General features: G+C 39.0%; 1 protein-coding gene and 1 pseudogene across 3 annotated transcripts; one reads left to right on the top strand and one right to left on the bottom strand.

Annotated features, from left to right (window-relative positions):
- Positions 1-37,836: 37,836 nt before the first annotated feature.
- Positions 37,837-46,934, bottom strand: LOC115680343 (squalene synthase-like). 3 transcript variants are annotated; one of them, XM_056305273.1, is made up of 14 exons: positions 46,445-46,557; positions 44,973-45,015; positions 44,122-44,211; positions 43,090-43,165; positions 42,690-42,759; positions 41,907-42,050; positions 41,722-41,826; positions 41,475-41,621; positions 40,873-40,948; positions 40,430-40,518; positions 38,487-38,578; positions 38,359-38,404; positions 38,176-38,245; positions 37,837-38,079 (listed from the first exon to the last, which is right to left on the bottom strand). In XM_056305273.1, coding segments are annotated over exons 1-14 (1,056 nt in total). In that variant the 5' UTR covers positions 46,451-46,557; the 3' UTR covers positions 37,837-38,077. The 3 variants fall into 3 exon arrangements, with proteins under 3 accessions (XP_056161248.1, XP_030460004.1, XP_056161249.1); XM_030604144.2 differs by having other exon boundaries at positions 37,849-38,079; positions 46,526-46,933; XM_056305274.1 differs by lacking the exons at positions 37,837-38,079; positions 38,176-38,245; positions 38,359-38,404; positions 38,487-38,578 and having other exon boundaries at positions 40,443-40,773; positions 46,526-46,934.
- Positions 46,935-51,365: 4,431 nt separating this feature from the next.
- Positions 51,366-63,668, top strand: LOC115680342 (uncharacterized; annotated as a pseudogene).
- Positions 63,669-72,089: the final 8,421 nt, after the last annotated feature.

Here is a 72,089-nt window from a genome sequence, read left to right as displayed (position 1 = left end):
TGGGCACCGGTTCATCCTGGTTGCTATTGACTATTTCACTAAATGGATTGAAGCAAACTCCTACACAAATGTTACTGCCAAGAATGTCGCAAGATTCATCAGACAGGACATCATTGCTAGGTACGGAGTTTCAGAAGCAATAATTACGGACAATGGCTCAAATCTAAACAACAGAATTGTAGATGATTTACTTGAGCACTTCCATGTTCGACATCTGAACTCATCTCCATATCGTCCACAAATGAATGGAGCAGTTGAAGCGGCAAATAAGAATATCAAGAAGATACTGGCCAAGACAGCCGAAAATTATCGTGATTGGCACAAAAGGTTGTCGTATGCTCTGATGGCTTATCGAACTTCAATTTGAACATCAACTGGAGCAACCCCATTTTCTTTAGTTTACGGAATGGAAGCAGTTCTACCCGTTGAAGTAGAAATTTCTTCATTAAGGATATTATCCCAGTTAAAGCTTTCAGAAGCTGAGTAGATCCAACAAAGATATGAACAACTCAACATGATCGATGAAAAGAGATTAAAAGCCATATGCCATGGACAAACCTATCAAAGACGAGTGGCTAAATCCTTTAATCGAAAGGTAAAATCGAGGAATTTCAAAACAGAGGATTTAGTAGTGAAGAAAGTCATATTCAATAATTCAGATCCTCGTGGCAAATTCACTCCAAATTATGAGGGTCCATATATTGTCAAGAAGGTTCTTCCTGGAGGAGCATTGATTCTTGTAGATATGGCAGGAACAGAACTTGTCTATCCTGTAAATGCAGATGTTGTCAAGATTTTCTACCCATGAAATGAAGACAAATATTCAAGAAAAGATTCGGGTCACTTTAGAACATGTGCATATCATGCATACCGTGCACGCTATGCATTTCATGAACATGTTTATCTGTTTTGCAGAAGAAAGCAAAAAGAATCTGAACCAGTTGATGATTTCAGAATTCCCAATGGAGTTATCAAATAGTAGAGGGAAGTATCACTTCCAATTCTATTTTCCATTGATATCCTTTAATGTGCTTTCTTTTTTATCATCCCCAGGGAAACAAAGAAAAGGGAGCAACAACAGAAGAATCCCCAGTGTACCAAAGCAAAAACATGCAAATAAGAGGAATCTTGATAAATTGATCAGACAGGTATCCCTAAATAGTGAGGGCATGTGCTAAAGAGGTTGCCTTTCTAAGAGAAAAATCAAACTTTTTCTTCCCCAAGCGAAATGACATTAAGGCTGAGCAAAAACAAAACAAATTGTTTTGAAAAGGAAAATACCCCAGAAATATTTCAATCAAAGATTTTGAAACACGCTTTCTTTGAAAATGTAATAAGCATCAAAATTCCCTAAAATGGATAATTTGACAAAAGGCTTTGAAAAATTTCATAGGAAAAAGTTTGGATCAAATCAAATGGAAAGACCTTCAAATGACGAAAGGTAAGCCATATCCAAACACGTCCCCTATACACTCAAAGTCAAAGTGTAGAAGTGAATGAAAAAAAATCATCCAAAGAAAATAGGGGATATTCGCAATGATTACATTGATTGAAATGATGAAAGGCAATCATTTCACTATCTCAAACACATGCTTATCCCTTGCAAACCAAATTTGAGCCAAAACAGTAGAGAAGTTTTCTCAAAACAACCTTGTTAAGAACCACCCCACACTAGGGCAAATCATGAGGTTTGTGGATTGATAGATACGGAGAATAGAACCAAGAAAGATTTTATTGCATACTATGGCATCAATCTTTCTGTGATAACTTCATATGAAGTCATATGGAAGCTCAAGACATCCCAAGAGGAAGAAGAGCACTTCATTTCTTATATCCAAACACATTACCCTTGGCAAAGCCCAATTGAGCCTGAATTTTCATTTCAGAACCCCAAATTGGTGATCATCTCTTCGCCTTGGAGCATGAGCATATGATCCACTTTAATAGATAAGAAACAAAAGGGCAGAACACGGAGTCCTTAGAATTCAAAAAGATCAAAGACAAAAGAGTCTGGGGCATGAAAAAGCAGTGTGCCTGGTAAAAACAAGGCCAAATGCCCGAGAAAAATGAAAAAAAGAGAAGAAAGTGCAAAAGAAAGCTCAAAACGACAAAAAGTCGTGACAAAGTAAAGTTAAGATCATGAGAGATCATAGATCACAACACGTGAAGGATCAAAAGAAAAGAGATTGTGATGAATGTTTAGAGGACTATGATGTTCATAGAAGAAAAGATCTCTAGTGAAAAAGAAGAAAAAAAAAGTGGTGATGCCAAGAAGATCATCAATTTCATGAAAATCCTGAATTCAAAACAAATGAGCCTTTTGAGCCTACCCAATACCAACAATACAACCTCTCCCCAAAGACTCTTCAGATTGGTATGTTAAGAGTAGAAACATGACTTTATGACAAGAAGTCATCACTCAAAGAAGTGTATGCAATACTATCTTGTCTTATCCTCGAGGTTTTTAACTTGTAGACCCGAAGTCAGATGTGATGAAATCATTTTTCTTGGCCTCAGAATGCCTATCCTTTGAATAGCCATTGACCAAGCCAATATTACAGTCCTCTAAAAGACCTTATCGGATCAATTGGATTGTATACATTGCGAACATCTCCGAACACCTAAGGATTAGTTAAGAGAGATAAAATTGAGGGATATCATATCAGTTCTCTGTCAATCGAATGAAGAAAAGACCAAGTTCATAAATTGAAACAAATCATTTCTAATGAAGGTCTTCCAAACGATTATTCCAAGCATTTCTTGAAAGTTTGCAAGCATTTTGTTCAAATAATTCCTTGAAAAGGAAATTTGATTGCCTGAAATGCATTTAATACAAAGAATGCATATTTCAAAACCAGGTTTCAAAAGTTTTTGGTCAATTTAAAACCAAATTTTCAAACAATTTGTGGTAAGCTAAGGAAAAAATCACATTTCAAACAGTTTTGATTAATTTCAAAACTACTTTTCAAAATAGTTTTTGGTCAACTAAAAACCATATAAAGGTTAGTGAAACCTCAAAATCACAAAATTCACGATTAAGGCATTCATTGTTTGAAGTCTTCCCAAAGTCCTACTGGTGATGAACCACTAGGCAAAATTCAAGTCCTATTGGCAAGGAGCCTTTAGGCAATTTCCAAAATCCTACGGGTGAGGAACCACATGGCAAGTCTCCAAAATTCAAGTCCTATTGGCGATGAGCCTTTAGACAATTTCCAAAATCCTAAGGGGGAAGAACCACATAGCAAGTCTCCAAAACTCAAGTCCTATTGGCGAGGAGCCTTTAGGCAATTTCCAAAATCCTACGCGTGAGGAACCACATGGCAAGTCTCCAAAATTCAAGTCCTATTGGCAAGGAGCCTTTAGGCAATTTCCAAAATCCTACGGGTGAGGAACCACATGGCAAGTCTCCAAAACTCAAGTCCTATTAGCGAGGAGCCTCTAGGCAATTTTCAAAATCCTACGGGTGAGGAACCACATGGCAAGTCTCCAAAATTCAAGTCCTATTGGCGAGGAGCCTCTAGGAAATTTCCAAAACCCTACGAGTGAGGAACCACATGGCAAGTCTCCAAAATTCAAGTTCTATTGGCGAGGAGCCTCTAGGCAATTTCCAAAACCCTACGGGTGAGGAACCACATGGCAAGTCTCCAAAATTCAAAGTCCTACAGGCGAGAAGCTCCTAGGCAAATTCAAAGTCCTACAAGCGAGGAGCCCCTAGGCAATTTTCAAAGTCCTACAAGCGAGGAGCCCCTACGAAAATTCAAAGTCTACAGCCAAGGAGCCCCTAGGCAATTTCCAAAGTCCTACAGGCGAGGAGCCCCTAGGCAAATTCAAAGTCCTACAAGCGAGGAGCCCCTAAGCAATTTCCAAAGTCCTACAGGCGAGGAGCCCCTAGTCAAATTCAAAGTCCTACAGACGAGGAGCCCCTAGGCAAATTAAAGTCCTACTGGTGATGAACCACTAGGTAAATTTCCAAATCCTCAGGCGAGGAGCCTCAAGCGTTCATGGTTCGTGAGTTCGTCCTTAAACCACGAAATCAGAATAACCATCATAATCATCACCACCACCAATTCATGTCCTTGGATAAACAACAAAGAAACTCTCACAAACAGGTAAGTTTCTCTCCCTTAATCATTCAAAACCTTTCAAAATGTGTTCCGAAAAGAGAACCTTTGGATTAGATCATGGATTTCAAAAGCAAGATCCCTAATCAGTTGTTGTAAAATTTCCATCTTATCTTGTTCAATGAGTCGACTAAAACTTCAGGCGTCACCTTATCTTTGATATCAACCTCTAACGAGCTCAATCTCAAAGAGGGGCAGCTGTTGACATCTAATTTTTAGCTTTTTTTTTCATATTTTTAAAAAATTTTAAAATTAGGACTAAGAATCTCGCCCAAGACTAGAAACCTATTTCTAAACCAAAAAATAATTTTTTAGCATTTTTCTGCATTTTTCCTTAATTTATTTTAGCCAAAATAGATGAGAAAATCAAGAAAAATAGCAAATGGAATCAGAAAATTTCATAAAAATAGTCATTAATTTTATTTTAAATCCAATTTCATGAATACATTGTCAATTTTGAAAAATCTCAATCTGGTATATATTTTTCCCAAAATTGGGCAAAATTAAACCCGAATTGAACCAAAAATGCAATTAAATTTTTTCTAGTCATTTTTAAGTCATAGTGTCTTCACAACAAATGATTCTGGGACCTTGAATTGTATAATGGCAGGTCCAATTGCACAATTTGACATAAAAATAAAAAATCCCCAAAATTTGATTGAAAATTAAGAATTTTGAACCCAAATTGGAAATCGTGCCCAATATGAAATTGTCGAAATATAAGACCATCATTTCTAGGATTAATCAGATGTGGGTACTTCAATTTTGGCATCAATTTTACCTAATCAGGTCATTAGGACATCAAATTGCACAAAACCTTACTAATCCGAGTACAAAAATGAGAAAATCTTGGGCTCAATTATAATAAAAATTGCGGAAAAACATATACTTGGGTTCGGAATATGATAGAAAATTCAATTTTGGGACTAAATTTGGAAAATTGGGTTAAAATCGGGTCGAATTTGTGAATTTATACCAACCAGGGTCTGTCGGGTCAACCCTGTTGACACCTAATTTTTAACTCATTTTTGTCATATTTTCAAAAAAATTTCAAAATTAGGTCGAGGGATCTTGGCCAAGCCTAGAAACCTATTTCTACACAAAAATAATATTTTTTTAGCATTTTTCTGCATTTTTTCTTAATTTCTTTTAGTCAAAATAAGCAAGAAAATCAAGAAAAATAGTAAATGGAATCATAAAATTCCATAAAAATAGTCATTAGTCTTCCTTTAAATCCAATTTCATAAATCCATTGTCAATTTAAGAAAATCTCAATCGGGTATATGTTTTTTCCCAAAATTGGGCAAAATTAAACCCGAATTGAACCAAAAATGAAATTAAATTTTTTATAGACATTTTTAAGTCATAGTGTCTTCACAACAATTGATTCTGGGACCTTTAATTGCACAGTGGTCGGTCCAATTGCACAATTTAACATAAAAATAAAAAATCCCCAAAATTTGATTGAAAATTAAGAATTTTGAACCCAAATTGGGAATCGTGCCCAAAATGAAATTGTCGAAATGTGAGACTATTGTTTCTAGGGGTAATCAGGGGTGGGTAATTCAATTTTGGCATCAATTTTGCCTAATCAGGTCATTAGGACATCAAATTAAACAAAACCATATTAACTCGAATATAAAAATGAGAAAATCTTGGGTACAATTATAACAAAAATTGGGAAAAATTATATGTTTCGGTTCGGAATATGATGGGAAATTCAATTTTGGGGTCGAATTTCGAAAATTTGATGGAAATCGAACTTAATTTGTGAATTTATGCAAAACCGGAACTGCCGGGTAGGGCGGGTCGACTCGACCCGACCCGACCCAAACAATTCATCTTCTTCACCCGGTTCGCTAAACACAATGAAATCCAGAAAAAAATGACTAAAACCCAGAACTTTGCAAATCATTTCCCGTTAATTCAGCACGTGGAAGTTGATTAGGCCAGCTGGCACCGGTTAATAACCCAAAACCGATTAGAGTTCGATTCCAACCGAATTTGAGCGCGAAATCGAAGAAGAAAAAAAAGAAAAAACTGAAGAACAGAACAGAAAGTGTTCGACGATTGTCCCGAGAGAGAGAGGAGAGAGAAACAAGGAGAAACAACGGAAAATCTAGAGAGAGAGAGGGTTGAGGATCCCCTCACGAGTGTCCGGCGCCGCCATATACGGCGGAGTGCCGGCGAATCGTGAAGAAGCTGTGATCTTCCCTTCGCGGCTTGAACCAGACAAAGCTTACCGCGAAGGCCTGAAAATCGGTCTCAGCCGGCACATCCGGACCTGTTCCGGCGAATCCAGAAGCACTAGGAGGACGACTAAACATCAAGGAACAACTCTCAGGTCGCTGATCAACTCGACAATCTCGTTTGAAGATTGAACGAAGCAGGTAAAGTCGGTCGAGAGCCAGTTTTTTCAAAATTTTTCAAAATTCAATTTCAATATTGATATGCATGTTTGTGTGTTTTCTTTTCGCAAATTTGAGTTCGTTGATGCTTATAACTAGTTTCTAATCATTTTTGTGTTGATTGATTACATTTTGGGCATCAAAAAACATATAAACCGAGTCGGCCCCCCATATAAACCCCCTCGCCGGAGCTCCGACGACCTCGCCGGAGCATTACCGTGGCCGTAAGGCCATTCAGGTTAGTTCTTTGACCTTTGTTTGATGATTTGATAGTTGTTAGAACCGATTTAGACGGCTAGAACGGCTTATTTTAGAATTAGTGTTCTGGAAAATATTGTTTAGGTTAGTGTTAGGTTAGGATTTTCCTGTTAGGTTAGGATTTTCCTATCGGTTTTTCGCCAGCCGACAAACGACCGGCGGCGATGTGATTGGGCTAGATTGAAAATAGAACATATAGACTTGATGATAGTGCCAATGGAATGGCAAAATAACCACCCGAAGGTCGCCGGCGGTGAACCTGAACCGGCGACCTCGAGAACATCAAGTCAAAAATCGTGCATACCACCTGTTCGACATATTGCCCCAGTGAAGAGGGCCCGAAACAGTGCCGTTTTGGCACCGTGCCCGCCGGAGAACATGACCGGCGCCGGCGCCGGAGACGGCTGGTTCGGTCTCAGCCGAACCGGTCCGGTTCGGTTCGTCCCCTGGCAGGAAAAAATAAAAAATAAATCAAAAATCAAAAATAAAAAGTAAAAAAATCACAAAAATCATAAAAAAAAATAGATTTTCTTAAAAAATTCGAAAATTTGCCGAAAATTCATAAAAATAAAAAATTACAGAAAATTCAGAAAAATACAAAAATTTTCAGAAAATTCATAAAAAATTCGAAAATTCAAAAAAAATTGAAAATTTTGGAAAATCAATAAAAATTGAAATATTGGAAAATTCACAAAAATTTCAGAAAATCATAAAAAAAATCATTTCTCGGTTTAAAAAAAGTTTTCCAAAAAAAAATCAAAAAATCAAAAAAATTCAAAAAATTTGAAAATTCACAAAAAGGTCCAAAATCATCGTGGCCAGCCATAAAAAGTGAAATTTGAATTTTTAAAGTGTCCAAATGGCACTTAAAAAAAATTTAAAAAAAAATCAAAATAAAAAATTTTGAAAATCCAGAGAATGATTCGAAATCATTGTGGCCAGTCATAAAAAGTGAAATTTGAATTTTCCAAAATGCCTAAGTGGCATTTTTTGGAAAATTCCAAATTTAGGGATAGAACCTCTAAAAAACCCTAAACCCTAAAAAATGTGTAAATCATGAAATGAACAAGCTATTAGAGCTTCGTTAGGGTTTGGGTGTTCTGCTTGATTTTCATTTTTAGTGGCCAAATTAGGGTTGCTATGATTGATTTGCCATTGGATGTGCATTTGATTCTTGGGTGCTTAACTGTCTGTTCATGATTAGATTAGTGAATTGACCTTAGGGATCCGTGTGATACGTTAGACATGCCATATCATTCTTAGGTACCGAAAGGGCGTTAATGGTCTCAATTTAGGATCGTTAATGTAACCAAGTCCCTTATTCAGAATCTCTGGTTCGTAGGATTGCGGTACTTCTCCCGTACCTCAAATTGGTTTCTAGTCAACCTACCGTAAATGACTAGTGGCGACTCCAAGTTTAAATTTAGATCAAATAAACCCCACTGGCACGTGAAGTATGGTCCGGGAGAGGCCCGTATAGAAAAATACCTCCATTCTAGCACGCGAGAGCGTGGCGCAACAGGCTTGGTGACTCCGCTGGGGAATTCTTAAGTTTCTAAGTGGACTTAGGCCTAGATAGAACGATATGCATGTGTTTGTGCTCGCAAGGATCCCAGGTACGTTCCACTAATGACGTGTTAAATGGTGATGTAGGTGGGAGGTATAAGGGGTGTAGTCTATGCTTACCTTTGTTTTGCAAGATGGTGTTGAGATTGAATGTGATTTGGCCAAATTTTAAAAGTGTTGTTTGGTTATAAATTGTTGTGCTTGCCTTTAAATTGCTTTGGCACTTCACTCTTCGCACACACCACCCGTGGCCCAACCCCGGCTACATTTAGGATCACCCTTAGGAGGTATGTGTTTAGGCGAAACTATGAGTCGATTGCTCATAGGATCGTTTAAATACAATACCGATCACCGAAATGGAATAATATTTCATTACTTTAGGCCGATCGCCTATTGGAATGGAATCCCTTGTCCATTAAGGTGGTGACCTTGAGCCTTTAGTATATCCCCACCCTTTTAGGTGTCAAAACCTCACTTGTTGCATATGCTTGTCTTTGTGGTTGGTATACCTAAAACCAAGCAAAATGTGTCGGTAAGTAAGTGTCGTTCCACTTCTCTCATCTTTTCAATTATGCAAAGTTAGTTGACACAATTTTGTTAAAAAATGCCCAAATGACAATTAATGTTTGATCAAAATGCCTTTTTATACTAGAATGAATGAATAGGGTGACATGCTCCATATGGTCCCATTTTTCATTTCTAGATGGAATGTATAGGTCCATGATGATTTTCAATGTAATTCAAATAGATTGAATGCTCAAGATGTGACAAGTATAATCCCATTTGCCGAAAGCCTATTTTCGATGTATTCGAAGTTGTAAATCATAGGATAGGACTTTATGGTCAAAATGGAGCATGTCAAAAGGCATTTGCATTAAACATTGGTTTCATTCACATTTTCAAGTATATGCTCTTTTAAGGCATAAATGGATTAGAAGTGGCATTTGTATTACGTCATAAGTATACAAATGTACTTTACCTCCATTTTGTCCATAAAAAGACATAATTAAAATGGGGGCATTTAAAATTGATCCATGGTGATTAATAATGAACTTTTTGCATGATTAGGCTCGATAGGAAAACTAGACATCCAGGTGGTTCCTATTCCACGAAAAGAGCTCATGGCTTGGTGGAAGGACACGACGAAAGATAACCAAGTTTATTTTCAAGATAGGTTGGGATACCTTCTAGACTTGATCCATGTGGAACATCAAGTCAGTTTGATCCAAGCATTGGCGCATTTTTAGGAAGTTTCCACCGCCACCTTCCAATTTGGAGAGTATGAATTGACACCAACTTTGGAAGAGTACCAAGCCTAGGATAGTAGAGCCACCCGTTGGACTTAATCCCATAAGCATTCTTGCAGAATTCCTTAACCTCAAAGTTTCAAAAATCGAAAAGTTAATCAAGTCAAACACGGGTAGATTTCCATTATCCTTTGTAATAGCCAATTTTTCCAAACTTCCTAGGGAAACGAGAAACACTTCGGCTTGGGTTTTCATTCTAGCCTTCTTTGGCTTCGTTCTATTCCCCGTATCTAGAACGGGATTCGACCCTTTAGTTGCAATAATCATGAGGTAAGCATGTCTCAAATGGGATTTTTCTAATATGTTTCTTGCCCAAACCGTCATTTCCTTAAACACATACCAAAATCATGGGAATGGTATCTTTCAAGCTTCTACTGGCATTTTGTCATTATGGTTCATCTCACACATTCAACCTTGGTCTCGTTTCATGAACATTCGCGAAATTTGTTCGGCAATAAATCCAATTGAGCGATACATTCGTATCCAAAGCAAATTACCCAAACAATCTTTCTTAGATTAGGCCAACTTCATTAGGGCTTTAACTCCTAGTCAAATCCAATGGCGGATCAATTAGCCAAAGATTAGCAAGGCAAGGATTACAAGCCAAGAAGGGAACGCAGTACCATTACTCGGGTTGAATGGGGAAGCCACCTATTGTCCCTTGCGAGATGTCAGACAATTTGGGATGCTTCAACAAGTCCCACCGGCGTGGAACCTTGAGAAGTTCGCTTTTGACATCCCAAATAGGATTATACCCGAACAAGAGAAGAAGGACCTTCAAGCCAAGGTTCACAAAATTATTCTTTCTTTGGATAATTCACCTTCACAAGTAGTGGAATGGTCAAAGAACTTGGAAGGAGACATGAAGATTTATATGGCATCCAAGGAATACATCAAGTGGATGGAAAGTAAACAACCAATTGATGTGGAGCCATATGTTCCATTGAGCATTATAACGGATCCCGAGGAGGAGTATGTCCCAGAATACATCGTCCCACACGTGCCTAGAGATGAGCCTTACATCCCCGAAGAAGTCGTGATCGATGTCGAAGAATGGGAATCCCGAATCAAGGAATGGAAGGATTACCACGAGGCGGAAGCTACCTTAGCTAGCAAGAAGCCTAGACTTGGATGATTTAGAATTCCCATTCGAGTTTAAAATCATTTTGTAAAGCAATCTTGGATTTTATATTAAATACTCATTTTTCAAAATCCGTTTGGATAAATTCAAAATCATGATTAAAAAGAAGGATCACCATGGATTACAATTCTTTGAATGATATGATTCCTTGAGAAAAAACATTGATGAGAAGTTTTATGCAAGGCTAAGGCTTGTGTAAAAGTTCTTATCGTTGTTAATCATAAGAAACCATACAATTAAAAGAATGTAGGTTTTCATATTCATTTCACCAATTCTCATATCCTGATGGTTTTCATGAAGCCAAGTTTTCTAGCAACGGAAGGCAAAAGACCCAGAACCCGTTTACAAATTAAAATGGCCGAGGAAGAAACTCGCACTCGACTAGCTGAAGTAGAGAATCAGATGACGCAAATGGCTGCCATGATGGCGGAAATGAAGGGCTTTATTCTCGCATCTCGAGGGTCTTATCCTACTACTCCAAATGTAGGAACTTCAAATGCTACTGAAACACCAGTTGAAGACCCAATTAGAAACAAAGAACCGGTTCAAGAAATTCCTCCAAAGACTATGCTGGAGATAGTAAATTTGGAAGAGGATGATTAAACCAAGAAAGCATCCAAAACAAAGGATGAAGAAGAAGCCAAGAGATTGGCCAAAATTGAAGAATGCCTAGCAAGTCAGGGCTATGAGCTTCAAAGGTTCGACAAGTTCTCGCCATACGCGAAGGTGGTTGTTCCAGAAAATTACAAAGAACCAAGGTTTGTGAGCAAATATGATGGAACTGGGTGTCCTAAAAGCCATTTGAAATATTATCTCCGCAAGATGGCAAGACATTCAGACAATATACCACTTCTTATCAGTACATTTCAAGATAGTTTGAAGGGAGCAGCCCTGGCATGGTATACCGCTCTTGATATAGAAGATTTTACCGAATGGGACCATCTGGCAGGAGAATTCCTTCACCAATACAAATTCAATATCGAAGTACTTCCAACCCAGGAGGACTTAGTCAAAACCGAGAAACGAAGAAGCGAAGGATTCAGAGCCTGCGCTCAAAGATGGAAGGCTGTAGCCTCACAAGTTAAACCGGCTATAAGTGAGGATGAGCTTATTGAACTCTTTTTGAAGTCGTTGCCAATTGAGTATTACGACAAGCTGCATATATCGGGCTGCCAAACATTCACCATGTTGGTGAAGGTTGGTGAAAGAATCGAATGGTCATTGAAGGAAAAGAAATCTCAAGAAGCGACAGCATGGAGATCGTATCCTGGAAGAAAGGATAAAGAACATGTACGTGACGTAGCTATGGTATCTAGCCCCAATGTTAATTAGGCTTCATTCCCAAAACAATCCAACTTCCCTTAGAGAAATCCAAAACAGTTTGAGCCGAAATAAACCCGTAAGGCAATTCACCCCGTTGCCACGGCCCTTGTCGAAATTATTACCGATGCTGTTGGAAAGGTATTTGATGGCCAAAGAAGTGCCAAGAGATAATCCTACAAGGTTCCCCTGGTACGATGAGTCAAAGACTTGCACATACCATATGGGAGAAAGAGGACACGATGTGAACAATTGTACAGTCTTGAAATACAAAGTTCAGCAACTCATAGACAAGAAGATATTAAGTTTCCAAGAGCCAGAGCCAAATGTACATCAGAATCCTCTTCCTGAGCACAATGTGGTAAATATGGTCCTTACAGAGGGAGAAATAATAAGGCCTGATGAAGAAGATGAATATGAGGCCAAATTAAAGTCTGCTCGACAAGGAGATGCTCGCTTTCGTCGTGAAGCATTCTTAAAAGGGGAAATTATAGACAACTTGGGAGAAGATTCTGGCAAATACAACTTCCAAGTAAAGTATGCTCCACCACCGTGGGCTTTTAAAAGTGAAGTGATTGTGCCCGATGGTTGGGGCGGTATGGACGATGAGCTCAACAGACAAAATGAGACTCCATCTAGTGATGAGGAGGATCAATTTGAAGAGCAAAAAGAAAGGATTCGGCAGGGTGAAAGGCGATTTACCCAAACTTCATTTGAGCAAGGTGACACTGTAGACCTCCTTGGTCAAGACAGTGAAAAATACAACTTCTGTGTTAAATACACACCTCCACCCTGGGCTTTTAAAAACGAAACTATTGTACCTGATGGATGGGGAGGCATGGATGAAATCCCAATCAACAAATTAAGTCTTGAGGAGAAAGAAGATCAAGACGAGAAAATGAAGAAAAAGGCTCGCCAAGGAGACAGACGATTTGTTCGCAAAGCACGAAAACGAGGCGAAATTGTGGATTATCTGGGACAAGACAGTGGCCGGTATAACTACCGTGTCAAATACACGCCGCCTTCATGGGCATCCAAAGAGGAAAATATTGTGCCTGATGGTTGGGATGGAATGGATACTATTGAAGCTGACAAAAGCATGGTGTCCATGATTACACCACTATTGATTAATCTTGATGAAGTAGATAGACTTGACGAAGAGAAGGATCATGTTGAACCAATTATCATTGAGCTCCCAATTGGTCAACTAAAGATCGAAGAGAAAGAAGTTCAGCCTGTGATCATCACTTTGCCTCCAAAGGAGAAATTTGATACCAAATGTGTACCATGGGATTACGTGCCTAAAGAAGTTGATGCAATAACCAGATCGGGAAGATGTTATGTCCCAAAAGAAGGTGAGCACGAAAAGAAAGGAGTAACTGAAGAGGATGTCAAGCAATTGTTGTCAGTCATGAGGACAAGTGAATATGAGGTAATTGAGCAATTAAGAAAGATGTAGGCACAGATTTCCTTACTGGATCTCTTCAAGACTTCAGAAAGCCACAAAATGGTGCTTATGAAGCTTCTTAATGAGGTGCACGTCCCGGAGACAATTAATGAGGTACAATTGGAAGACTTTGTTGGTGCCATTCTTCTAAAGGATCAAACTGCCTTCTCTGATGAAGATTTCCCAATTGATGGGCGTTCCCACAATAAACCCATGTATATTGCCGTCAAATGCCGGGGCAAAGAGGTGTCACGGGTGCTGATTGATAATGGTTCCGCACTAAATTTGTGTCCACTAAGCACACTGCATCGCTTGGGGATTAGTGAAGAACTTTTCAAACCTTCAAAGGTAACTGTACGTTCGTTTGATGGGATGAAGAAGGATGTTATCAGTGACATCGAGCTGGAAGTAAATATAGGCCCTGTACCTTTTCTGATCGATTTTCAAGTGGTAGACATTCCAAGGACCTTCAACCTACTGCTAGGGAGGCCTTGGATTCATATGGCTGACGCTATTCCCTCTAGTCTTCATCAAAAGGTTAGATTCGTTATTAAGGTAAAATGATTACCGTGCACGGGGAGACGGACTTTACCACTTACAAGGAAAGTGCCATACCTTATGTCGAGCCGGAGATAAAAGAGGAGCCTAGTTATCATTCCTTCGAGATGATTTCCATGATACAAATTCCCGCTGGCAATGTCATGAAGTCTCCGGAATTTTCGGCATCGTCTATTATATCTGGAAAAGTACTGTGCCAATATGGATTTAACCCATAATGGTGGGCTTGGGACAAAAGCGCAAGGAATTAAAGAACCCATTATCCCATTTGGCACAAAGAAAAAGTATGGGGTGGGATATGAAGTCACTAGTAATCACCATGGAGGCCGAGGCCAGGGTCAAAAGAATCATGAAGGCCGTGGAAGCCGAGGTGATCGAACCATTAACCCATCAACATGGAAGGGTAAGGCTAGAGAATTACCATATCATCAGATTCATATCAAAGAAAACTTTCGTGGGCCTCCCAAAATGCTTTCGGAAGAAAATTTACAGGCAGAAGCAGAATCTGTCATGTTGGGCTTATTTGAAGAGGACATTATCAATGTCGTTATAATTGAGGATGAAGACACCTACGCACTGGAGTAGGAAGATTCTTTTGAACCCTTTCCTTATTATTGCCTTTACAATTTGTCTGTTTCATATTGATGTTGTTTGCAATTTCAATTCAATTGCAATTTCCATTTCTTTCGATAATAGATGTAATTGCATTTTTTAAATTCAATAAAAGTGTTCAATATTTTGTTAAGGACATATGGAAACAAAACCAAACCAATGATGAATATTGCTCTCACACGTGAGGCTTGAGGCTTTGGGTTTCCGTATGACTCCTCATTGCGAAAATGGTTTTAAGAGCAAGGATGTCCAGGGATATGAGGATTAGCTCTATTCTCTTGATCTCTTCAAAACAGATTTCAAAATAATTTTTCAAAATGGTTTTTCATTAAACCTCATGCATCAATTTCATATGCAATTACTAATCATGTTTGTTACATGTCAGGCATGAGCATTCACACACTCATAATAGGTTCATAGGTGACCCAAATCTCTCCAAGGAGATCACTTATGATATTGAAAGGGATAATGAAGATGAGGAATGGATCAGAAGAGAATGGATCCATCATGAAAAATCAAAGCCACTCACGTTAGAGAAAACGATTACTGTTAATCTGGGTGATAAGGAGAACCCCAAAGAGGTTAAGATTGGAGAAAGTTTTCCCTCAACAGAAGCAAAAAGAATAATAGATTTGCTCAAAGAATATCAAGATATATTCGCATGGTCCTATGCTGACATGCCAGGCCTTGATCCAAGTATAGTTGAACATGTTTTGCCAATTGATCCAAGTATTCCACCAAAGAAGCAAAAATTAAGGCGAACAAAGCCGGAATTGGCAAAGAAAATAGAATAAGAAGTGATGAAATTACTCAAAGTCGGTTTCATCGAAGTAGTGCCATATCCAGAATGGGTTGCCAACATAGTACCCGTAATGAAGAAAGATGGTCGGGTGCGGGTATGTGTTGATTATCACGATCTAAATAAAGCAAGCCCAAAGGATGATTTTCCGCTTCCACATATTGATGTATTAGTGGATAGCACTGCTGGATTCGAAACATTTTCATTCATGGATGGCTTCTCAGGATATAATCAAATCCTCATGAAGAAAGAAGATAAGGCGAAAACGTCCTTCATAACACCATGGGGCACATTTTGTTATAAGGTGATGCCTTTCGATTTGAAAAATGCTGGTGCCACGTATCAAAGGGCAATGGTAACTCTGTTCCATGATATGATGCACAAAGAAATCGAGGTATACATGGATGACATAATTGCAAAATCCAAACAAGGAGAAGACCATGTTGAGGTACTTCACAAATTGTTCGAAAGACTCAGAAAGTACAAGTTGCGGCTGAATCCCAATAAGTATGTATTTGGGGCAAAATCTGGCAAACTATTAGGATTTGTGGTCAGCAACAGAGAAATCGAAATCGATCCTTCCAAGATCAAGGTAATACATGACTTGAAGACTCCTTCTATGGTAAAAGAAGTAAGAAGCTTGTTGGGGCGATTAAACTATATTGCCCGGTTCATCTATCAGCTTTCTGAGACTGCTAAACCATTTTTCAAACTGTTGAAGAAAAATGCCAAAATAAAGTGGGATGCAGAATGTCAACAAGCCTTTGACAAAATCAAAGAATATCTGGTATGCCCACCAGTGTTGGTACCACCAATTCCTGGAGTTCCGCTGATCTTATATTTGACGATTCACCATGAGTCATTAGGAGCGGTGCTTGTACAAAGAAGACCAAATGACGATAAAGAACAAGCCATTTATTACTTGAGCAAGAAATTCACAACATCAGAAGTGAATTACCCAGCAGTTGAGAAGACATGCGTTGCATTAATTTGGGTGTTACACAGATTAAGGCAGTACACCCTTCATCACCAAATTTTGCTAGTAACTGAAAATGATCCGATCAAGTATCTTCTCGAGAAATCCTCCTTGATCGGGAAATTAGCCAAATGGCAAGTCTTGTTGTCTGAGTTCGACATTAGAAGTTCATCCCAAAAGTCAGTCAAAGGACGAGCAATAGCAGACATGCTGGCAGAAAATTCGCAGAATATCGCCAATTCCGAAGAACGACTTGAGGACTACATATTGACATTAGTCAATGATAAATGGACCATGTATTTTGATGGCGCAACCAACTTATCTGGATCAGGAACTGGGGCAGTACTGATCTCCTCAGAAGGCCAACACTATCCAGTATCTGCAAAACTGGTATTCCCATGCACCAATAACATCGATGAATATGAGGCGTGCATTCTCGGCTTACAATTAGCCCTTTCAATGAGGGTAAAAAGGTTATAGGTATATAGAGATTCCATGCTCATTATATTGCAAACAACTGGAGAATGGCAAACTCGTGATGCAAAGCTAATTCCTTACCACAAATACTTAGAAGGAATGATGAAGGAATTCGAAGAAATAACATTTGATTATCTTCCAAGAGCTCATAATCATTTTGCAGATGCTCTTGCAACCTTATCATCCTTACTCCAAGCTGAAGATGGCATGGATACAAAACCATTGAGAATCAATATTCTCGAACAACCAGCACACTGCATGGTAGTTCAAGCAGAATTTGACAATGAACCATAGTTTCATGATATCAAGAAGTACTTACAAGCAGGAGAATTTCCTGAAGGAAGCCAGTCAGGCGACAGAAAATTTATCAGAAAGATAGCTAACAAGTTCTTTCTCAATAGACAGGTTCTTTATAAGAAGCTGTTCGATTCGATCCTGTTAAGATGCGTTGATAGCAAAGAAGCTGAATAAATCATGAGAGAAATCCATGAAGGCGAATATGGTCCGCATATGAACGGCCATCCCTTAGCCCGCAAAATCATGAGATTGGGATATTACTGGATGACGATGGAGACAGATTGCATTCAACATGTGAGGTGTTGTCGCCAATGTCAAGTTTAAGGAGACAGAATCAATGCACCGCCGAATGAGCTGCATCAAATGTCAGAACCATGGCCATTTTCAATGTGGGGAATTGACATGATTGCCCCAATTAACCCCAAGGCCTCAAATGGACATCGCTTTATCTTGGTGGCAATTGACTACTTCACCAAGTGGATTGAAGCGAATTCATAAACAAATGTCACCGCCAGGAATGTAGCAAAATTCATCAGGCGAGACATCATTGCTAGGTACGGAGTTCCAGAAGCAATCATTACCGACAATGGTTCACATTTGAATAACAAAATTGTAAATGATCTGCTTGAACACTTCCACATTCGACACTTGAATTCATCTCCATACCGTCCACAAACTAACGGAGCAGTGGAAGCGGCAAACAAGAATATCAAGAAGATATTATCCAAGACGGCTGAGAATTATCGTGACTGGCACGAAAGATTGCCATATGCTCTGATGGCATACCGAACTTCAATTCGAATATCAACTGGGGCAACTCCATTTTCTTTAGTTTATGGGATGGAAGCAGTATTACCCGTTGAGGTAGAAATTCATTAAGGATATTATCCCAATTAAAACTCTCAGAAGCCGAATGGAGCCAACAAAGATGTGAACAGCTCAACATGATTGATGAGAGAAGATTAAGGGCTCTATGTCATGGACAAGCTTACCAAAAAAGAGTTGCTAAATCTTTCAACAGAAAGGTGAAACCAAGACGTTTTGAAACGGATGATCCAGTAGTGAAGAAAGTCATTCCCAATAATTTAGATCTACGTGGGAAATTCACTCCGAATTACGAGGGTCCATACATTGTCAAGAAGGTTCTTCCTGGAGGAGCACTAATTCTTGTAGATATGACAGGAACAGAACTAGCCTATCCTGTAAATGCAAATGCTGTCAAGATTTTCTACCCATGAAATGAAGACGGACATTCAAGAAAAATTGGCACTAGTTACAACGTGTGCATATCATGCATTCTATAGAACATGTTTGTTCATTTTGCAGGATATGACAAAAGGAAATCTGAGATGACTCAAGACTTCTAAAATCTTTCAATGGAGTTGGAAAACAAAAAGGGAAGTGTCATTCTCAAATTCAGTTTTCTAATGTACTTTTCCCTTTTATCATCCCCAGGGAAGCTGGAAGAGAAGAATAAAAGAGATAATCTTTCACGAATGATCAAGACAAGACAAACAAGAGGTTGGTTGTATCGTTTCAATCAGAAATGAACAATGCTTGAATCAATGTTAACACTGGGTTTTAATTTTACAGGGATCTCATCAAACCGATTAGGTAAGCATCCCTAACCTATGAATTTGAGCTCAAACATTTCATTTTCAAATCTCCAGTGGAGCAAATTAATGCGGAAGTTTGAAAAGATAAAAGCAAAATAATCAAGAGGGATATTGACAAGCCGATCAGGTAAGTATCCCTAACTTGTAAATTTGGGTCTTGAAGAGGTTAATTTTATGGAAAAATGAAACTTCTTTACCCCAAGCGGATTAACATGAAAGTTTGTTTCAAAGATTACCTCAAAAGTACTTTAAACAAAAAGTTTTGAAACATACATTCTTTGAGCATGCATTACGCATCAGAATTCCTTAAAAAAGGAAGTTTTGACGAAAGTCATGAAAAATTTCAGAGAAAAAGTTTGGATAAAATCAAAGGAAAGACCTTCAAATGATGAAAGGTAAGCCATATCCAAACACGTCCCCTATACACTCGAGTGAATGGAAGGATGAGTTTCAGAATGAGAGAAAACCTCATCTGAAGGAAATAAAAGATATTCGCAATGATTACATGAATTGAAATGATGAAAGGCAATCATTTCATCATCCCAAACACATGATTATCTCTTGCAAATCAAATTTGAGCCTAAACAGTGGAGAAATTTTCAAAAACAACCCTGTTAAGAACCACCCCACACTGGGGCAAATTAGGAGGTTCACGGTTGACATTTATGGAGAATAGGATCAAGAAAGATTTTATTGCATACACTTGCATCAATCTTTCTATGATAACTTCAGATGAATTCATATGGAAGCTCACAACATCCCAAGAGGAAGAAGAGCGTTTCGTTTCCATATCCCAAATACATTTACCTTTGACAAAGCCCAATTGAGCCTGAATATTCATTTCAGAACCCCAAGTTGGTGATCATCTCTTCGCACTGGAGCATGAGCATATGATCCACTTTGATAAATAGAAAGCAAAAGGCCAGAACACAGAGTCCTTAGAATGCAAAGAGATCAAGGATAAAAAAGTCTGGGGCATGAAAAAGCAGTGTGCCTGATAAAAGCAAGGCCAATGCTCAGAAAAATTAGCAAAAGAAAAGAAAGAAAAGCATTCAAAAGAAAGAATGACAAAAGTCAAGTCAAAAGCAAAAGTTGTGAAAAATCAAAAGTCACAACAAATCAGTGATTGAAAATCTCGATGAAAGTTTAGGGGACTCTTGTGTTCATGCTAAGAAAAGATCCCCAGTAGACAAAGAAAATGGTGGTGATGCCAAGAAGATCACCAGCTTCACAAAAATCCTGAATTCAAAAACAATTGAGCCTTTTGAGCCTACCCAATACCAACATTACAACCTCTCCCCAAAGACTTTTCAGATTGGGATGTTGAGAATGAAAATATGATTTCATAACAAGAAGTCATCACTCAAAGAAGTGTATGCAATATTGTCTTATCTTATCCTCGAGGTTCTTAACTTGTAGACCCGAAGTCAGATATGATGAAATCCTTTCCTTGGCCTCAGAATGCCTATCCTTTGAATAGCTATTGACCAAGCCAACATTACAACCTTTTGAAAGACCTTATCGGATCAATTGGATTGTATACATTGCGAATATCTCCGAACACCTAAGGATTGGTTAGGAGAGATAAAATTGAGGAATATCAGATCAGTCCCCTTTCAATCAAATGAATAAAAGACCAAATTCATAGATCGAAACAAATCCTTTCTAATGAAGGTCTTCCAAAAGATTATTTCAAGCATTTCTTGAAAATTTGCAAGCATTTTGCTAAAATACTTCCTTTAAAAGGAAATTTGATTGCTTGAAATGCATTTAATACAAAGAATGCATATTTCAAAATCAGGTTTCAAATAGTTTTTGGTCAACTTAAAATCAACTTTTCAAATAGTTTGTGGTAAGCTAAAAGAAAAATCACATTTCAAACAGTTTTGATTAATTTCAAAACTACTTTTCAAAATAGTTTTTGGTCAGCTAAAAACCATATCAAGGTTAGTGAAACCTTAAAATCACAAAACGCACAGTAAAGACATTCATTGTTTGAAGTCTTTCCAAAGTCTTATTTGGTGAGGAACCATTAGGCAAAATCCAAGTCCTATTGGCAAGGAGCCTTTAGGCAATTTCCAAAATCTTACGGGTGAGGAATTACATGGCAAGTCTCCAAAATTCAAGTCCTATTTGACGAGGAGTCACTAGGCAAATTTCAGGTCTATTTGGCGAGGAGCCACTAGGCAAAATAGGTATTCTAAAGCAAATTGTACTTCGTAGCTTATGAGTGATGATTCTCATGAGTGATCGCGATTTTGCAACTTTGAATATGGTGATTTTTATAGTCTTGCCAAGTGTTCGCAGATTGTAGCTTCGGAGCTATCACCCTTCGAGTGTTCGCAACCTATAGCTTTGGATGACTTTTTGGGCCTAAAACATGGCCTCGTTATAGTTCTTCTGAGTGATCGCGGATTTGTAGCCTCGGAGAATTGACCCTCTGTAAGTAATCACAAGCCGTAGCTTCAGAAAACTATTATACAAGTCCTACAGGCGAGGAGCCCCTAGACAAATTCAAGTCCTACTAGTGAGGAACCACTAGGTAAATTAAAGTCCTACAGGCGAGGAGCCCCTAGGCAAATTCAATTCCTACTGGCAAGAAACCACTAGGTAAAATCCAAATCCTACAGGCAAGGAGCCCCTAGGCAAATTCAATTCCTAATTGCGAGGAGCCCCTAGGTAAAATCCAAGTCCTACATGTGAGGAGCCCCTAGGCAAATTCAAAGTCCTATAAGTGAGGAACCGCTAGGCAAATTTCAAGTCCTAGTTGGCTAAAAGCCACTAAACAAATTCAAAATCTTACTGGTGAGGAACCACTAGGCAAACTCAAGTCCTAAGGCGAAGAGCCGCAGGCGTTCATGGTTCGTGAGTTCGTTCTCAAACCGCGAAATTAGAATAATCATCATAATCATCACTACCATCAATTCATGCCCTTGGATGAGCAATAAAGAAACTCTCACAAACAGGTAAGTTTCTTTCTCTCAACCAATAAGAACTTTTCAAAATGTGTTCCAAAAAGAGAACCTTTGGATTAGATCACGAATTCCAAAAGCAAAAACCTTGATCAGTTGTTGTGAAATCTCCATTTTATCTTGTTTAGTGAGTCGACTAAAAATTCAGGTGTCATTTTGTCTTTGAGATCAACCTCTAACGAGCTCAATCTCAAAGAGGGGCAGCTGTTGACATCTAATTTTTGGCTCATTTTTGTCATATTTTCAAAAATTTCAAAATTAGGTCTAGGGATCTTGGCCAAGCCTAGAAACCTATTTCTAAACAAAAAAATAATTTTTTAGCATTTTTCTGCATTTTTTCTTAATTTCTTTTAGTCAAAATAAGAAAGAAAATCAATAAAAATAGTAAATGGAATCAGAAAATTCCATAAAAATATTCATTAGTCTTCTTTTAAATCCAATTTCATAAATACATTGTCAATTTTACAAAATCTCAATGGGGTATATGTTTTTCCCAAAATTGGGCAAAATCAAACTCGAATTGAACCAAAAAATTAAATTAAATTTTTTATAGACATTTTTAAGTCATAGTGTTTTCACAATAATTGATTCTGGGACCTTTAATTGCACAATTGTCGGTCCAATTGCACAATTTAACATAAAAATAAAAAAATCCCCAAAATTTGATTGAAAATTAAGAATTTTGAACCCAAATTGGGAATCGTGCCCAAAATGAAATTGTCGAAATGTGAGACTATCATTTCTAGGGTTAATCAGGGGTGGGTAATTCAATTTTGGCATCAACTTTGCCTAATCAGGTCATTAGGACATCAAATTAAACAAAACCCTATTCACCCGAATATAAAAATGAGAAAATCTTGGGTACAATTATAATAAAAATTGGGGAAAATTATATGTTTGCGTTCGGAATATGATGGGAAATTCAATTTTGGGGTCGAATTTCGAAAATTTGATGGAAATCGGACTTAATTTGCGAATTTATGCAAAACCGGAACTTCCGGGTCGGGCTGGTCGACCCGACCCGACCCGAACAGTTCATCTTCTTCACCCGGTTCGCTAAACACAATGAAACCCAGAAAAAAAACGACTAAAACCTAGAACTTTGCTGATCATTTCCCGTTAATTCAGCACGTGGAAATTGATTAGGCCAGCTGGAAAATGTCCAGCTGGCACCAGTTAACAACCCAAAACCGATTGGAGTTCGATTCCAACCGAATTTGAGCGCGAAATCAAAGAAGAAAAATAAGAAAAAACTGAAGAACGGAACAGAAAGTGTTCGACGATTTTCCCGAGAGAGAGAGGAGAGAGAAACAAGGAGAAACAATGGAAAATCTAGAGAGAGAGAGGGTTGAGGATCCCCTCACGAGTGTCCGGCGCCGCCATATACGGCGGAGCGCCGGCGAATCGTGAAGAAGCTGTGATCTTCCCCTCACGGCTTGAACCAGACAAAGGTTACCGCGAAGGCCTGAAAATCGGTCTCAGCCGGCGCATCTGGACCTGTTCCGGCGAATCCAGAAGCACTAGGAGGACGACTAAACATCAAGGAACAACTCTCAGGTCGCTGATCAACTCGACAATCTCGTTTGAAGATTGAACGAAGCAGGTAAAGTCGGTCGAGAACCAGTTTTTTCAAAATTTTCCAGAATTCAATTTCAATATTGATATGCATGTTTGTGTGTTTTCTTTCGCAAATTTGAGTTCGTTGATGCTTATAACTAGTTTCTAATCATTTTTGTGTTGATTGATTACATTTTGGGCATCAAAAAACATATAAACCGAGTCAGCCCCCCATATAAACCCCCTCGCCGGAGCTCCGACGACCTCGCCGGAGCATTACCGTGGCCGTAAGGCCATTCAGGTTAGTTCTTTGACCTTTGTTTGATGATTTGATAGTCGTTAGAACCGATTTAGACGGCTAGGACGGCTTATTTTAGAATTAGTGTTCTGGAAAATATTGTTTAGGTTAGTGTTAGGTAGAGGTGTCAAAATGGGTCTTAAACCCATATATGACCCATTTAAAAATAAAATGGGTCATATATCGGTCACTTAATTTTAAAGAGTCAACCTTAAATGGGTTTTAAATTTTAAAGCTTAAAGATAAATGGGTCTAAATGGGTTGAGTTTGGAACCCATGTCCAACCCACCCACTAGACCCATCCACACACTCTCTTCCTCTTTATAAAGATGTTTAAAAAAAATCGAAATTTAATTATTTTTATTTTTTCTCTTTTTCTTTTATTTTTTCTTTTTTCTTTTCTCTTCTTTCTTTTTCTTTTTTTTTTTATTCCGGCCGGTGGTCGGCCACGGCGACCGGCCACCGGGGCGGGACGACCTCGCCGGAGGCCGGCGAAGCTCGAGCTCGCCGGCCTCCGGCAAGGCTCGAGCCTCGCCGATCTAGCGAGCCTCGAGCTCGCCCGATTCCGGCGACCTCGAGGCTCGCCCGATCCCGGCGAGGCTCCAGCCTCACCGACCTGTGGCGAGGCTGGAGCCTCGCCTGAGGCCGGCGAGGCCTCGGCCTCGCCAGATCGGCGAGAACGAGCTTCGCCGGCCTCCGGCGAGCTCGTCCTCGCTTGTGGTCGGTCGGCCGGCCACGGCGGCCGGCGATCGGCCAAAAATAAAGAAAAAAATAAAAATAAAAATAAAAAATAATTAAAAATTCGATTTAAAAAATAAAAAATATTAATTTTTTTTATTTTCTTGGATAATGACTTTATGAAAAATATTTTCTAGAAATGTCGCATTTTTTGTAAAACAAACAGAACCTCAATTTTAAAAAAAATTATAAAATTTTTTCACTAGCTTTGTATTGCATAAAATGTTTTAGCAGTATAATTTAAAAAAAAAATCATAAGAAACAAGTATTCCTAGATTATGTTAAATATAAAAGTGTTTTAGCAATATGGGTCGGGTCGGGTATGGGTTGGGTATGGGTCGGGTCGGGTATGGGTCGAGATATTTACACTATGAATAAATGGGTCATAAACGGGTTAATGGGTCAATTTGGGTCGGACCATTTATGACCCGACCCAAACCCGACCCGACCCACCCGTTTAACAGGTCTAGTGTTAGGTTAGGATTGTCCTATCGGTTTTTCGCCGGCCGACGAACGACCGGCGGCGATGTGATTGGGCTAGATTGAAAATAGAATATATAGACTTGATGATAGTGCCAATGGAATGGCAAAATAACCACCCGAAGGTCGCCGGCGGTGAACCTGAACCGGCGACCTCGAGAATATCAAGTCAAAAATCGTGCATACCACCTGTTCGACATATTGCCCAGTGAAGAGGGCCCGAAACAGTGCCGTTTTGGCATCGTGCCCGCCGGAGAAGGTGACCAGCGCTGGAGACGGCCGATTCGGTCTCGGCCGAACTGGTCTGAACTGGTCCGGTCCGGTTCGTCCCCCGGCGGGAAAAAATAAATAAATAAAAATAAAAAATCACAAAAATCATAAAAAAAATTAGATTTTCTAAAAAAATTCGAAAATTTGCAGAAAATTCAGAAAAATACAAAAAATTTCAGAAAATTCATAAAAAAATTCGAAAATTCAAAAAAATTTTGAAAATTTTGGAAAATCAATAAAAATTAAAAAATTGGAAAATTCACAAAAATTTCAGAAAATCATAAAAAACAATCATTTCTCGTTTAAAAAAAGTTTTCCGAAAAAAAAAATCAAAAAATCAAAAAAATTCAAAATTTTTGAAAATTCACAGAAAGGTCCAAAATCATCGTGGCCAGCCATAAAAAGTGAAATTTAAATTTTTGAAGTGTCCAAATGGCACTTAAAAAAAATTTAAAAAAATCAAAATAAAAAATTTTGAAAATCCACAGAATGATTCGAAATCATTGTGGCCAGTCATAAAAAGTGAAATTTGAATTTTCCGAAATGCCTAAGTGGCATTTTTTGGAAAATTCCAAATTTAGGGATAAAACCCCTAAAAAACCCTAAACCCTAAAAAATGTATAAATCATGAAATGAACAAGCTATTAGAGCTTCGTTAGGGTTTGGGTGTTCTGCTTGATTTTCATTTTTAGTAGCCAAATTAGGGTTGCTATGATTAATTTGCCATTGGATGTGCATTTGATTCTTGGGTGCTTAACTGTCGATTCATAATTAGATTAGTGAATTGACCTTAAGGATCCGTGTGATACGTTAGACATGCCATATCGTTCTTAGGTACCGAAAGGGCGTTAATGGTCTCAATTTGGGATCGTTAACGTAACCAAGTCCCTTATTCAGAATCTCTGGTTCGTAGGATTGCGGTACTTCTCTCGTACCTCAAATAGGTTTCTAGTCAACCTACCGTAAATGACTAGTGGCGACTCCAAGTTTAAATTTAGATCAAATAAACCCCGCTGTCACATGAGGTATGGTCTGGGAGAGGCCCATATAGAAAAATACCTCCATTCTAGCACGGGAGAGCGTGGCGCGACAAACCCGACCCGACCCGGGAAGGTCATCTTCTTCGCCCGGTTTGCCAAAACGTGCACTAAACCCAGAAAAAATGAATTCACACCCGAGACTTTGCCGAATTAGTGTGGGAGATTTAGCACGTTTTAATCAATTCTGCCAGCTGGAAAATATCCAGCTGGCACCAGATAATCATCCCCAACCGATTATAAGTCGATTTTAACTAAATTTGGGCGGGAATCGATCAACAAAAAATGAGAAAAAAACTGACCCGAGAACAAGAAAGGTGTTCGACAGAAAGCCATAGAGAGAGAGAGAGAGAATCGGAGAGGAAAAGCCGGGAATCTAGAGAGAGAAAGAGGAGTGGAGATCCCCAGGTCAAGTGATCGGCGCCGGTTGATTGAACGGCGCCGGCAAATCAACCGTCTAGGGAGGATCTCCTCGGGCGAACCAAAAGGAGGTTGACTGTGAACACCTGAAAACGAGCTCCGTCCGGCCAATCTAGACCTATTCCGGCGAATCAGAAGCCACCAAGGTGAAGATCAAGTGTCAAGGAACAACTCTTGAGGTGCGGACCAGTTCGACAATTTCGTTTGATCATCGAACGAAGCAGGTAAAATTCTTACACGGTCACAGTTTTTCCAGAATTCAAAAAAATGTGATTTGATTCAATCCGGTTGTTCTTGCGATTTTTTTTGCGATTTTGCATTCCAGGATGTTCATTACTAGTTTCTAATCATTTTAGTGTTGTTTGATTGTGTTTTTGGGGCATTAAAATGCATGAACCGAGTCGGCCGTGCATAAAACCCTCTCGCCGGAGCTCAGGTGACCCCGCCGGAGCATTGCCATGGCCTTAGGCCATTCAAGTTAGTCTTTCTTGACCTTTGCTTGATGTTTGTTAGTGATTAGAATCGGTATAGACGGTTAAGGCGCTTAGAATTAGGGTTTGAAGCTTGGAAAAGCTTGGTTTGGTTAGTTATGACTTAGGTTTTTTTAGGTTCGGTTTTCGCCGGCCGGCGAACATCCGCCGGTGTTCCGAATAGGTTAGATTGAAAATAGAAGGTATGGACATTACAATAGTGCAATCGGAACAATGAGATAGTTGCCGAAAAGTCATCGGCGACGGGCCCAAACCGGTGACCCTGAAAACATTAAACTGGAAATAATGCACACCAACTGTTTGTGAAAATGCCTCAATGAAAATCACTCAAAACGGTGCCGTGTTGGCTCTGCTTTCGCCGGAGAAGACCGCCGGCAACCGGCGCCGGCGACGCCCGGTTCGGCTTGTCGGGCCGGTCCGGTTCGTCCCCGGTGGGAAAATTTAAAAAATTTCTAAAAAAAAATAAAAAATCAGAAAATTCTAAAAAAATCACAAAAATCATAAAAAAAATTAGAATTTTTTTTAGAAAATCAGAAAATTCAAAAAATTCAAAAAAAATTTACAAAAAATTCATAAAAATTCCGAAAATTCGGAAAATACAAATAAAAAATTTGAAAAGTTTGGAAAATCAATAAAAAATTGAAAAATTGGAAAATTCATAAAAATTTTCTGAAAATCATAAAAAAAATCCATTCTCGATTAAAAAAAAATTTCTGAAAAAAAAATCAAAAATTTTGAAAATTCACAAAATGGTCCAAAATCATTGTGGCCAACCATAAAAATTGAAATTTGAATTTTCGAAAGCGCCCAAGTGGCATTTTTAGAAAATCCCAAATTCAGGGGTTATAACCCCTAAAAACCCTAAAAACCCTAAAACCCTAATAAATGTGTAAATCATGAAATGAACAAGCTTTTAGAGTTTCATTAGGGTTTGAGTGTTTTGATTGATTTTTGTTTTAGAGACCACTTAGGATTGATTGACTTGATTGACTTTGATGGTGCATGTCGCGACCTAAAATTTCCTCAGGCTAATGGATTATTAGGACTAAGCCTAACTCGGGCCCTCCCAAGCCCTACCAATTCGTAACTTAGGGTTTAAGTTTGTAACATGCAAAAGTTTTCATGCTTGGAGTCGCCACTAATCTATTTGTGATAGGTCGATTAGAAACCTAAATAAAACATAGGGAGATATGTTTTATTCCTACGAACCAAAGATTCTAAGCTCGGGGACTTGATTACGCTAGATCTAGTCTAACGCCCTTTCGGTACCTTTTCTTTTCAAAAAATGTTTATGCATGCAGTCTGGATCCATTTTAACTTAGTCACTAGCATGTGAGGTGATCATGCGGGTGCGCAAATCACCAAAGTAACACCCAATAATCAAAACATTAAATAAATTGTAAGATTGGGAGAATTACTTACCTCGGAGCAACGTAAGCATCTGCATTATTAGCTAGAAAATCACATCAACAATCCTAATATGATTTCTAATTAACAAGCAGTTCACTCAATATTTTTTAGGATTTTCATTTATTTAAATGAAAACTAACCTATATGTAATGACGTGCAAAAATTAACATGCGATTAATGCAGCCTAATATGCAAACTATATATCATGCGACGACGCGACCTAATTAATGACGGACAAATGATTTATTTTTTAATGAAATTCGGAATTAAAAAAAATGCCTAAATTAACATGCAATCTATTCTAAAATAATTTAATCTATCCTAAAGTGACTTTTTTTTGGTATTTTTATGAAAATTCGAAATCAAGAATTACCCTAAAATGAACCGTCGAGATCAGGATAATATCTAAATTAAACTAGGAAATAAATTACTCTAATTCCTAATTTAAATTAAAAAGTTATCCTATCGACTTATTCAAAGAAAGTTATTCTAAACCTATCCTAAACATGCATCATTATCTTCTAATAAAATCAATTCAAATCCTAACTAATCTTTTTTGGAATTTTCTTTTTAAAGGAAATAAATCAAACAGATAGATAACCACCACAATCAAAACCAATCCACGCGATCCGCAAGATTTGTTTTATTATCTTTGAATTAGGGAAACGATATAAACCGGCGATCATATCCATGTGGTTATGGATATTGATGGAAGGCTATTCGTTTGAATTTGGGAACAAAATAAAATCTACTATCGTATCCAAATAGTTATGGACAGGATAAAGATTTTCCGTGCCAACGAGTATCGTGTCTCATGGTTGAGATCGGATAGTCGTCCCGACACGTTGCTAAGTTAGGAATTTCCTAACTTAGTGTATTTTTTGGAATCTTGCGAATATACCATGCATCATTCAAATATATCTACTAACCAACAAAAGACAATAAAATCACTCGAATTAGGAATTTAAATATTTGAAACGATATCGGATAAAGTTTCTTACCTAATTTACGGATAACTTCCAAATTCGAGCTTGATGCCGGATCGGGTTCGCGGATCACAGGACGACCGACTGCGAGTGGCGACAGCGGCGCAGACTCAGGTCACAGCGATTTCCGGCTCAATTTGCGGTGGTGCTCGCGAATCACGGGAATTGGCTGACAGTGATACTCGACGGCAAGGACGGTGGGATGATGAGGCGATGCTCAGCCTTGGCGTGAAGCTTTCTGGTGCTGTGGCTTTGCTTGAGAGACACCTAAAGGAGCAGAACAGTGACAGCTGGATGGAGAGGCTTGTAGGAGTTAGGTCGTTGATCAGAATCTCCACCGAGTATTACTGATATTGGAAGAATGACGTCTGGGAAGCTGCTGGAGTTGACAAGTGGCTGCTTTGACAAGGCTGGGACTTCAATTGCGTCAGGCGGAAGTCCACTGGGATTGTTCGATCAAGCACCAGAGTAGCTGCAAGGATGTAGCACCAAGATGGGAGGCGTAGCATGGGACTGCCATGAAGGAACGTTGCCGGAAAACCTGCAAACACCACTTAAGAAAAACTCTGTCATAGTTGATGTTTTAAGTGACCGTGAGCACTGATTCGCCGGTGCAGATGTTCGAGCCCGAGGTGGCTGGCTGTTCGTCAGTAAGGCTCGGCAAGGCTGCTTCGTCGTCGGACGGTGAACAGAAACGTCGTCAAGGTCAGTGTCAAGTACGCAGGGGCAGATCAGAACAACTTGCCGTCATGGAAGGAGCGGCGGTCAGCTGGCAAGGGGTGGCGCCGAAGAAGGAGTCTCGGCCAGAAGGTCTTTAGTCGAGAGACCTCTTCTCTCTCTAACCTCACGTACGTGTGTCTCTCGTGTTTCTTGCGTGTGATCAGATCCTAAATGAAAGCCCCCATTCTTGTCTGTACGTGATCCTTTTATAAGTGAGAATGCCTATGCCTTTTTAGAAAGAGACCCACTCAAGAATATTTAAAGCATATTACGTTTGGCTTCTTTCCTTTTTGCTTGCGCCTATGACGCCAGAACGTAATTCCAACTATATATCCCCACGTTGACCGATTCTGCTTTCCTCTTCTTGTATCCTTCATATATTTTTTCTTTTCACAAAGATACCAAGAAACAAAATCTGCTGATATATTGCCCTCGCCTTGGTGAAGAATGTTTCCCCCTTATCTTTTCGTGATGCCCAAGATTTTTTAATGGAATTTCCAAAAGATATATTGCCAATTACTGTCCATGGATTAAAGATACGTGCGGATAGGATATTACCCCCTCCTATCTTCTGACAATATGGCCAAATATAATGAATCTCCCTTCCTTCTCGGTCCTCCAAGTGGCAGAAAAATATATATACAAAAGATCTCTTGCAACCGAAGATCACACGTGCAAAACATGTGACTTTTGGTCATGGGCTTGATTGAATTAAGCTCAGAACCATTCGCTCGAGTCCATCTGCCGTATGTCCGATAAATGTGCAAACTATATGGGCCTAATTAACTATTAATGAAACGCTCCTAATATCTATATGCAATGCCATCTAATTATATTTTTTGTTTAGGGGTTAAAAAATCAATCCCTAATTTTCTATGCGATTGTTCTTAAATGACTAGTTAAAATTTAGGTGTCAACAGTGCAATTAATACTTGTTTGGTTTTTCCTGCGATTAGAACGGATAGAATTAGTGGGTAAGCCTTGGTAATTCGCATGACACGTTAGACATCATATCGTTCTTAGGTACCGAAAGGGCGTTAGGGATCTCAATTTTGGATCAATAACGTAACCAAGTCCCTGTACTCAAAATCTCTGGTTCGTAGAATCGTGTTATTTCTCCCGTACCTCGATTAGGTTTCTAGTCTACCTACCAATAACGACTAGTGGCGACTCCAAAATCACAAACTTAGACTAAATAAGAAATCTCACCTTCCACTGTCACGTGAGGTATGGTCTGGGAGAGACCCTTATACGGAAATAGCTCCTTAGCGCGCAAATCCCGAAAGCCCCCAAAAGAAAAAGCGCGGCATGACAACGGCGTGCCGCGGTCGGGCGTAGGTGAGTGTCGCGCCGCGCTTTTCTTTCTGGGGTTTTCGGGATTTGCGCGCTAAAAAGGTATTTTCGCGTAAAGGTCTCTCCCAGACCATACCTCACGTGACAATGGAAAGTGATTTCTAAATTTGTGATTTTGGAGTCGTCACTAGTCATTATTGGTAGGTAGACTAGAAACCTAATCGAGGTATGGGAGAAATACCACGATTCTACGAATCAGAGATTCTGAATACGGGGACTTGGTTACGTTATTGATCCCAAATTGAGATCCCTAACGCCCTTTCGATACCTAAGAACGATATGATGTCTAATGTGTCATGCGAATTTCCGAGGCTTACCCACTAATCCTATCTGTTTTAATCACAAGAAAAACCAAACAAGTATTAAATGCACAATCAAAATCAATCAAGTCAATCAATCCTAAGTGGTCTCTAAAACGAAAATCAATCAAAACAACCCAAACCCTAATGAAGCTCTAAAAAGCTTGTTCATTTCATGATTCACACATTTTTAGGGTTTTAGGGTTTTTTAGGGGTTATAACCCCTGAATTTGGGATTTTCCAAAAATGTCACTTGGGCACTTCCGAAAATTCAAATTTCACTTTTTATGGCTGGCCACAATGTTTTTGGACCATTCTGTGAAATTTCAAAATTTTTGATTTTTTTTTTCGGAAATTTTATTAAAATCGAGAACCGATTTTTTATGGTTTTCCGATATTTTTTATGAATTTTCCAATTTTTTTATTGATTTTCCAATTTTTTATTTTTTTTATTTTCTGAATTTTCTATGAATTTTTTGAAATTTTTTTTTTATGAATTTTCTGATTTTTTTTATTTTTTATTGCTTTCTGGAATTTTTTTCAAATTTTCTGTTTTTTTCTGAATTTTTTATTTTTTATTTTTTATTTTTTTATTCTTTATTTTTTTAAATTTTCCCGCCGGGGAAACGAAACGGACCGGCCCTGTTCGACCCGGTTCGGCCAAGCCGAACCGGATGTCGCCGACGCCGGCACCGATCACTCCCTACGGCGAACCCAACGCCGAAACAGCGTCGTATTGGGCTTTTTTCATTAAAGCATTTTTGCAAACAGTTGGTGGGCACTATTCTTTATTTAATGTTCTCGAGGTCACCGGTTCGGGCCTGCCGCCAACGAGCCTCCGGCGACCTTTTGACCATTCCGATTGCACCACGACGAAGTCTATGTGTTTGAGAATCAATCTAGCCCAATCAGATCGCCGCCGGACATTCGTCGGCCGGCGAAAAACCGATTGGAAAATCCTAACCTAACACTAACCTAAACGAGATTTTCCGGAACACTAATCCTAACACCAGCCATCCTAGCCATCTAAATCGGTTCTAACAACTATCAAAACATCAAACAAGATCAAGGAAACTAACTTGAATAGCCCTACGGCCATGGCAATGCTCCGGCGAGGTCACTTGAGCTCCGGCGAGAGGGTTTTATGCACGGCCGACTCGGTTTGTGCATTTTAATGCCCAAAAATCACAATCAAACAACACCAAAATAATTAGAAACTAGTAATGAACATTTTGGAATGCAGAATCGCAAAAAAAATCGCAAGAACAACCGGATTGAATCAAATCACATTTTTTTAAATTCTGGAAAAACTGTGACTGTGAAGGAATTTTACCTGCTTCGTTCGATGATCAAATGAAATTGTCAAACTGGTCCGCACCCCAAGAGTTGTTCCTTGACACTTGATCTTTACCCTGGTGGCTTCTGATTCGCCGGAACAGGTCTGGATTGGCCGGACGGAGCTCGTTTTCAGGCGTTCACAGTCAGCCTCCTTCTGGTTCGCCCGAGGAGGAGATCCTCCCTAGACGGTCGATTTGCCGGCGCCGTTCAATCGACCGGCGTCAATCACTCGACCTGGGGATCTCCACTCCTCTTTCTCTCTCTAGATTTTCGGCTTTTCCTCTCTGATTCTCTCTCTCTCTCTCTCTCTCTCTCTGGCTTTCTGTCGAGCAGCTCTCTTGCTCTCGGGTCAGTTTTTTTTTGTTTTTTGTTGATCGATTCCCGCCCAAATTCAGTTAAAACCGACTTATAATCGGTTAGGGATGATTATCTAGTGCTAGTCGGAAATTTTCCAGCTAGCAAAATCGATTAAAACGTGCTAAATCCCCCACACTAATTCAGCAAAGTCTCAGGCGCGAATTCATTTTTTATGGGTTTAGTGCACGTTTTGGCAAACCAGGTGAAGAAGATGACCTTTCCAAGTCGGGTCGGGTTGACCTAGTCGTCCCGACAGACCCGGGTTGGTATAAATTCACAAATTCGACCCAATTTTAATCCAAAAATTGAATTCCCCATCATATTCCGAACCCAAGTATATGTTTTTCCCCAATTTTTATTATAATTAAGCCCAAGATTTTCTCATTTTTGTACTCGGGTTAATAAGGTTTTGTTCAATTTGATGTCCTAATGACCTGATTAGGTAAAATTGATGCCAAAATTGAATTACCCACATCTGATTAACCCTAGAAATGATGGTCTCATATTTCGACAATTTCATATTGGGCACGATTCCCAATTTGGGTTCAAAATTCTTAATTTTCAATCAAATTTTGGGGATTTTTTATTTTTATGTCAAATTGTGCAATTGGACTGACCATTATGCAATTCAAGGTACCGTTATCATTTGTTGTGAAGACACTATGACTTAAAAACGACTAGAAAAAATTTAATTGCATTTTTGGTTCAATTCGGGTTTAATTTTGCCCAATTTTGGGAAAAACATATACCTGATTGAGATTTTTCAAAATTGACAATGTATTCATGAAATTGGATTTAAAATAAAACTAATTACTATTTTTATGGAATTTTCTGATTCCATTTGCTATTTTTCTTGATTTTCTCACCTATTTTGACTAAAAGAAATTAAGGAAAAATGCAGAAAAATGCTAAAAAATTATTTTTGAGTTTAGAAATAGGTTTCTAGGCTTGGCCAAGATTCCTAGACCTAATTTTGAAATTTATGAAAATATGAAAAAAAAAATGAGGTAAAAATTAAGTGTCAACAGTGAGTGATGGCGAGCGGTGGAGGAGAGGAGAGGACGATCGAGCAGAGCGAGAGAGAGAAGGAGGGGGGGAAAGGAGAGAGCGGGAAAGAGAGAAAGGAAGAGAGAGAGAGGGGGGAAAACATGCAGAGAGAGAGGGGACGTGAGCGTGAGGGGGGGAGGGGAAGTGCATGGGGCAGAGGCGCGGTAGAGGAGAGAGAGAGAGAGAGAGAGAGAGAGAGAGAGAGAGAGAGAGAGAGAGAGAAAGTCAAATAAACACTCAAGTGTAAATCCAATGGCCCACAAATGATCTCGCGAGCTTGATCCAACGACCATGAAAAAATCCCAAATTATAAATTAAGAAAAGGCCAAAAGACACTAAATATTTAAACCCAGAGGGAGGTGTACTGGTCGAAATCCGCACTCGGTCCAAATTTCACTTTTCACCAATTCCGGGCAATATCGACGCTGGCCACAATAATATTGACACCGTCCAATTAAATTCATCACGAAACTCCGAGAAATTCGACACCAAAGTTCGGGCTCTAAATAACGGCCAAATTCGATCGAGTGCGATTCTAGCGAAATTTCTAATTTAAAAATAATCAATTCCGGGCGAGATTTTACTATAAGCACACTGACGAAATACACGCTTTATAAATCTCAAAAATGGGTCGAAATTCGGAATGTCACACTAGCTGCCAAATTGTTTATAATTGAGGTTCCATTAGCCATTTTGAATCTATGTTGCTTTGTGATGATTCTGAGTTTCTGAGCAATACATTTTGTATATGGCCATCATTTCCAAAATGCTTGCAATGTGTTTATTAGTATTACTGAACGAAATGTGGTGCTATTATGGTTTGTTTGGTAAAGAAAGCTAGTTGATAGACTTATGTGAATGATATGCATGCAGAGGCAATTGTTTGCTTTGCATATGTGTAGTAAATGAATCGAGGAGACTTGTGTATGCATAAGTCGCATTGGAAACAAGTATGTGAGTCGTGTGTGCGCTGGAAACATGTGTGTATGCTGTGTGCTAGATCTCTATACGCCGCAGGAGTAGGCCTGTGATAGGTGGATCATGCATCTCAATGGATTGTGTCTGTGATAAACATATGATAAGGCATGCTTAGCCAAGAAATACGTTCAATCCATGTCACAGGTTGATTTAGCGTTCCCACACTCACAATGATTCGAGAGAAAGAAATTCTTAGAGAGAAGCTCTTGAATTGTATTACTTATGATACAAATGAGCGAAAGGGATCCCTATATATACAAATACTCTCATAATCACAACCATACATTTCCATTTAATCTAACGGTGGAGGTTCCCCTAATCACAATTGTACATCTCTCTTCAATCTAATGGTGGAAGTTTCATCTCACTATCTACCAACTATCTGCGTTAATTACAAAAATTCTCCATAATAGTGTACATTTCCCATACTGCCTGCCCTTAAGAATATTTTAGAGTCTTCGAGAAACCCAAGGACTTTAGAAGTTTCAAGGCTCGCCTAGTCTTTTTGGATGATCCTTGGACCATCATACGTAAAAATCTTCGGACCGTGACACTTGTGTATGACTAGGCATTTCAACGCATTATTCTCATGAGCTAACTAATTAATACCGCAATTTCGAAGCATCTTCAATTATAAGCAAAACCTGTCTTTTTTAGCAGAAAAATACATGGTTTTTTTTTCCAAATTTTAGTCATACCCCCAAATTATAGATTAGTTTAGTTTATAAAATAAGTACATTATTTTTAGCCTTACTTTTTGGGCCACCAATCGAAGCCTTTTTATTCATTTATTCGTTTTGGTCGTACTTTTTATTTATTATTCAACCCTCTTATTTTATTATCGCCCCAAAATCTTCCAGAAACATGGCGGGTCAGTACAAATTAGGGTTAATACCACGAAAAACTCCAAACTGGTATGCCCGTAATAAATTTACCCTATACTAATTTTTTGACCACCAAAAATCCCAAAATGGTACATCTATGATAAATTTATTCTCCGTTAGTTTTAGTTAAAATTTACCAACAAATTGCTGATTTAAATAACACATGGCAGTTGGCAGGTGTACCAGTTTGGGATTTTACCCTCTGTTTGTCACAGGTGTATCAGTTTGTAAATTTCGTAGTATTAATCCAATTTAACGAAAGCTAACTGAGGGTAAATTTGTCACAAATGTACTAATTTGGGGTTTTTTATGGTTAAAAAATTAGTTTGGGGTAAATTTATGACAAGTGTAGCAATTTGGGGTTTTTTATGTCAAAAAATTAGTTTTTGATAAATTTATCACATGTGTATTAATTTGGGGTTTTTCATGATATTAACCCTTCAAATTATTGGTGCTAAGTGAAGCCCTCTTATGGTGACGCATCCAATCTTAATTTTCTTTCAATCCAGCCCAACTGTATCTTGAAAATCTTTTCTACTCCAAATAAAAGACTCGTCAAGTATAATAAATAAGGTCCATATCCCTTCAATGAGGTCAACCGATGATCTCCCTACCAACATAATGTTTGCAAGTTACGTATTATATTTGCAATAAATTAAAAAAAATCAAGCACCCTCTCCATGTGCGTAGGATCCAAATTTGCTCAGACAATGTGCGTTATCCCACAAGGTATGGACTCACAAAATAAATAAGTACAATAAATAAAAGTTGGTGCTTCTACGTGGTGCCTCGCAAGGCCTCTGTTTTTTTCACATATTCGTGTCATATTTGTAATCATGTCATTCATCAGATTTTGGCGTCTGACTCGATTTAGGAGGACAGTGCAGTGTTTCATATTTAAATCACATCGTCAAATCACATCGTCGCCCAATCTAAGTATTCTCACTCACCACTTTTATAGATGGAGCCTTGCATAATGTGCATATGGACAGAGTGATTTGTATACATTTCTATAGATTAGTCCAACCGGAAGTTTCACAGCCATGAGGGATTGTTAGGAAAAATTTTGAAGTATGTTAGAGCGGTATTCCGAACCAATTTACAAAAGATAGAAAATTCGAACCTTCAAAACACCTAACTCTCTAGTAATTAATTGCAAATGGGCCACGTATGGTAGCATAGAGTTGACCCAAATTACCTTCGAATCCTAGGAAATACAGAAAGCAAGAGTAGATTCAGTATAATACTAATCCTGTACCAACTTTTATAGAAGAAGAGATACCATCCGATCCTGTATCAGCTCAAAGATGGATTTGCCGGGAGTAAGGTGCAATTTTGTGAGATGGGACTTAAATAATTTTTTAAGAATGAGATGTATTTATTTCCCTTTTTTTTAAGGGGAAGGGGAAGGACGAGCGAAATTCATTCCGTTTTTAAAAAGAGCAAATTACAAACATATATAAAAAGCATAACTCTCCTCAATACATACATCTGCATCCACACAATCTCTATGATTTGCTGGTGTTCCCACAAAGCCCATCCTGCACAAGAGAAAGCAAAGGAATAGAAGTTGTAGGACAATGATAAGAGAAGTTTGTAGCAATCATTGGTCGTGTATTATGCCGAAAGGAACTCACAGTAGTTACTTGATCTACTTGCAAAGAGTTGAGCGAGAAGTATTGCCAGTATAATGAGCAAAACAACGACCTGCAATTTAAATTCTGATAAGCAAGTGTTGTTTGTCTTTTGTTTGGGGTACTGCTCAACATATTGTTCTTAGACCAGCCAAATAAATGCAAGATAAATGGCAGTAAACTCACTAGCACGAAGCTATATCTGGGTTCACTTGGAAGGATGTAAGATTTCCTGTCAAAATTCATAAAAAGAAAGAAGTTATGTTATAGTGGAAAGAACAAAATCAGTATCTATACCACCGAGAGAGAGTAACCTTTTGTTTTTTAGGCCAGCATCTCTACAAGCCTTCTGCGTAGCCTCGATTCTGCTTAATGTTTTTGTAGCATTGGGGTCAGTCTTGTCAACCTACAGGAGCCAAAAGCTTAATATAGTGAGTAATACTCAGACTATATTTAAAGAACCTAGTCTGAAAGGTTACTGTGAAGGAAAATTTAAGATAAGGGAGTGTTGTCACGTCCACTAAAGATTCAAGATAGCTAGCCTTTCCAATCCGGATTGCCGTATTCAATACCCCTTCTCTCCCCCAATTCAACCAACGAAGATTTTGCAGAGTAATGTTTGTTAGGGATATTGCCACAATCTCTCTCTCTCTCTCTCCCTCTCCCATTTTTTCCTATCAACTGTGCGAACCCATGGTAGAGGAGGAAAAAAGGAAACATAAAAAGAAATGACAATTTCATTGGTTTCTGTTTGGCTGCACAGCAAAGATTATCCAAAGAAACTCCTCACCTTCTCAACTTACATGCCTTTTTAAACCTAAGTACATAAATTGAGCCACCAACCAATGGTAGTTTTCAGAAGTTCTTCCTCATAATCCCTCAACTTAGCAAATTTATCGACCAGATTTCCTTCTAGTTGCTTAAAGACAAGCATTTTTGCCCTCCTTCACTGGCTAAGAGTAACATCCACAGCATACTCCTGCTTCAAAGTTTCCTTCACGTCCCTTAGTTTCCACCTAGGAGAGCTTATTATCCTAGATGCATATCTTTTGGCAATCCATGAAAAAGTAACCCAAGTAATTCTAAATGTTTGATAGCATTTATGATCATCTGCAAAGGTCTTTAAATGGAAATGATGGTTGTGCTTATCCTGTAAACAATAAATAAACCAAGGACAACCCTCCCACTTGCAGGCAACCTTCACTCTTGTTCTGACATGCTTTATACACTTAATATCTCTATGCTGATCAATTGAGTACTTAGTAATGGCCTCCGTGAACAGTCCGAGGCCCAAAAAGGTCATACCCATGCCAAGCACAATGCAAGGTGATTGTGCACTAGTGTCGTAAACAGGATACCTGCTTCTCCTGCTTTGTGCATGATCTCCTTCATCCTCATCACTTATATATACAAAGCTCCCACGGTCACTTGAGTCAAAATACACTGATTCATCGCCACCATTTGCTATTTCTTCCACTAATCCAGATCTTTCCATAAATGTATCTCCTGGAAGTGGAACCAATGAGCGGATGTTTCACTTTCTCGGCCACTCTCACTTCTCTCGATGTTCTTCTTCCGGAATCTCTGAAATATTTTCTAGCAGCTGAAAACTCTTCATCCTCATCATCTTAAAGCCACTTTACTTGAAAGGGTTTTACTCCTTCCTCACTATCTGAACTCTCTTCACCGCCATTAAAATTATTCTTATAGCCTCTGAACAGCTTTGACCTACTTCCCCTTCATGCTCCACATGTCTATCTATACTGTTATCTCTAATGAGAACTCATAACATGTCCCTCACACTGTACTCGTTCCCCACCAGTCAGTCCCACATTCAGGGTCAACTCGGGTATTTTACAGTAAATTATCAGAACTTTTGCCTAGAGCTATGAACGAAATTCTCATAGTACACCCCCAGCCAACCCCAAATTTCTTCTGCTGCTTGCTAGAGCTAAATAGGGGAATTAGTCTTGTGAGTAAGAAGTATCTGTAGATACAGAGGTTGGTCCAATGACCCTAAGATATTGGAAGATTCGCCTTTTTAATTGCTGGCCATGTCCTGAGCAGGCCTCCCAAAGTTACACAGACATACAAAGTGGGAAGTTGGGAACATCAGCAGTTTGTTTCCAACAAATCAAGTCTAATGCAGGTTATAAGGTCTAGTGCATTTTCAAGAAGAAATAACTAAAAAAATTAAATATGATAAGTGCACGAGAATAGATTACCAGACGTGCGTTCTAGTTTTTGACTTTCATACCTTGGACTTCAGCATACAAGAAAAATCATAGAAAGCACCATAAACATCAACCATTGTTCTTGTGCGATCGATAACTTTAGCAGTAAGACCTGAAAAGTATAGGTAGACAAATGGAATCACTGAGCGACCATTATCTTGGAGCTACTACAGAGCATACACAAAAGTAGAGAGAGTCGTGGATAGACACTGCCTTGACAACTGATGAATTATGAGAACTGGAAGCAAGGCCCTATGGATGGTCTCGAACTAAAGAATGGTGATAGTCTCACAAGCTATTTCCGTCTTGCCTCGATCTAGTTCTCCAGTAGACCTCATTATTCCTCGTGTCTTATGGCCCAATAAAACTATTTTATGAATGCCCAGTAAAACTTTTTCATTTCATCTACTCTAGGATAGCTATAATTTCAATGATGAAAGAAAATACCAGCAAATAATTTTCTTACCTCGCCTCATCTTTACTACGCCTCTGAAAACTTCAATATTGTTGTAGCATAAAGCTAATGTTCCAATAGCCATTATCTAGAAAAAGTAGAAAAATGTTGGCAAAGGAGCTTCTCCCAGATAATCAAAAAATTTAATGGGATAGACAAGAAAATAGCAACATTAAACACCATGAAAGCAAAACAGCCACGTACAGAAAGTCTTAATGAAGAGCAATTCAGAAAATAAACAACTGATTATCGTAGGAAAATTTTTTGAAATCAATGTGTGAAACCAAAAGAAGAAGCAACTTTTTTCTTTAATGCGCACCAGTGTAGGATGCACAAACATGCGTGACAGGAGAGAGAAAGGGACAATTTGTGTGTCTGTGCGCACGCTGTGCACGAGCGCAAATGTGCATGAGAGAGGGGGTGGGGAATAGTGCAGACAGTGGGTTCGTAGTATGCTTGTGAGAAAAACTTTCAAAGGAGATCTTATTATAGAGCCAAAATTTTAATATCAATAGCTATCTCCTATGTTTTAAAAAACATAGGAGAGATGTGAGGCAACAACTCTTGGTCAAAGAGAAGAACACAGTTGTCTTGAAGAATAATTGATCATGTACCTGAGGAATGGCACAGAACCGGAATATAGAAGGATCCCTTAAAGCAGACATGTATGTCAAACAGTCTTCAACATGTGTCAAAGCATTTGTGACCATGTCATTCAAACATTGCACTGCCTTCTCTGAGTTCTCTTCATACTTCAAGTCCTACATTGACGGGGCCAATCATAGAATAGAGAAAATAAGGATGTGCATGCGACAAGCTATTCAGCACTCAATAGTCATTAGTCATGTTGAAGAGGCATACCTCAAGCTTGTTTACATATTTACTCCAAATCTGACGAGGCCAAAACATGCGTGACTTTGGAATCTCATTGATATCCTCCAAATAATCTCGAATAATGTTTGTTTTCTGATATTCACATCAATGTTAGAAATCCAAAAAATAAAAAGGTGGTAATGCACATGAAACTCAGTCATCTTTTTAAGTACCTGTAGAAACAAACCCATTGAATTGGATAGAGAATCTGGTGCGAGATCTTCAGCTCCAGAAGCATGGAAAAGCTTTGACAAACCTAAACCAACAAGTCCTGCCACATAGTGGCAATATTCATTGTAATCATCAACTGTTTCCACCTGCGATGAGGAAGAAATTAGTGGTACTCTTTGTAGGATAAGTAACTGCATGACATACTAAACAGATTAATCTCCACTACAAGCAACTCTTCCAGAAGGTGCAATGCTACAACTAGCCTTGAAATGCTTTGTGCAAAATAACATTACCAGCTCTTTTTTATCAAACTTGTTTCAATCCAACCCGATCAGTTACCATAAACCAGGCGAATAGTAGAGTCAATAGTCAGTTCATAAGCCAGTGGACCTTGGAAGGTGGAAGAACGGTCATTTAGGCCAAATGCTAAACTTCTAGAGGCATGAATTTTTTTAACAACCAAGTGAACCTTTCAAGGAGTTGTACCAAAGAACTAAGGTCAAATCCTTACTCCAGCACATTCATAGTAAACAGCAGGATGGGCTACCCATTGTATGTGCCAGCCACTCGACAAAGAAAAGGTTTACACTGCTCCTAAACAATTTTATTTTCTTCCAATTGGAGGCAAGGATCCTCCTCATGTAAAATATATGCACTTGCTCAATATTGAACTATCCAAGCACAACCAAGTACTGTAATCTTTGTAAGAGTTCCTTCAGCTTGGCTACTTGTTAAGGTAAGGTCTTGGAAAATATCAAAAGTGTCACATGGCATAGATCACAAACCTCTTTGCAAATAAATTTTTCCATTCCTGCGCCCATCCTTTTAGTAATATCCTCAATTGCCTCTTGATACCTGCAAGTATAGTCGAAAGCCTCAATTTATAAAGGAAAAGCAGTCAACTATCAACCAGCAGAAACAGTTTGCCAAGGTTGGTGTTAATTGCAGGAAAATTCTAGTTTTGAGTTTGCATTCCCATTGACATAAAAAAACTGGTCAGAGAAACATTTTGTAGACAATGATTTTATCAAGAATCAGTCGTGACACTATGATGGTTAGTTATGTCGGTAAAGGAAGCACACATGGTCAAGTGAGCGGCTAAAGATCAGGTAGAAGAAGAGAATATCCTGATCTCACAAAAGGCGTTCACATCAAGATTGCAAAGAAAAATCGTAAGTTAGAAACCTTTTCCCCAGCTCCAGGAAAGCCGTGGAAACATGGTGAAATTGGTCCATTAGAACCTTGTATTCCTTTGTACCACCTTAATACAAAAATAGAAAACTCAAGTCAGTGAACTCACTAAAGTTCTGGGCCACTGGATAGTCCAGCTCCAACTTCTTCTCAAATGAGGTAACACAGATCAGTGGATAAGCACCATCTACAGATTGTCATATACTAAAACAGCAAAAGACTATAACTTGCAATAATAAGAATTTCAAGGTAACAACAGTCGCAACTTAAGACAGCTTTGCTAACCAAGTTCTGCTTGTCCCAAAAGTTGCTAGTTGAAGGAATAAGTGGCAGACGGAATCTAAATAGCTTAGAAACACCTTATTTCCCAACTTGACATCAGATATAATTTGGCAATCTTTTACCCTACGAGGGGTCGTGAATATCCCCATATGCTAGAAATATCACAAGAACTTCTCACAGCAAGAGAGCGTTTATCGTACTTTAGTATTGGTTCTAAAACGTTAGTAAAAGAATGCACAAAAGAAGAAAACTAAATGATACTATTTGTAGAGGTTCTCATGTAGAATCATAACGTAGAGGCAAAATGTTGTTGATATATCTTGTTCTACAAATAGCGGTGTTAAGGAAAATGATTTCAGTCAATTTGAAGTCAATTCAAATTAATGTCGTAGATGGAACTACTCCTCTATGAAGAAAAATGTGGCAAAGATGTATAATTGCTACAAATATTGTTGAAGATAGAATCTCCATGTAACTTTGAAGACCATTCTTAACGCAAAATGTGGAGCACACCAATTATTTACACATAGATACACACATACTTATACCAGGAAACTGTTAAGAGACATGAGTCAAACAAAATTTTTGCCAGAATACATATAACTCACGTTTCCCGAAATTTTTGTAAAGGTCAGCAAAGGGCAACAATACTGAACCAAGCAATTAAATACATGAAGACCAATCTTAGATCACCAAAAACCATAACTGGCAAGAAAGAGGTAACTGAATAGCATGTTTACTCACATGAAAAATGCCACTCCTTATCATACACATGCTGATGAAAAGCTTTCAGGATAGGCACTTTGACATCAGTAGGTATGCTTGTGTCATCCTCTGGAAGGGGTACATTAGAAAATATAAGATTCCAGCACCAAATCACATACTAATGTCATCATGGAGCTGGAAACAATTATCAACATGATGCTAACAAGAATTAGACAGGAGAACTAAGGACTAATCCTCAAAACTGATTTTTTATGGATTTTTCAACGGATTAAAACTATAAGTCAATGTTTATCATCCAGTAAATCAGCAGGGGCCCAAACAACTAGAGCATTAGCATGCTCCACTTCCATTTATGATGGTTAGTGGTGATAAATAAAATGAATGAAGTCTAGATGTGAAGAACTCGCTCTGACCTACCCAATAATATTTGCATGAATGTTATCAGCATATAAAAGGAAGCTCCAAATGCATTCACGCTATGGTTAGTCTTTGACAGAAAAAGGACAGCTGGCTCAGATTAGCCAACCAAAAGTGCTAAAGATAAGTGTTGCAACTTCCCATAGCTAAAAGAATACACAAAATTATCGAGATTCAAAGAGGCATAGCCTTTTGCCCTTAAGAAAACACAGATAAGAAAATGAAGCCTCAAAACCCCCACTTCCTTTTCCTGTTATGCAGAAGTTTGAAGGGAAAAGAAGAGCTGCGAACTGAATAGATACATTTGGAATCAATTTGATAAACGACCGCTAAGGTTTACTGTCCCCAAAATGGATGACAGTAATTTAGGACAGACGCACTATATTTGATAAACAGCATACTATCTTGCAAATGCAAGACAAAGAGAATTAATGGAGAGTTATAGGACGAACCAACTGTATCAAGTGCTCGCAGGACCAAATAGAATATGCACACCTGCAAAAATGCAAAAGAAAAGTTGAAGAGATAAAAATACATTGCAAGAAACTAATCTAATAATTCCATTGGAATTTGCATTGGCTATTAGTAGCATTTGCATTAACTAATCTAACAGTTCATAGTTTTGCATTTGGATTAGCAGACAAGAGAAGTCAGTAGGAGAAAGTATCAAAAGAAAACAAGAAATAACCACATGAATCTATGGATGAGGACAGCATAGACATCAACACTAATATCACGCAATTCCAATCAAGATCATACTTCGATGTGGTTGACGTCATAAGCACCTATAGCACTTTCTATGACTTTTGAATTTAAACAGTTGTCCAAGATAAGGTAACTAGCTCCCAATGACAATTGAAAATTGGCTAGATAATAATTTGTACTTTCACAGCTGATATCCTGATTTCTAGGAATAGACACAAATCAGTTCCTGGAGCTGGTTCACTAATACGTGTGTCATCTCCTATGACTAAATTGTTAATTATATCCAGTTCATCAGAATTGTTGGATTTCCAGGTGCCATGCGCGCCACACGCGTGCTATCACAATGTATGAGTAAAGCCAGTCCAGCCAAGAAACATTCCAAGCATTAACACATGATTTATCCTCCCTGCAGAATCTCTCTTGAGAAAGGATGAGAGAGAAAAACCGATATTTTATTTTGCTAGGAATGCAGAAACAATAATACTGAAACAGTAAAATCTTTGGAGGAGGAGGAGGAGGTGGCGGATGGACTCGAGGAACCTCCTCCCATCAACTAAATGCCAAAATCATGGAAACCTTTGGCTTATGATTAACTATTGACATGTTTTGTGGACTTCTCATTGGGACTCACATATATGGGAGAGAAAAGTGTATGCTTGGAATACTCCTTCTAACGTCATTGTCTCGCATCAAGATCATGCACTGACCGACCCTCTACTAGAATGCCTCATTAAACTGTTTCAGGGCCTTTCAGTAAGTAACAGCACACCACTCAAGCCACAACATACAGAGAAATGTGCCCGATCTCATCTTTGCAGAATATAAATTGATCATTGACTTTATCTAAGCCGTTGTGCCTGCTGTCTTTGGCATTGTAGTCTAGAATTAGCAGCTCTTTCCCTGATTCTCTCATATTTCCTCCCTTTACGATACGATAAATTTCCTCACATTTCCTGATCGCATGTAATGTTCACCAAGCCATAGAAAAATTTCTCTTGGCCCCAACAGATGAAAAAAGAAACAGAAAACAACTTCGTTCCCATATAGCAGCAACAGGCAGAGTCAATGCATCCAAACTCATCGTGGCATTGCTTAAACACCACGAACGGATATGTTCAGCCAACATCACGAGTCCACAAAAGCATAAAAACGCTCATCCAAAACAAAACCAGCACAGCACAAAACTCAATCCCCTGATCCGCAATCCTAATTCACGCACCATCATCCAAATATCCCCGCGAAAAGAACAGACGCGGACCCATCACGAGAACATCGAGATCCTAAAAAAACTGCTGCTCACCGCGTCGCGGAGCTCAGCGCTGAGCTGCCGGATGACGAGGGCGAAGCTCCGGGAGACCTTGTGGAGCATGGAGTAGCAGAACCCCCAGTGAGGCTGCGGAGGGATCCGCTTCTCGGCATTGCTCGCCGCCATCTTCAGCTTCATCAGCGGGTAGAAATCGCCAGGGTGCTTCAGAATCGCTCCCAAGCTCCCCATTTTCTCTCTCTCTGTTTCTCTCCCGCTCTGATTGAATCCGGTTGACAATTAAAATGGGGAGAGGTTATTGCACGGCCATGGAAAACTGAATGGTGTCTGGAATCGGAACGAGCACTGTAAATGCCGGAAAATGTGGATGATGGGAGGGGGAGTCGAATCTGATGGTGACGGTTTGAATGGGGACAAACCAGATGATTCCTCCGACAATGGCTCCCGCCTGTTTTGGTTAGTTACTACCACCAAAACAATTTTGTTTTTTATGTTACCAAAACCCTTAAACATGTCTATGGTGATACTAATGTCCTAATTTTTTTTTAGAAAAATGACACACATAGTCTCAGAATTTTACTCAATGTGCAATGTAGTCCCTGAACTTTTAATTTGTTCGATGTGTTCCTTAAACTTTAACCCGATATATAATGTGATCCATAAACTTTTAATTTGTTCGATATCGTCTATGAATTTTTTGTACATGTTCAATTTAGTCCATGAACTATATGAAAATATTTTATGTAATCCTTCCATGAATTCAAGTTTAGGGATTATATTGAATATTTTCATTTAGTTTAAGGACTACATTGAACAAATTGAAAGTTTAGGGACCACATTGAATAATGGGCTAAAATTCAAAGACTACATTGAACAAATTAAAAGTTTATGGACTACATTGCATACAGGACCAAAGTTTAAAGACTATTTGTGTCATTTTCCCAAAAAAAATTATGCGTCGCCAAAATTCCTAAATTGTGTCCATTGCGACACCAATATCTCAATTTTTTTTTGTGTGATTAAAAAATTTCCAATTTTATACCAATGCCACAAAAATAATGATCTAGCTCTGTTTGCCCGTTCTATCCACACAAGTCGTTACATCGAATTTTAGATGACCATCTTGGACATAACTACAATGGAAGTTGTTTTTTTTTTCTGGGTTGCCAGTATAAGTTTGGGGCATTCGTGATGCAAAAAAAAGTTTGGAGCACTTGAGTCAAGCTAGAGACAGTTGAGCAGTTTTTTGTGATAGATAGAGGATATATTTGTACCAGTAGACAAAGTTTAGGATCTTTGATGGTAGACGAAGGGTATTCTTGTCACATTAAACAACTTTGAAAGTTTTGGTATTATAGTTAATATAATTTAGGCTTTTTATTTTATCTGTCTCATTTTTTTGTCATTTCCCTTCTGAGGCCACTATTTTCACGAGTTTTTATTTTTCATGTCCCATTTTCATTCACACTACAAACTAGTTTATCAAATTAAAAAAAAGGGTTTCTCTGGCCATGAAAAAGAATGGGAGATTAAACTTTGGGTGGATATTAAAGTGACTTTTGCTCTTTGTTCAAATTGCGAGGATTACATGTTACTCAACACTAACTCCAATCTTCAACCACGTATGAATCATTATATATCCAGATTCTCAAAAAGATTTCCTAAAATTGAAGTGTTTCCTTTTATTTTTGCAGAAAAGCAATGGGATTTCGGATGTTTAATGTTAAAGAGCTTGTTTGGAATAACTCTCGCTTTAACTTCTTTTATTGATTTTTCATACTTAACGTTTCTTATGATTCGATATTTATTTAATGCGGAGCACTTGAAAGAATCAATAATATATGAACATTAATACATAGAAATGCACACCATCTTCGTGACATCATTTTGAAATTTAATATTTTTTTATGGTGTGAAATTATGATTGATATGATATGGCCAGAGCACGAATCTCATTTCACAAAGAAATAAGCATATGCATATGTTTAACCTATGGCAAATGTCCAAAGGGTAGCATGAGTTCCACTTTTGTGAAAAAACGATTGATTTATTTTTGGGAGTAAGGGTGCATTTAGTAACCATTCTGTTCCCAAAAATAATTTATACTCAGAAATGATTCTTTTTTATTCCATTTTCGAAAATAATTTCCAAGCATTTGAAGGCGTTTGGCAACTGCTCAAAATTTCTAATCTTGGAATAGAAAAAGAACAGAATTACGTTTGGTAACTGCACAAATTTTCTTTTTATTAATAATATTTTGAATTTTTAAATATTTCTTTCTTTTTATTTTTCCTTTTTTTCTTTTTTTCTTCTTCTTCTTCTTCCCCTTCCTTTGCCCATGGCGAGGTCGCCGGCGCTGACAACCGGCCATAAGTCAAGGTCGACGAGGGCGACTCGCGACTTGGGCGAGTGCCGCCCTCGCCAGATCTGGCGAGGGCAGCTCGCGGCCTGGGTGAGGGCGGTGGCGAGGGTGGCTCTCGCTGGCCTTGGCCTATGGCTGGCGGCTGGCGACAGGCCACAGGCAGGAAGAAAATGAAAAAGAAAAAAAATTATTTTCCATTTCTGATTCTCATTCCCAGAATTAAGAAGCAATTTTTTTTGCTTCTTGATTCTATTCTAAAACTGATTCTGGGAGCAAATTTATGTAAATTTGTGCCCATGAACAAAAAATTTACCAAATAGATTTCTGTTCCAAAACTGATTCTGGAAATAAAAGAGTAGAATCAATTGCTATTTAACCACTTACCAAACGTAGCCTAATTCTCCAATATTGCCTCCCACCAAACCTACCGGTAGTTAATTTGTCAGCTAGTTCAAATGGCAAAATCTTCAACCCGTGAGAGCATAGTGTTGACTTCATTCAAGTAAGCACCTAGCTTGGTTCAAGCTGACAAAATATGTCAAAGTTGACAAAAGGAAGTAGTTGACCATTAATGTGGAGTTAGGACCATATTCACATTGGAATTTAATGCACTTTTTATAGTGGTGCTGGTCAAAGCCAGTGAATAGCATGCTATAGCTTGACGTGACTTAAATGAGAAGTAAAAAAAAGATGCTTTATATTAAAAGGATACGGGGCAACTGTTGTGGTAAAAACATAAATTTACCAAATTGCTCATATACCAACAATTTTAGATGGGCCAAAAGCCCATAATAATCAAAAGTCATCTATCTGTATCCTATCACATCGAAGTCTTAAAAAATCATTTCAGGTCCGATTAACATCGAACCTTCTAGTCTAGGGAGTTATCAAAGGTTCACTCTCAAAAGTTGCCCAAAGCCCGAGACCAAAGTTTTTGGAATTCCTTCTAAAGAACATCGAAGTTGGATTTTGAATATCATAGAGATGAAGATTCCCTCTAGGGACAACTTTTTTTTCCTCAATTGCCAACTACATGGTAAGTGACAACCAAAATATGTACAATCTCTAAATATGAGTTTGTTATGCCACGCGGTAGGTCAAGAGCGGCGACCTGAGTTTGACTCTTATAAATAAAAAGACGATAGCACAAATCAGGGAATTCAATCATAACTAATTCTCTCGTATTTTTCTAATCTTAAATCTTCCCGCTTGAACACTTTTTCTATCTCTTCCTTTTCGAGCCATTACTCACTGAATCATCGGAGGATCCTCCGAAGGAAAATCCAAAGAGGCGTTCTCGTTTTTGGTGTGTAGATCCCAATTTGGAGAAGATTGAGCTTGTTCGAAGATCTCTGTGAATACGCGCATCATCGGGAAGTAAATCAATGTGAAAAGGATACCTAGTGAAAGAAAGAAACTAAACCTGCAAAAGGATGGAAAATCACTAAATCTCGATCAAAAAAGCTAGTTTTTTTGTCATGGTAAACTAAATAAATGGTGATGAAAAAAAAACACAAGGGAGGAGTAGCTGAGGACAAAACACACGTGATTTGGGAAGAAATCTTTCCAAGGAACTTAGGATGCTTATTTACAGGTTATTAGGCCCGGATGGCTTGCTATGCCCGTCCGAGCCCAAATCCGAACCCGGTGCCTAACATAGGACGAGCAAATTTGGACAAGGATCTTGCGTGCAAAAGTCTTGACCCGACTATCCGTCGCTTGGTCGAACCCGTCTTGGAAATGAAGTTTGGCTTCATTAGGTGCCCAACCTTACTCAAGTCTACTCCATCATCACCTCTATTTAGTACGCAATAATTGCTTAATTACAACAGTTTTGTTGATGCAATTGAATACGCATTCAAACAGCGGGAATGGCGCTTGAATTTCTCTGTAAGGGCGGGAAGCAAAGATACAAATGACTACATACATCAAAATTGCATCAAGCTCAGGAAAGTTTTAAATGTTTAAAAATTTAGCACAAAAAAAAAAAGAAAAACTTTTGTCATCTACAAAAGATATATAGGGTTGTCTTCTCGTCACTCTCTTCCCACTATAGACATTTTCATGACTAATTTGGCCCTTGTTTCATGGGAAATTAATCACGTACAATTGTGCCAATTTTCCAATATTGGACCGCTATGAAGAGAATTGAGCCTTTTTTTTCTCATCTAGGGGAATCATTTAACGAAAAAAAATTCGTTGCTTGAGGTCTTTTGAAAATCTCAGATAAATATTGAATGGAAAAAGTGAAAATGTCTCCAAAGATTCACGACTTATTTATTTTATTAACTATTTTATTAACGAGTCTCCCAACAAATCAATTAAAGAAATTCTACAGTTTACAATAAATTGATTATTCGTACTATAACTTGTAATTAAATTATCGCAAATAAAATTTATTTAACAGGTGTCGTCAATCACTGTTAAAAGATTATTCTTTTTCCTAATAGGTGAGTAGATTGCCTCCTACTCTTGGTGTGTTCCCACCACTTTCCCGCCAAAAACACCCTCTCCGGCTGATCGCTTCCCTCCCGTTCGCAGCCCAGACGAGAACTCAGAAGAAGCAGCTGCTTACTACAATGGCCGCCGCCGCCGCCGCCGCCGCCGCCGGCGGAGAGCCGCCGCCTTTGACGGACACGGACGTAATCCGCATCGCGCAAAGCCTCCATCGCCACCAGCTAACATCCTCCTCCTCCTCTCCTCTCCTCTCCTCACGCAGCTCTCTTCCCCGCGCTTCCACCCGGCTCTCGTCTCCCACCTCAGGTCACGCGCCGCCGACTCTCCGAACCCCTCGCTCGCCGTCTCCGACTACGCCCTCTCTCTCATCTCCCTCATCTCCCTCTCCCCGCAGAGCTCCGGCCTCCCCCCTCTCCTCTCCTCGCTGCTCCTCTCCTACATCGACTTGTTCGTCTCTCGCCGGTTCCCGCACGACGCGAACTCGCTCAAGACTATCCAGCTCTTCGGCACCCTCCTCAATGCCTTGGAAATCGACGACGTCCGATCCGTGGTGGAATCGATCCTCTCCAGTTTCCCGAAATTGGTCACGTTGGACGATGCGCAGCTGCTCGATCTTTTGCCCAGGTGCATCGACCTCATTCGCGATTCGAATGAAGTCGAGCGAGGGGGTGATTTCGCGAACTCCGTGATTGATCGAGTAGTCGATTCTGTTTGGTCGAAAGGGTTGTTGTTGAAATTGGTTTCGCTAGTCAGGGAGTTTGTCTTTCTGGATAAGGGGAGAGGGAGGGAGTTTTTGGAGAAGGTGTTCGAAGGAATGGGGGACTTGGACTTGCAGGATCTGCCCTCTCTGGTGTATCACTTGTTGGTTTTGGCATCAAAAGGGTTCTGCAAAAGGGATGTGGTTGAAGGTTTGGTGACTTTCTTCGGGTCGGAAATGGAGCCGAAGAAGGGGACTTCGATAATTAGGCAAGTTGAAGGGACTGTGTTGCTTCACATGAATTTTGCTGTGAAGCAGGATTTTTCCCTTGGGAAAGAGGTTATGGGGCTAGTTAAATCTGATAGTCAGGCTCTTAATCATTTTGCCGTGGCTGTCATGCTATCCCTTGCTAGAATCAAGAGGTTCAGCGAGAGTGCTCTGGAGATCCTTAAGAAGGCAATTGTCACTTCATATGGGGATTACAAGTTCGCAGTGTACGACCTGGCTAAACTTTTGCAGCTGTCTAGACTCTGTTGCACAGGGTTACATGTTGTGAAAGCATAGGCTAGAGACATCTAAACTTTCTGGTCCTTGAATGCATTGTCTAGCAATGACAACATATATAAGTATCCAAAATGAGATTAATGGCTCTAAGCATGAGTGGAAGTTCTAATTAGTTTTTGTATCCTGTTTTTCTTTACTCTTTAATTTTCAATGGTTAACTAGAGATAGGATGTTAATCTTGTCGATTCAATTATGAAGCTAAACCATTAGAGGCTGCTAGAGGGATGTCTGTACATTGTGCATCCACTGATTTGTCTTCTTCACTTGCAGCAACTGTAGTTGCTTTCTAGCTATGACAACAAATATATAAGTATCTAAAATCAGATTGATGGCTCTAAACATGACTGGAAGTTCTAGTTAGATTTTGTATCCTATTTTTCTTTACTCTCTAGTTTTCAATGGTAAAATTACAGATAGGATGTTCATCTTGCTGATATAGTTACGAAGCTAAACTGTTAGAGGCTGCCAGGGGGACGTCTGTACATTGTGCATCCACTGTATTTGTCTTCTTTAATTGTGGCAACTGTAGTTGCCTTTTGTGTTTCCCATATGATTGTTGCTAATTCTCTTGATAAGAATATTCAAGGGCCACCTAGTTCCCTCTATGTGATCGCTTGGAGTGCTGCAGAAGTACTGCTCTTCCTTGTAGAAAGTTCTATTCCTCTCTCATTATTAAATTTTGAATTTTTTTCTTTTTCAGAGATTGCAAATGGCTCCTGCATGAGATGGGAGAGGAATTTTTGCAAGGGTTCAAATTAGTGGAGAAGGCTGTTATCAGAGCAGTAATTTCTTCTCCTCTTGTTATATCTTAACTCAGTTTATAGTGGCCATGGTGCTTATTATTTTTTCATGGATACATGACACAATTTACCTCTGTCATCAAGGTAAACGAGATTAACTATGGGCGGGAGCATATGGTGCCAAGCTTTTTGCAACTTGCTTTCCTTTTACTAGAGTCGGTGCAACCGGGAAATCAAAAGAGATTTTGCTACTCTGATGGTTCATCATGTATTGAGGAGCTTGCTATACAAATGCTGAAAAATTTATTTGAAGCTCATGACATGGCCAGGAGTGAGGTTGGTTTAATCATATAAATAGATAACCTTAATGATTTCAAAATATTATGTTTTGTTTAAAGATAATAAACTGCTTTGTGGTGCTAGGTATACTTAGACTAGGATACTAAATTGATATGCTACATGATTTAGCAGATTGCATATTGGCCTTTAAACAAGTGGCCAGTACTCAACATTCAATAAAAGTTTGCCATGATACTTAGTTTATCAATTTAGAAAATCAGGCTTAGAGTCCTAGCATTTCTCGAAAAGTAAAGTGTGCACATTGATTTGTAATCGCATATTGTGGGGCATATATACCTATATTTTTTGCATTGTTACTCTACGGAAGTTTTTAAACTGGACTTGTATAGTTTTGCGGTGTTTGTCAGCCTAACATGGTTTATGGCATGAGAACCTCTTTGGGATTTGGATAGAAGTTGTGTTGTGCGAACAAGTGTCACAAAGCATGCTGAAACTTTGGCTCTATGATTGGGCTAAATTAGTGATACTGTGCAAATTCTTTTTCATTGATGTATCTCTCTATCACCCCATCCCCACATATGTCTACCTATCTATATGTACAGGATTTTTAGTATGTGCACCCAGGGCTCTCTCTCTCACACACTCTCTGCCTCTCCATATATCTCTATATATCTGTACATATAGGATTTTTAGTAAGTGCCCTTAGGGAACTTGTTAAATTACGTTGAATATGCTTTGAAAATATAGAAAGCAAGTTTGTATGCTAGGTGTCTACTCTTGTGTGAAACTATTGCACTTTATTGGTGTTCAATGTCTTGAAACAACTATATATGTGTAGCTTAACCAGTGCCTTTAGGACTCTTTCGGCACTGATAAATATAGAAAGATCAGGTTGTGGCTTTTTCCTGAACTTTTAGAGTTTGAAAACAGTTTCTTTTTCAAATGTTGAACACCTTCATTCTTGAATCATATGAACTACATTATTTTAGTCATCTTACATCCTTTCACCATTTTTTAAAATTTAAGTTACTTTTTCTTCTTTTGGCTGGAAATTCAAAGCCAAACCTAACAGTAACAGCACTTTACAAGATCTTGTAGCTGAGGAAAGTATAGTAATTTCACGCATCACAAGAAATTAAACAAGTCGTTGTAACGTTTGAATATTAAAATAAGCATTCCTCTAATAGTTTTAAGCTTTTAGATCAAGTTGGCATTGGTTCCACAAGATTTTATACGCTATCATTGTAAGAGAAGTTCTGTGTTGAAATCTATCTAGGCCCCTCACTTGCCTTAATAACATAACCACATTGCAAGGCTAAATACTCATGGGTCATCAACAGTGAAGTGGTACCATGTTTGACGGGTGAAAAGAAATCCCGTCAGGGAGTGAAATGGAGCAGGATACAGGTAAGCTCCCAAGAAGTTGGAGGAGACTACTAAGGCTGGATCACTTGCTTGTAGAAAGAATGAGCCGGCAGCTCATAGGTAGTGGCTTGGTCAAGGTAACATCTTGGCACCATAGTGAAAGGGAGTCTTTAGCTTTAGTATTAGGTATACTCCCAACCTAAGTATGTGAGGGAATGTTTTGGTATTTAAATAAAAAAAAGATACCTTTATCTAATTATTTATTTAAGATTTTAGATCAAGTGGGTAGTACTCCACAAAAGGTTACACATGCAAAACTTACCTTTTTACGTATTCAATGCACAGTAAATGTAGCTTAACCGCTGTGCTTAGGTCTACTGTGCAAGAAGGCTTTGTAATAAGTGGATAATTATGGATGTAGAGGTATTATGTATACCTTGTTTTAATAAACGCTGATTTGTCTCTTCACTGCAGCCTTGCTGTTGGCCACTTGAATTTCGTTTAGTGTGATGGTGGCAATTGGTTCCATGTGGCATGCAAGAAAAACCATGGTTTGACTTGCCTAATCTATAGCTTGTATTGGCAGGCGATATTAACTCGAGAATAATATCCTCAGTTGTGCAGCCAGGAGATATTTTGTGTTTTTAATCTTCTGTAAGATGGTGCAGGTGAAATCCGTTATATAGTCCTAAAATCTTTCTATGTTCAACCGAAAATAAGTCCTTGGAATGGTGGAGCACATTAGCGAACCGCCCTGCTCCTATCCCAATTCGTTTCTTCCGCATCGATTGAGCTATGCTCTTTTAGGTCCTTATTTGATCCAAGAGCTATATATTTACCTTTACTTGCGCATTCTTTTGGGATGCACGAAGCTTAGCGAATTGCTAATAGTCCAAGAACAGAGGACTGTCTGTCGCATATAAATCATTACGTTTAATTGTCATGAAGTGCAATTGCTGTAATTTTTATTTTTTTGACCCTTTATAGATTGTTGTGATGCTTGCTTTGTTGGATATAGTCTTGTATCATATGTGCTGAATGAGTACAGGTGCACTCGCTTGTGACTGAATACTTCCTGTATCGTTATAATGATCTTCATACTGCAGCACATTTTCACATTAGTATCACTAAAATTAATCGAAACCAATTCATTTATTTATTAGATAATTGAGCAAAGCAAAGTCCGGATCCTTTCCTTGAAGCCTGAGCAGAGCTTGTCAATTGTTAGGTAACAGCCACAAAATAGCGATAGCTATTTCTAAAATTTTCTGGAATGGTGATTAAATTTTCATTTCAGACTGCTTGGTCACCTGATTCGGAATTATCCGTACGCTATCAAGGAGCATGTGTCTCGGCTGAACGAGTTGTTAGATTATTTTACTTATATGGATGTCAAGGTTGCATCTTGTCTTGTTGCTTCACTGTTGCCACTGATCAAAATCAGCAGAGAAATTCTGGTATGCGATACTTCCATGTTTCTCTTTGGAAAATAGCGTGCTTTTGTTGTCTTGAGAGAGCTGGAGAGATTTTTCATGAAATTTTGTTTGAAGATGATTTCTGAGAAAGGAAAGATGTGTCATAAATATGGATCAAGATCATAAGGACCTTAAGAACTGACACCATTCTTAGGCTGACCTGAGCAATGGTTAATGATGATACTATTTTCTCAACATTAATTCGTAGATTCTCAAAATATTGGGCAAATAATTAAGATACAACCTGCGTTTAGGTCTCATTGCAAATTCATAAATTTTCTTTCATAAGCTATGCATTGTTTTCCAAAAATGAGATACAAGTGCTGAAAATATATGCTTCTCTTTTGCAGGATTATATGATTTTAGTAATTCGCAAAGCCATGTTTAGACGAGAAGATACAATCCTTCTTGCAGCAACAAATGCCATTTTTGATCTCATCTTGATAGATAAACAATCTAATGACAGTCTTCCCTGTCAAGATTCGTCAAGCCAAGCCAGTTGCAGCCAGCAAGCTGAGGCGTTTAGCTGTAAGGGTGTAACTCTCTATCAAGAGCTCAATGGATTGCTCCAGAGATGCCTTTATCAGAAGGTGTTGGCTTTTGAAATAATCCTCTTTGGTTTTTTGAGAGTTATTTACTTTCTCTTCCAGTTCATTGTCCTTTGACTGCACTTTTAACTAAAGTTGGATTGCTGTGCTCAGGCAAAAGTAAAAAGAGTCATGTACTCTGGACTTGTAAAGCTTGTCCTAGTGGACCCATCAATTGCTAGGCCAGTCCTTGATCTTCTCTTGCCTCATTTCCTACGTTTTTATAAAGAGGTATCAATGTCTAATTTTTCTTGGATCTTGAGATTAAGTTTTCTCAAATTATGGGCCTGAGTATATTGTTGAAAGTCTCAAAGTCAAACCTGTTCAATTGACCTACTTTATTGAGTTTCATAATTCTTTTTAATCTTTAGCCTGCATAATCTGTTGAAAATGCGCTGAGCCATGTCCTTTCTAGAGAAAGCTTCTTGGTTTGCATGAATTTGTAAAGCTGCTTGAGGAAATTTTCTAGGAGTTTAGCAATATATTGCCTTGAACATATTGTACTGCAGAAGTGGCATCCAGCTTTAGTTGTTTGGCCTTTTCTGCGAAGCTTGATTTTGCCTTTTGTGTTGGACTGATTCTATAGCTGGTTAAACCGTGCCTATTAAGTTTTGATAACAATGGTGCATAGCACAATTTGTGGAGTTCTTATGATATTTGTGGGACCATAGCCAGCTGTTCTAAAAGCTTAAGTTGTTAGATGAAGGAATGGTTTAATATTTAATTATTCTAACAGTTCCTATCTAATTGGAACTTGTACCTACTCGAACCTTGATTTTATTATGGTGCTTATGGCTGTTCTGTGTTCTTCATGACACAGTTTAAGATGCTGTTGGCAGAGGCATATCCAGCTATTCGTTATGCTCTAAATGGATGATTTTTCAGAATCTACCATGTAATGATTTGGAAATCTTTCTAAACAACGTATCTGGACTTTAAAAGTTCTATTCAACTTTTGAAGAGCATCTTTTCCCTTTTCAATAGAATTCGTCTATTTTAGTTCAAATTCTTAAGCGGTTATCGTCACCATGCAATGTTCCTTATCCTTGTCGAGCTCCTATCTTTTTTACATCAGATTCTTGCTACTCTGTCATAATGTGCTCTCTCTCTCTCTCTCATTCTAAACACTTTTTGCAGGATGCTGATGGTCAACTTGAATTAACTTCTTGTATTGGCTTGGAAAATGGCAAAGTTGTCATTGAGGAGCCTCTAGATAGTCTTCTATCTTGTGTATCATGGATTCTTCTCCTTCAACCACATGGTCAATCTGAAATTTCTTCAGATACTTCATGGACATGTTTTGGGTTTTCCCTTTCACAAGATGAGGTACTTTTACTGATGAATGGAGCTGCTAAGTGTATAACAGCAATGTTGACAATGGAGATGTTAATTAATGAAGTTACTGCAGGTTGGAAGAAGATTGTCGTGGGATTCATTCTCCACAGCATTACTGAAGATCCGGAAGCTTTTAAGAGCTGAAAAATTGGAAGGTTTATAATCTCCTTATTGTCGGACTGTTTTAGTGTTTGGAGCTTGCATGAAGCAAGGCAGATCTTGTAAAAGTTTCAATACACATCTTAGGAGGATTTGAGGAGCTTTCAATTCTTAGGTGCCCTTTGATTAGAGATGGCAAATGGATGGTTTAGAGCAGGGATGTGCGGGTTGCATGCAGGGTTCACTTAAATAACCCTTTCGACTCATATTTTTCGCTAAATGAGAAATGAATCATACATGATCCATAATCAATCAACCTTAAAGTAAACCCTGCCGACACCCGCTTGATCAATTTACTCGGATTAAGTGCTTCTTTTGCTGCAGTTTATAATGGAGAGGAGAAAGTGTCATCAGTCATCACCATCACATGGTCCCACCATTACCAACTATGCCACCACTGCCACTACACTGCCACCTCCACTTCCTCGTCCAGTACCGTGATTGTTATTGCATTACCAATTCTCCAGTACTCTAAGCAATAATGATCATCACAACCTCCATTATCATCTCCATCTCTTCATGGCCATTGCAACAACTACTATTACTCCACTTCAAGTTCCACTATCACCACCTCCAGTACTCTACCTCTCTCCCGCCGCATCAACACGCCACTCTATTGTTGGTATGTCTGCTGTTGGTTTGAAATTTCCATGCTACTCTCATGGACCACAATTCTACCATCACCTCCACCATACAAGATAACAGTTGGGTGGTGTGGTTGAGGCAATAATGTTGGTCATGGTGATGTTCTGGTAATGATCAATGCGATAGATCTTTGTTTTGCCATACATGTTGTGATGGAGTTGGATTGATGGAGAGACTGGTGATGGAGGTTGTGGGATGGCAGTATTCATAGTGCAGTAAAGGTAGCAAGCTGATAATTGCAGGGGTAGTGCAGTGATAGTATTGGAAATTGCATAGACAATATTGTGATGGGTGGTGATAATGTTAAATGTGTTGCATTAACTGGTGGTGATGAAGGAAAATGTGATGGCGCAGGCTAGCAGTCTTGGTGTTAGTGTTGTAGGAGTAGGATGGAGTCTTGCAGTAGTGGCATTGTGACTATGATTGCAGTTTGGAGTGGTTGAGGTGATGAAGGTTATGATATTGGAATACTTTGATTATTGGATGTCATGATGTTCTGGGGCTAATAGACCTACTACTGGTAGAGTGAGAGTGCCGCCACTGATGAAATTTAATGCTCATAGTTTGGGTTTGCTAAAGGTCTACTTAATTAACCACATTGCATATACAGGCAAGCTTTACATTTTGGTCCCCGGTTATAGGTAGAAGTGTGGTTTATCCTCACTTTTAAATTTGGAATCCTAACTAGGATCAAAATGTTTAAAGGACTCGTGAGATTGGAAATTGACAAGGTGGAATCCTAACTTTGTAAATATGCTTTTGGGAGCTTTTTCTTCCAGTTTGCTGCTTAGTGGCTTCAGCTACTTGGTGGATTTGGAGGAGCTTGTGTCCTTAAATCAGCCTTTGCGAAAATGAGTCTCATTTAAGAAATCTATATGCTTTAAAGAGACCTAAATGCTTTCTAATTTTGGATGAAGTCAATTCTCAGATCTACTATTATCAACCTCAGTGGTTATTATTCTACTCAAATTGCGAGGTATCTTTGTTTATTGGCTTGTCCCTAGGCTTCTAGTGGGAGTAGCCCTCCAAATTCATACTGATTTAACGACAAAATATAGTGTTTACATAGGGCTTGTAGCAGGTTTAGTCCTCCTGCATTTGAAGCTTGGTGAATGAAGATCACTTACCAAAAATGGAATTCAATCACTTAATGTCAGTACCATTGTACTGAACTTGAGATTCTATCATTTCAATAACTTAATGGCACTACAGTTGTACTGATCATGAGACTCTGTCAGTTTGTAGTGATCACGAGATCAATAAGAATCTGAATGCTATAAAGTTTCTAGCGAATGGAGACCCTGGTCAAGATTGAATTTGTTTATTAGGTTTAATGATGCAGGAACATTGAGTAAGTTGAATTTTAATCAGGTTAAACAATTCTTAGTTGTTATGAGTTTGTTGTCTATGCCTTTTCTGTTTCTTTGATTAATTTCAGTATATCATTGTCTTCTAGAGTTTAAGAGGTCGTGACTGACATGTGACTGTTTAGTGATGCTCAATTGCTGAGATTAAGAGATCTTAAACTAGATTAAGGGGTGAGATTCTGGGGTTGCTTTGAGTCATTATTAATAGTTCTTAAAACCTATTGTAAGCTGTCTTTTCTCATATTCATTCCTATGGATTATGCTTCCAATTTCTCTTGGTTTTCTAAACCCTAGAGATTGATTTATCTCTGTTCCAGCTTTATTTGGTATGTTTTCCCATTCTTTGTAAAACAGTTGTTTCAGTTTATCATTAAAGTTCATGGAATTTTTGAATCCTATGACCCTGAATTAAAATCTCCACAGGGGTTATTTGTACTTTTAGAGTCTAGGCAATACAAGTGAAAAAGGTTCGTCTCCTATCCATATTGCCACATATACATCTTGCATGAGTTATCAGGTGGAAAAATATTGCATTTTCATAACTATGTGTTCATTTCCTTGTCGGATCAGTCATTCTTGGTCAGAAAGCTGACTCAGGCTCAGGGTCTTCTGAGAAAGAGAGAACCAAAGGCTGCGCCATAATTTTACTGGGTATAACAGAGGTGGTGCTCAACACCATAGCCACTGAATTGGAGAAAGCAACAGGTGATAAGAGGGTAGAACTTGAAAAGGAGCTGATTGACTTCGTTAAATTCCATTACCTGGTGGAGAAACATATAGGCAAACCAAGGCAGAATAATGGACTGAGAAAAGCAAATGTGCGAACTACTACAAATGATATTCCTGAATATACTGATTCTGGCTGCAACACCTTGACTCAAGAACAGATACATCTCTTGGCAACTTCAACAATCAATCAATTACTGCAAACTGCAATAGGGTTGTACAATGCTGGATTTTCTAATGCTAGTGCGGCCTCCCAGAGTCTTGGCCAATCATCCTTCAGCAAGAACACAAGCTGCTCTAACATTATATCTTTTGTCTTGAATATTCTGCTTTGTCATGTCAGGTCTTGCCCTGTTATAGTGAGTGACAATCCCTTAAAGACTTTTATCTATGGTGACATTAAGATTCTGGGACCCCAATTGCTGAAGCTGATACTTCTGCTTAAGTCAGTCCAATCAAGTGTTCCAAATGAAAAGAACAAAAGTAGGATTGAAGGTCAAAGAGAGAATTTCCATCAAGCACTTATCTGCCTTAAGGAAGTGTTAATGATTTATTTGCAGGGCCCTCATTTCGCCCAGCTGCTTGAAGATTTGGTGTTAGTCTGCACAACTGAGTATGGTGTTGATGGTGAAAATGTAAAGTACATGATCAATGATCCAAAAATAAAAAACATTGAGATATTCATTGTGAAGATCCTGAAGCCTCTGTTATCCGAGCTTCTTGCAACTTCATCATTTCGTGAGGCTGAGGTAAAAAGCAAATTCTCTTTTTCACAAGTCTTCTGCTGATTTCATGTGCTGTTTTCTTAAGCTATACAGGTATGTTCTTTTCAGGTCCTTTGTGATATTATGTCGATGATTACTAACAAGTTGCCCTGCCAACTGAGAAACTCTTATGGATCCTGGGCTACACAGATCTGCAAAAGCAAAGGAATCAAAGGTTCCAAGGTTGCTAGGAGTCTGGTATTACTAGCTGTCCAACTAAGCTCGCCTCCTGATGATTTGATCTTTGCTCAGGATGTGGCTATTGAGTTGTGCAAAGTTACAGGGTCAGCAAGTGATGATCCCGTGGAGATGTCTGAATCATATCCTGTCATCAACAAATACACCAGCATTGCAGTAATCATTTGCATTCTGCAATCAGTTGAAGCAGTCCTATGTGATGTGGATTGGGCCATTAAAAAACTGAAGGAACTTTCTCTCTCCTCTCAAAATAGAAATAAAACGAATGAAGGAGAACTTGCTCTTGATGTTAGATTGGTACTGGAGGACAATCTGTTCTCTAGGTCTGAAGCTGTAGTGAGCGTACTATCATCATTTGCTTTGATGACCTTGAAGGGTAAGATCGCACTTCATCAATTTGGGGGGTGAAAGTTGTACCGAGTTTACCATTTAACTTTGTTCGTTTGCGTGATAAATGTGTGCAGACCCTCAAGCAGATCATTTTCTCAGAATGGTTACAAGATTGTACAAGCAATTGGCTCAGATAACAAAACTTCAGATTGCCCCTAAAAGATCCAAGCAACTTCTGCCAAGCACTAGATTTCAGAAACTTGTTGAATTAACTTGCAAGCATCTCACTTTTCGACTCTATAATTTTGTGGCAGAAATGCAGAAGGTGAGCTACTCTATATATTGCCAACCTCTCCAGTTTCAGCCTCCAGCCATCATTTGCATTTCTTTTTCTTTTCCTTTTTAATGTTTTCTTTGTGTTCGAGTGATTTATGTGATTACTTGAAATGCAGGAACAGCAAGAAAATGCTAATAGAAGGATAATGGTGGGAAAGATCAAAAGGGAAAATCGCTGCATTCCTGAGCTGATCTTTCATATAGAAGATTATGAAAAGTATTTAATCCGACTTAGCAAGGTGACTAAAGTGAACTTGCTGAGGCATGCTAAGCGCAGCACTTCCCGGGTTTTAAAATTATAGAGGCCACCAGTATAGTCGGGGAAGAAGACAATCCTGACCATGAACCTTGCTGTTCTCGTTCTGCAGCACACGAAAACGAATCATGCGATGCTTCTGACGAAGATGGGGGAGAGGAAAATGTCATATCTCCGGAGTCGGGCTCTCATTTGTCTGCGGATGAATCTGGTTCTGATGGTGAGAAAGGTAATTCTCTTCCCCCAGTCAAGAAAATGAGGAAAAATGGAGTTGTTCAGGAGTCTGATGATGAAGATTAGCTGTGCTCTGTCAGAAAAATACTGGGTATAGAAGGGCACATATTTGGTGGAGCATTTTGTATAGAGTAGCCGATAGAGAGAGAAACAAAAGGTAAATTTATCAACTTGACTCAAATACCATGTTAATAATTTCTTGACACTTAATGTCAATCTCTAGCTCTGTTAAGGATGATCAAATTTTGCTTAGTATCAATATGGAGTCTAGCTTTTCTACCATGCTCAACTTTAGGTTTTTATCCATTTATTCATGGATATAGATACAGAAGATGCATATGATGCCATATCATTCACATGTCACATATGACCACATAAGCCTTTATTGCAATATTTCCACTTTACCACAAACGATTCAGTTCATACACAATAGAGAACATTACAATTTACTAGGGGGGATCGGTTCCTGGTCTGGTCCGGTTCTAAGGTGGAACCGGGAATCGGACCGGGAGGATTGGTTCCCAAAATTGGGAACCGACGTCCGGACCGGTTAGTTCTAGAACCGGGAATTGATCACTTATTTTTCCCTACTACTTGATGCCATCTTTTTGTGTTGAATTAAGTAATATGTATGCAATGATCCTCAAATTGAAAAACAAATTAAAAAACGTGCTTCGCTTAGGGTTTTGTTCACATTTTATTAATTTTTTGAAGAAATAAAAAATAAAAAAGTATAGTAATCAGTCCGGTTTGGTCCGGTTCCCAATTCCAGGTCTGGTCCAGTCCGGTTCCCTTTGGAACTGGGAACTGGATCGCCTGGACGCCAGTTCCACTTTTAGGAATCGGAAACCTAATCGAAACTTCCCGAAACTGGACTAAACCGGCCGGTCTGGTCCTGTCCGGTCTGGGCGGTTCTCGGTTTGGGCGGTTCCCGGTTTGGGCGGTCCGTTTTGCACACTCCACAATTTACTGCATTTTAGACATCATATAATGCTAACGGAGTAACCTGTGCTTGCTCGGGTGGAATCTTCATTACTTGTTAAATGAGATCAGACATTAATTTGTTAATTTGCTTGGAAATGGTTGGATACTTATACACTTTTCGGAACCTTTTTCTTCGACTATTAATCCTCTACAATTATGTAAACGTACAATTGCATGGAGGAGTGAAATTGAGTCGTGCTACTGAGTAGTAACTCGGGCTCGACTTCATGATTACCTGGGGTCGACTAATATGATTTCCGATCAAGTGAAACATACAATCACATGGAGTGAAATTGAGTCGCACTACTCAGTAGTAACTCGGGCTCGACTTCATGATTACCCGAGGTTGACTAATATGATTTCCGATCAAATGAAACGTACAATCACATCGGGGAGTGAAACTGAGTCGAGCTACTCAGTAGCGACTCGCACTCGGCTTCATGATTACTCGAGGTCGACTAATATGATTTCCGATCAGGTGAGCTCATTCGAACATCTTGCCAAGTCAAGCTCAAGCTCGCTATACACAGGCCAATAGGTTCGTGAACCTAATCAAATTTCTAGTATTATTTTTAAAAAACGCGTTATTAGCAAAAAATTTGACACAAACATCTTTAGAATTGCATAACATAACCGCATGATTGGGCTTGAGTTAATTTTTTTTTGGTCAGAAGCTTGAGTTAATTTATTGCTTGATATAGTAGCGCCGAGCTGAACGCAACTTTTTTTTATTAGTTTATGTTTCTAATCAATATCTTTTGTCGACTTTTTTAGGTAATACTGCTTTTTAAAAAAATTTTAATTTTACTTTTGGTAAATTTTTTGTTTAACATCAATAATATAGTTAATTTATTAATTTCATGCGATATTTTTTATGTGGTAGTGCTAAAGTTTGGTTTTACTTTTAAATAGTTTTCTGTTTGACATTTACTTTTTCCTAATTATGTGATTAATTTTTTTTTTTTTATTTTATATTTTCAAAATGAACTGCTGTTCATTTTGCTATTTTCCCATTTAATATATGTTTTTTCTTTTCTTCAATCGGGATGTGAGGTTTTTATTGGCCACATTTTGTACTCACACCCTAGACATATTGCTAAGTGTCAAAATTGGGTGGAAAACCCATGAACCTTCAAAATACTATTTTCTTATAGATAGATAGATAATGTCTATCATGTTTTATGGTGTAGGATGCATTTTGTTATTCTTTTCTTACAAAATAAACTAAAGTTTGTAACCTGTTTAAAGAAATTGAAAAAATTCAAAACTCCTGAATCATCTCATTTTCAGTTCAATTTCACTTTGGCATAATCAATTTTACAAAAATCGGTTTAGAATCAACTTTTCCCAATTTGCAGAATTTAGTTCAAATTAGCTAAAAATGAAGAACTTCATTTTTAGTCATTTTTTAGGATAGTTTACTTCACGACATTTGATCTAGAGGTTGTATTACATTTAATTTTCAAATAAATTTTAGAATTCCAAGCCAAGGGCGAAAAACCCCATTTTGAGCCATAATTAGGGATTCCGGTTGGTTTTTCATGATTTGCATAATTGAGACACGGATGAGCCTAATTTCTTATATGAAACTCAAATTCAAAATCAATTTTGGAAGATTCACATGAATTTGAGTCAATTTGACCAATCTAGTGATTATATGATTGAGAAATCCAAAAGTAATTGGTCCAATTAGTGCAATTCAACTTGGCCCATTCTAGACTAACATGCAATTTGATGAATTGAAGTTCAATTTGGCCTATTAGACTTCAATTAAATTCTTTAGTCTAGCTTGTCAATGTAATTTAACTCAAATTAAAGAGCAATTGGGCCAAACAAGTTAAATTTGATCAATTTGTGCTTGTATTTCAAATTGGTTCAATCCAATTCAATCAAATTCAATTCAATTGGGTCAATCAATCATGATAGGAATTAAATTGCGTGTAATTGGAACAAAATTGAGCCAAGAATTGAACTGATTCAATCTGGTCAAACTTGAGTCAAACCGGTCCAACCGGTTCAACCCGGTTTGACAGGAATTGAATCGGCCCGATCGGGCCAATCATTTCCTGGTCAAAATTCCGGCGGCCAGCAGTCCATTCTGACCAGCCAAGGCCAGCCTATCCCCTTGTGTCCAAAATTACTAAATTACCCCTAGTGAAATTACAAAATGCCCCTATAATTAAATTTTAACCAATTTTCTTAAGGGATAAGCAAATTTCCTTAGGGATTAAGCAAACAATCATAGCCATCCATTAAGAGTGTATCATAGCCATCCATAGTGCCATGTCACTTATCCTTAGCCCATAAGGAATATTCTTAATTATTAAGGGAACATTTTAGGTCATTGGATTGATCCAATGGCTATAATTTAAAGTTGGGGAGGCATATAGGTTTTTCCCTCCAAAAATTGGGGTGACACTCATTTTTCAGATTTGGTTCTCTCTCCTCTTTGCCCCTCTCTCTACCTCACGCTCTCTCCCTCTCCTCCCTTGGCTGCACAATCCTCTGCCCACGCTGGCCCCTTGCTGGCCGATTTCCGGTGAGCCACCGCCTCGTCGCTCCCCTTCCCGGTCCCCCAAGGCCGGTCGCAAGCTTGTCTGGCGCATCCCGTGGCCGGAGCGGCCTGATCTGACCCTCTCTCCTCCTTGGCTCCATCACCGGCGTAGGCGCCGGTGATTGATTCCAGCAGGTTCAACTGGCTGAACCGGTTGGCTGACAGCCTTCCAAGGTAGTCCCGAGCCACCGGCTACCTTCCTCAGCCCTTTCTCGAGTCCGTGGTGGCTGGAATCTCTCCGAACAGCCATTGGAACACTTTATTTCGCTTGATTTCTTGTTGATTGCTCATTTGAGTAAACCGCTTCGATTCTCACTTTTATTTGCATACTTTGTTCTCAGAGGTTCATCGAGCTTTCCGAGGCTACTCCGTGGTGTCCTTGAGCTAAATATGGAGGCCGGATTGCTGAGTTGTACGTCAAAGTGTCATTACACAACGTAAGTTAGATTTCGTAATTATCGGATCCTGATGAGTCAGTATGCTTGTGATGCTGATATGACCTCGAAAATGTAGAAATCTCGCAAAGTGTTAAACTAGAGAGTTGTAGAATACGTCTTAAGGTTCGATTTGATAGGTTATATTCCTATAATGGACATCGTTTATTAGGTTAAAAATCCTTTGAAAGTTGAGATCAGAAGTTGCAATGTTGATAATATGTTCTGTTCTTACGAACTCCTGATTGACCTTGCTCTGTTTGGTCATTTTTCTGATTTTCTATGTTCATTATTTGAGAAAATTTTCTTCATGAAAGTCGCAAAACACATTCAGATATGTCTATCATAAAAATTTCATAAAATTACGTGCATGTTAGGACAGGACGATTGGCATCGTGATTTGGGTTCCTTCTCTGTAATAGATGGGTTCTTAACCGACCTTCATGTGTTCTTCGATTTTTTTAAATTCGTATGTTTAAAATATGGAAAAGTTTTCTTCACAAAAGTTCACACTGAGATCAAGATATTTCTGATGGTACCAATTTTATTAAAATCTAAGTTCATTTGGATGTTTAAAGGAATTTTTTATGATTTGATCAGCTTCTATGTCCAGATCTGAAATTCCTTTCTCTGAACTCCAAAACATGTTTCTTCGAATTTGATAAGATTCGTATCCTTTTTTGCAAAAACTCAAACCTACAAAGTTGTTCATTAAGGTCTTATTATGTATACTGAAAATTTTAGGGCCTTAATAGTAATTTTTCGGGTGTTAAATTGACAATAATTCCGGACAAGGTCATCTCAGCCTAAAAAAAGGTTTGCAGATGAGTCCTAGGTAAAAATAGAAATTTTTAAAAAAATTAGGGGATTTTTAGCAAAAACTCTAAACATGAAATTTGTTATACACATGAAATCCTAACTGTTAAAAAATTTCACGGGATTTTGATAATGTTTGTTATTGTTCCCGTATTTTTTTTGAATTCAAATCAAAACCTGGTCCAGTCTGTCATCCCAAGGATAAATTTGAATTTTCGGGTAAATCAGTTGGGTATTAGAAAAAATGGTCTTCATGAACTTTGATCATCATGAAATTATTTTTCTAATGACACATAGATCACCTCATTTGAACATCATTAAGTCAATTAATCACACTTAAACATAATGGATCTGAATTTAACAATAATGAATGAATAAGTGGTCCTCTCTCGAGGACCACTTCTCATTATTTGATTGAGTGAGAAACAAGGCCCATGGGCCTAAATGAATGTTCTATCTATTGATTTGCATGTGTTTGTTAGATGTATGTTAGGCCTAGTACATGTTCGGGGTAGCCTACGGTGATCACTTAGAACCCGACTTTAGGGTTAATCGATATGAGTCATTGTTTTGTGAATGCAAATGGTGGCTCATTATCATTAACCATTAATCAATCAATGTTAGATAATTGAGTGGGTGGGACAATCGGAATGTGTGGAAGACAAAGGCAGATCCCGAGGCCCGTTTTTGATTAATATTTGCTTGCACTTGCTTTGTCTTGTGTGTTTGTTTGCATGTTGTATATGAAATGAATGGTTCGAATGTAAAATCGACACCTTCGAGGCGGTCCTGTCACGCCGCGCTTTTCCCAACCCTAAGCATGCTAGGAGGTATTTTCATTCATTTCTAATGATTAGGTGTTTTATTAAACGAACGAGAGTCTCTCCCTGACCATACCTCACGAGATAGCGGGTTCTTGTTATTTTGGTTTCTATTTAGCCTAGGTTTTGTTTTGGAGTCGCCACTAGTCCTTATTGATCGATTAGAAACCTAATCGAGGTACGAGAGAATTATCCCGATTTCTACGAACTGGAGATTACATGGGTAAGGGAACTTGGTTACACTAACGATTCTGATATTGAGATCCCTAACGCCCTTTTGATACCTAAAATGATTCAAAGTGTCTAAACGTGTCATGCAAGTTCGCAAGGCCTATCTATTAATTCTAACTGTTCAGACTGGAGAGACATCAATCAATAAAAAAATGCGCAACCAATTCAAATCACAAATGGCAATCCTAAAATGGTCTCTAAAATGAAAATAAATCAAAACATCAAAACCCTAGTGAAACCTTAAAGGCTTATACATTCAAATGTTATGTTGCGTTTGGGCCATTTTCACAAACACTTGGTGTGCATCAAATGTTATGTTGCTTTTGCAGGACCATGACTTCAACCTAATCTCCGACGAGCTTCCGAACATATTCTGGCCACCCCAAATGGTCCTAGGCCTACTATATACTACCCCCTAGCCACCTAACCCCACCATATTGCCGCCGGACCACCACCGGCCGGCAAAAACTAAACCTAAAAAATCCTAACTTGAAATTGTTTAATCCTAAAACTTTCTAACATTTTCAACTAAACCTAATCTATTTAATCATCCTATCAATCAAAACAATGATCAAAACAATCAAGGAACAAGAATGACTAACTCGGGATGTCTAATGGCCATGGAGAGGAACTCCAGTGAGGCCTGGTTGCTTTGGCGAAGTGTTTTTTAGGTGACCGACTCATGCATTGTACACAATCATGATCCAAAATGCATCAAATGCAAAAATAATTAATCAGAAACATGTTTAAGGCATCGATGATCATAAGATCACAGAGAAAATCACAAAGTGAAACTCAATGAAACTTAGATTCTCATTCTGGAATTTGACAAACAGGTGGTGGGTGTTGAGGAAAGGTATTTACCTTCTTCGCTGGAGCTTGAATCAGAAATTTCGAACCAAACAGGGGCTTTGAGATGATCCTCAGACACTTGCCCTTTAGGATGGTGACTTTCGCTTCCCCGGGAAGGTCTTGGATCGGCTGATCGGAGCTCAGTTTTAGAGCTTCCCGATTAGCCCTTTTAAGTTCACCTGGGGAGGAGGTAGGGGTGAGCGGTTCCAGGTTCCGGATAGGTTCCGCCCGGAACCTGGAACCTACCCTTGGGTACAGGTTCCTCAAAATGAGGAACCTGGAACCTACCCGTCGGAACGTGGAACCTGGAACCTACCCTGTCACAGGTTCCAGGGTCGGTTCCAGGTTCCAACATGTTCTTTTTTTATTATTTTTTTTTAGTTAATCAAAACGAAAATGAACATTCATAAAAAAGAATACAAAAGACAAATTATAGAAAAGTCACATTTTTTCTTAAAAGAAAGGGGATAGCACGATAAATAGTAATTGTTGGGATGCAATACATATGACTTTAAATTCCAAGGTAAGATGCCACATTTTTCTCAATACATATCACCTTTCTCCCCATACATGCTGCAAAAGCACAAAAGCAGAAGACCAAAGCTTAGAGAATACAAAAGCTTAGAATCTTCCAACCAACCTCGTCCTGGCCTGCTCCATTGAAAGAAGCCCCATCTGTGACATCCCGAATTTTGGCCCATAGTTTGGATTTATAAAACATGTAATTCGTCAGTGTGCTTATAGTAAAAATCTCGCCCGGGAACTGATCACTCCCGGTTATTATTTTAAAATTGAAATTTCGATAGAATCGCACTCGATCGAATTTGGCCGTTATTTAGAGCCCAAACTTTGGTGTCGAATTTCTTGGAGTTTCGGGACGAATTTAATTGGACGGTGTCAATATTATTGTGGCCAGCCTCGAGATTGCCCGGAATATGTGAAAAACGGATTTTTGACTGGGTGCGGATTTGGACTAGTAGACCTCCCTCGTGGTAGTTTGATTTAATTAATTTGGCCTTTGTCCCTTATTATATTCTAGGATTAATTTTGGACCGTTAGATCATTTTTGGATTCGAATTGTGACCGTTGTATCGCGATTATTACGATTTGACTTTTCTCTCTCTCCTCTCTTTCTCTCCCTTCCCTTTTCCACGCCGGTCCCCCCTTGCGTCTGACACCACCAGCCCCCATCATTTCCTCTCTTCTTCTTTTTCTTTTCTTTTCTTCTTTTTCTATTCTTTTCTTCCCTTCTTCTTCTCCTTCGCTGGCTTGCCCCCGACGCCGCTGCTTCTGGCTTCTACTCCTCCTTGTTGCTCGCTCGATCACGCCTTGCCAGCGACCAGCCCAGCCATTGCCGCCTACCGCCTTGCGCCGCCATCACCTCGACTGAGCCGTGACCGCCCTTGCCGGCCCTGCCCGCCTGTCGCCGGCCCTGCCTGCGCTGCAAGCGAGCAGCAGCTTGCCGCACCCGCCGCGATCCGGCGTTGCCCGGCCGTCCGCCGGCTCGTCTCTCCCGTCGCCCGGCCGCCCGCGACGCCGCCGTGCCGCCTCCGGCAGGCTGCGCGACCTCCTCTCCCCCCGTGTCTCTCTTCCCGCGCCTTTCCCCGGCCCCGGCCTCGCCGCAGCCCGCGAGCCGCCGTCTCCACCAGCCCCGCTCCGCCTCCGCCACCCGCTCTTTCCTCGCCCACCTCCGCCGCCCCGTCGCTCCCTCCTTGGCCGCCACCACCTCCCTTCCCCGTTTTTCTTCCTCCCCGACACCTCCCCGTTTTGGGCTCTCCCCGCGCCGCCGCCCAGCCGCCGCGCGTCGTGTCGGGCGCCGCCATCGCTCCGTCCGCCACCACCCAGCCCCCAGCGACCCTGTCCAGCCACTTGCAGCCGCTGTGCTAGCCGGGACCAGCCCAACCGCCGTTGTCGTCGTCGTCGCCCGAGCGTCCCGGGCCATGGCCGAGCTCGCCTAGCCACTGCCCAGCCAGCCCGAGCGTGCCCAGGCCGTGGCCGGATTGCCCCGGGC

Source organism: Syzygium oleosum, unplaced genomic scaffold, assembly GCF_021117445.2.
Source record: "Syzygium oleosum isolate NSW1041296 unplaced genomic scaffold, Sole_v2.1 Sole_v2.36, whole genome shotgun sequence".
NCBI classification, from domain to species: domain Eukaryota; kingdom Viridiplantae; phylum Streptophyta; class Magnoliopsida; order Myrtales; family Myrtaceae; genus Syzygium; species Syzygium oleosum.
Note: the sequence above shows the minus strand (reverse complement) of the source record. Positions and strands in the feature narration are given on the sequence as shown.

What these genes read in the sequence shown, in the direction of transcription:
- LOC115680343 (XM_030604144.2), bottom strand. Translation starts at nt 46,720, where the DNA reads ATGGGGAGCTTGGGAGCGATTCTGAAGCACCCTGGCGATTTCTACCCG. An exon ending in AATATGTAAACAAGCTTGAG is followed by an intron (nt 41,622 to 41,721) that starts GTATGCCTCTTC and finishes CCGTCAATGTAG; the next exon opens with GACTTGAAGTATGAAGAGAA. An exon ending in CTTGTATGCTGAAGTCCAAG is followed by an intron (nt 38,579 to 40,429) that starts GTATGAAAGTCA and finishes TGGCTCCTGTAG; the next exon opens with GTTGACAAGACTGACCCCAA.